Here is a 72,089-nt window from a genome sequence, read left to right as displayed (position 1 = left end):
AGAGACATGGTACACCCTAGACTCAGACTGATCACTTTTTAATCAGAGCGCACAAAGAGACAGACAACCATTCACATACAGTCCATATACAGTAAACAATATGCACAGATACTATTATATCCATGTCCCTTCAACAGTATTGGATCAGCGAAGCCATTTATTTTTGCTGTAGACTGACAACATTTGTGTTTGACATAAAAAAAGACATTTATGAGACGAGAGATGAGATAGCACGATTTATTTGAAGCCACCTATTGTTGGCATGTGAGACACAATATTGGGGATTGTAACTGGCAGGTGTATTTTGTTCTGATGTTGTGACCTATCACAATGATTATTCAAACAATAAATTGCCCTGAAAATCAATGCTCATGTTCAGAACTGGGTTTTATTTGTGAAGACCAGATTTATATAAGTTAGAGGTATAACCAGCATGAAAACCATAGCGGTCTACTGACAGAAAAGCAAGCAATTGTCAAATGAGAGAAGATGGAAAGTCAGTCAGAGCCATTGCACAACCAATGGCAGTAGACAATACAACCCTTTGGAATGTCCTGAAGAAAGAAATCACTGGTATATTAAGTAGCAGGTCGACCAAAAAAAAAAAAAAGTAGCCCTTGATGACAGAAAGACAATGAAAGCCTCAAAAATTGTGTTATGGCCTGATGAGAAACAGATTAATTTGACCAATCGGATGGAAAGTTTGGAGGAAGGAAGACTGCTCCTTAGTCCCAGCATACAAGTTCATCCGTGAAACTCAATTAAGTTTATCTCAAGAAAAAAAGAATGGAAACATTTTGGTGATGCCAATGAGTCACAGGCTTGATGCAGGTATTGCATACAAAGGATTTGCTACTAAATATTATCTTATTCTCGTCACTGTATTAAATCTGTCTACTCCAATGCATTGGCTAAAATGAAAAATGTTGCGCTTTACTGCAAATAATGCTTCTAAGTTGTAAGTTATGTATGCGTGAGTAAATACTAGGAAATAAGATATTTTGTTCTGTCATCTAAAATTCATCTTTTGATGTCTAAACAAATTGTTTTCAGTCTACAGCAACAATAAAGGAATGTATCTCACTGTTTCAATACTTTTCAAAGAGGGGATATGTTTTTAAACACATTCCAAGAAAATATCTCCCAATTTCACTGCTTGCTCAAGGGTACATTGTTAGTGCTCAGGAAAAACTAACATTGGTCGAACAACCAGTCCCAACCCTTTGACTTTAACCCACCAGAATTCAACCCGTCTTGACTGACTGAAATAATAATAATAATAACAACAATGATAATAATAATACTAATACATGGATTTATAGGCTCCTTTCTGAGCACCCAAGGTCATTTTACAATGCAAATAAAAACAATGAAGCAACAGCAACAGAACAAATGAAGACAATAGCTACATACAGATAAAAATTCAATATTCACTGTGAGTTTAAAAAGTGTGTCAAAGCAAATGAACAGGAGATTAGTTCATGTAAGCCTGTTACTACTGTCTTCGTAGTACGCGGTAGCTTCTTAATTACAAACAAATTGAAAATAATCCTTTCTTTCAAGTGGAACGTATTCCCTGGTTTTCCGTGTCTTCAAATCAAAACAAAGAAGTGAATTGTTGACCTTTACAAGACTGTCCCAGCTCGGCATTGTCAATGGTAGTAAACATTTTCACCAGGAACCAGCGTGGAAGGCGAACAGGGGCGAGCCCAGGTCAAGTATTTTGGGGGAGTTGAGCCCATGATTCTGAAATGTTTTGATCAATCTTTTTAGAGCTTGAAAAAGATCATTTGGTGGACATCCAAAAATAGGGATAGCCTTGCCACGAATAATAATAATAATAATAATAATAATAATAATGCCGGCACGGTGAAAGACTGGTTAGCACATCTGCCTCACAGTTCTGGGGAACCGGCTTCAAATCCGTCCTCGCCTGTGTGGAGTTTGGATGTTCTCCCCGTGCCTGAGTGGGTTTTCTCCGGGTACGCCGGTTTCCTCCCACATCCCCAAAACATGCGTGGTAGGTTGATTGAAGACTCTAATGAGTGCAAATGGTTGATTGTTTATATGTGCCCTGCAATTGGCTGGTGACCAGTTCAGGGTGTACCCCGACTCTCGCCCGAAGAAAGCTGGGATAGGCTCCAGCACACCCGCGACCCTAGTGAGGATAAGCGGTACAGAAAATGATGGATCGATAGTAATAATACTACTAAAAATATTTATTAGGGTTAGGGTTAAGGTTTTAATATTTATTATTATTATCCATCCATCCATTTAACCAGTCGTCCACCATGCCTTATTATTATTATTATTATTGTCAGAAAAGCATAGAACTTTTGTAAAAGTACTAATACAGCATGAGTATTTCATCTCAGAGGAAAGGAATATTCAAAACATTTTGTCTAGAAATAAGTTTTTTATGAGGTCACCTTTTCCTTTAAGTAATAAACAACACTGTTGGAAATGTAGCGTATACGGTATAAAAACTACACAAAAAAGAAACGAAGACAAACTCATTATCATGGACATTGAAATTAAGTCATAACTCATTTCCCAACCGATTTTGCCAAGAGTTTTTTTTTTTTTGTCAATGCCAAAGCGTGTGCTATCACCACAGAACATTCAATTAATTTCAGGATGAATTAATAGGGTGGGCTAAGCCCAGGTTTGGATGGGCTTGAGCCAACCCAAGGTAGGGCTGGCCTCGCCACTGGAGGCGAAAACGTATCCATCTCAGTGGTTACTCTGGTCAGGTGCAGCCTCGCTGAATTGAGGGTTGACGTACCTGGTTAATCGGTGAATCTCCTTGCCAGCGGCTTCACTTAACCTCACCCTGACTCCACTCGTGTAAAACACTGTGGGACTGGAGGTTTGGACACTTTGGATGGATAGCCAGTCCAGACCACCTGTGATTGGCGTAAACCTAGAGCTCAAACAAACTAAATGTGTAATGTCCTAATATAAGTACTGTTGGTACTGGCACCTATTACAAGTTTTCTATTTCATTTAGTCAGTGCACAAAAGATGGGTTTCTCCACTCAGTGCATTGGCATTGGCACTGGCACATGTTCTTCTACTATTTCGCCAGAGGGCATACATGCAAACGCTCCAGCATTTCAGACTTGAAATGTGTTTTATTTACTTATTTATGTATCCCCACAACACACTTTAAATATTGATTGTAGCAGAAGATTCCACAGCATAGGCTTTTTGGAGCTACAAAATGGAAAAAAACACTTCAGTTGCTTCAGGTGAAATCCAGAAAGCATTTTGTTTTCTTCTCCTGTATCCATGTTGTGGCATGTTACTCTAACTGTTTTTCTATTTGTCTGTTTTGTATCTTCACTATGTTCTCCTTTTTCCTTTGTCCCATGGTTTGTTGTGTAAGCAACAACAAACACGTCAAGCTTCTTGAAATAAAAGTAAGCCATCTAATATTTATCAGCTAAACTCTACCTGGAGTATGTGAATTGAGTGGAGTTGGGGTCAACATCTCAATTTAGTGTGAGGATGCAGCGGACGGAGACTATGGCGAGCCTGTGATATTTTTAGGTATTTTCCCAGCTTCTACAGATATTACAACTTTGTTTTTAAACAAGGGATACTTGCAAATATTTTTAACCCGGCAACATGTTAACGGTTTGCTTTTCTTCACTAATAGGTGTTGTTATCCAATTAATTTAATTCAATCTGAGATTAACAAATCCCAATGTGTCTTTCTTCAGGAGCAATTGCTTTGTTGTGGGATTTCTTCTTGTTTGACAGTAGTCAAGCTTCTCAGGTGGTTTGTATAACTGTAGCTAACATTTTCATGTTACGCCACTTCAAACCATGTTGTTTAGGAGGAAAAATGCGGTGGGTAACATCAGGCTGACGTTGAACAATTTTGTTGCTTTGTGTGTACATGTGGATATTAATTGACAATTTTGAAGTCTGGGAACATGTCCTTTTCCGTCTTTACTGAAACCGAAATTTACTTACGGAATTTGTCATCACCCGAAACTGTTTTAGTTAGCCACTAACATTGCCATTGTTTGAGAGAAAAAAAAAAAAAAAAAAAAAAATCAGCATCTGATGTTTCTTTTGAAATCGTTTTCTTTTTTTCCCCCAATAGTTTGTTGATCATTGTGCAAAGTCACAGCTTGTTTGTTTTTTTACTTTGCCCATGCTGGGCGATGTCTGCACGAATCCCATGTTTGACTGACGGCAAATCGATCCTGCAAATCCAGCAATAGACATGCCTTCCTATCTGACTGCTGATTAATTTTATCTTCTGTACCGCTTTCCTTCCGCTTGAGCTCCTGTGTCTTTTACTCATATTCTTTGACATATGTAGTCACAGTGCAACTGTCTTGTAGAGTTGAAGATTACGGAAACCAAAAAACAACAACAACTAATAAATCAAATGGCAACTGCACCAAGAAGAATCTCAGGAGAATTGCCAAATTTATTAAGTTGGCTATCAAGGGCTGTACTATAAATGTTGCTAAATGGCTATATTGTAGTATAGTTTTCATCTTCACTTTCAACATACATACAATGGCAAAAATATTGTTCACATAATAACCTACTACCCACCAGACCTCAATGATGACCATACTGTATATGAGCTCTCTGACATTGTTGACAAATACGTCATGAGCTTTGCAAGTATATAATTATATATAATATATCATTGAGGCACACACAAAGATTGCAAAGCAAGATATGAAGAGTTGCAGTCCACTCTGTGTTCCCATTTTAGCATCTGATCTGAGCAAAGCAGACAGGCGAGAGTAGCTTGCCCTAAAGTCATGTAAAATGCAAAAGAATATTCTACTCTATTAAAACCTCCCGATGGCAGAGAGAGCGGGACTACGTATCCATGCGCTCAAACACACAAACGCATACAAACACACATGCTCGTGTTCAGACACAAATAAGGGGAATGCACTTGAGCACGTTGTTAAGTCTGCTACACTGTCACAATCAGACACTCGCTCTCCCCTCAGTGAGTCTGTAACCTTCTGAATGTAATACATTCACATTAAGTGCCTCTAGGTTTTTTTTATGTAGTCGTACAAAAGCCTTGCGCTTAATTGTGTCTTAGCAGTTGTAGGTTGTTTCTTTTTAATTTCAACTACGCCAAGAGCAAATCTGTTCCTTTGACCAAGAGACGACCCAGATTCAGAGGTTTGTTAACCATCATCCTGGCACCTCCTCATTCTGTCTTGTCATCTGTTATCTCTTCCGCAACACTTTTGAGTGCACTCCTAAGTGTACTTAACTCCAGCAACTCCACATGTTCTCGTTTCATTATTAAACCCTCCCAACAGACTATCAACTTTTTATTCCACTTGCCACCAGAAGTTGCCACTTTGAAATATTCTCTGGCACTCATCTAAGCCCCTAACCCCAAACGGCACTTTAAAACACTTAGACTTGAAACTGGCCCCAAATGCAGAACAAAATATTTACTTCAAGACAGGCATTTTTTTCTTTGTGACGACAAGCTAGCTATATGCCCCTTAAGTAGAGAAAGTGCCGGAAGTTGTACAGCTCTGAAAAAGAGAGATCTCATATGATGTGCTCTTTTGTCATTGCCACAAGAGCAAGCAGCTTTTATGAGTGATCCGCATTATTGTTGAAACACAATCTCAGTGCTTCAGGGCAGAATGCAGTTAACGTCAACGTAAATCTCATGTTCATCCTTAGTCTGTTCACCTAATAGGCGCTTTACTTTGTGATGAAAATTGCCCTTGAGTTTGCTTTGCGAGTCAAAGGTTATGACGTGTCCATGCTTTGTACAGTAGCCTACTGATGTCTAGCAGCTGAACTGATGTCTGGATTAATTAGTCAGTTTAACAGTAGCAGTTTAAATGTCCTTGGTTAGTAACAGCAAAATCTCACCTGCCACCATTTACGGTGCTTTTGATTAACCCCAAGTTATTCTAGAAGGCCTTTCGTGTCATTTAAAAAAAAAATAATTCTCTCTAGCAGAAGACTGAAATTTTGTGCTGACACTGACTGCTATTTGGAACTCTTCATAATTCCTTCCACCTTGACTACTGCCCCAGTTGTTTGGAAGATTTCAAGTGTGTTGTTGCAAAATGTAGCCAGGCTTGCCACTCTTCCCCGTAGCCTGGGCATATGAAGAACATGCAAGATTGTTGATTCATTTCTACCCTTTTCTTCATTGATACCTTAAACAATGAAATCCCTCTGATGTTGTGGAAGCTCTCTACGGATCATTGCATGTGTTTTAGGATGTGAGCACAAAATGTCAGGGAAAGCATACTAGAACATCTAAACTTTACTTGACGTTAACCAAAGGCATATTAAATGGTGGTAGGTGTGTGTTGACTCCCATTTAACATAAATTTGAATGTGATTGCTTAATTCTGAACACAGCCAGGTCGCTAGTTTTAAGTGGGTGTGCACCGCATCATCTCAGTTGCTTTACCTTTACCTTCCCGAGCGAAAAGATTTAATTTTCTTTGGAACTGAATTGTAGAGGTTATAGGTCACATTAATAGTGGAAAAATTATCAATGTATTTGGCAGCATAGCTCAAGTCGTAGAGGAGTAGTCTCTCAACCTAAAGGTTCTGGGTTCGATACTAAGCCTCTCTGACCATGCCGAAGTGTCCTTGAGCAAGACACAGAATCCCTAGTTGCTCCTGATGTTGTGTCATAGGTACAGTAATGAGGAGACATTGCATAAAGCGCTTTGAGTACCTTGAAGGTGGAAAAGCAAATACCAACGAGCCAACATTACGACCACTGTACAATATTGTATATCCATCCATCCATCCATCCATCCATTTTCATTACCGCTTATATCCTCACTAGGGTCGCGGGCTGCTGGAGCCTATCCCAGCTAACTGCGGGCAGGAGGCGGGGTACACCCTGAACCGGTCGCCAGCCAATCGCAGGATTAAACAAACAACCATTCGCACTCACATTCACAACGGGCAATTTAGAGTCTTCAATCAACCTACCACACGTTTTTAGGATGTGGGAGGAAACTGGAGTAACCGGAGAAAACCCACCTAGGCATGGGGAGAACATGCAAACTCCACACAGGCGGGGCCGTGATTTGAACCCCGGTTCCCAGAACTGTGAGGCTGATGTGCTAACCAGTCGCCCACCGTGCCGGCCAATATTGTATAATGATATCCAATACAAGAGCTGTATAAATGATTCTGGCTTTACAAATGATAATGTTCACTTTTGATTGACCCTCTGTGAGCTATTGATTAAACAATACTGTATGCTCCTCATTGTGGCTATAGTTTGCAGCGGTGTAGAACTAAAATGCATCACACATATTGCTGTTTCCAATATTTTAACTCTCTGCAGCTAAATGAAGGAGCCAAAAGACCACGAAACAATAATGGAGTAGTTCTCCAACACTGCAAACTACAACCAGTGTCATATTGTTGTGGGTTGTTGGTGTACATAACAAGTAAAGTAAAGTAAAGTAAATGTAAATGTCATGCATTTTATAGTCCAAGGAAGAAGTATATCCAATTAACATTTTTTTAGGAGGTAGGAGATACTGATTCACTACGATGGTATTTATTGCATATTATATTATTGTACCGAGTGATAGCGATGCAAAATGTATATTTAGCTCCACTGCCATTATGCAATCACTCAATCTTTGTCTTTTTTCTGTTACTACGTCTGTCAAACCTGACTCTTGTGCCTATTTTTATCTAGAACGTTTTCAATGTACTTTAGTCCAAACCTCTTGACGCTGACCCCAACAACAGTGTTAAAATTGATGAATCCTGCCAGTCTCCTGCAATCTCTGTGGGACTTTTTTTAGGCATTAGTGCTCATTCCAAGTCCACCTTCGACACTTTTTTGGGGGGCTTGGTAATTCAGCACCAATTTACTTTATTAAACTCATGTTTGTTCTTGTCAGGGACATCGGCTTGTCTCTGTGCAGCAGTCTCCTGCAGAGTTATTCTTCAACTGGGCCCCAGGCTGTTCATGACCAGCCTGTGTCATGGACCCAGACACTTCTCAACTGACCAGGGGACAACTTGAACTATATATGGCGTTGTTGGAGGAAAATGACAAACTTCAAAGGAAACCAGAAAGAAAGTCTTCATCGAGGCTTTAATAATGGTCGGAAAACTTAATTCAAAGGTATTTGAAAGGTATGCCCACAACGTGTTCCAATTGACGATTACAAATAAATGTTGCTTAGAAGCTTCCGCGGGAATAATTTACCTTTTTCATTCCTGTCCACTTAGGATGTCAGTTCACACCACACACATGCACACACACTTGCACACACACCACCCCTGAACTATAAATATTTCAACCTCTCAATCTATATTCATTATAAAACACATGCCCAATGCAATATGCGGTTGTGAGGACACGAGGCTTTTATTTATTCATCTTACTTATTTATATTTCTTTCCTGAGGGCTGGACGTTGGTTTCTATCCATCAGGGCTGATTGCTGGCTATTACAGAGCACTTAGAGCATCCCCGAAACTGCCCAGCGGGGAGCACAATCCTCAAGAGATCCACTCACTTCAGGGCTAAGAGGTGTGTTTGTTGTGTATAAGGAAGTATGTGGGAAAAAAACACACCTTATGGAGTGAGAGAGCTAACAAAAATAACATTTAATTATGAATTTCATCTCAAAACGGATCCTATCTTGTTGAATGAATACTTGTTTATGAAAAGTCTTGCATGTTGATTTCACAGGTGAGGTTTGAGTCTGAGTTGCTCCCAAAAATATCTCAGTTGTGGCAGTTTTCACTCCACCACGTACAATTTTATGACAATGTTTAATGAGATTCATTCGCTTTTTAGTTTTTGAGCAATTTAGCTAAATCCTGGCTTGCCAGGTGCTCACCTGGTGTACGTTTCATTGAATTAGTCAGATAAGAATGCCATCCAACGCTTAGGATTTTCCATCTTGCAGAGTATAGCATGGTTACATATACAGTGCTTAGAACATTTATTAGACCACTTCTTTTAAAAGTAAGAAAATGCCATCTGGGCAAGCTGAACTCGTGCTTATTTCTTTTAGCAACAAACACTGTGTTAGGCACAAGTAGAAGAATTGAATTGTTTTTTAATTCACTTTATTCACGGATGAGCACACAGCTACCATCAGTCAAGGTCACGATCTGTAGCGCCAACACGATCTGCGGTGAACATGCGCACCACGACGGCCATCTTTGATCGTCAACTACAGCAAAGTCTTCATCTTGTTTTCCTTTCGGCTTGTCCCGTTAGGGGTCCCCACAGCTTGTCATCCTTTTCCATGTTAGCCTATCTCCTGCATCCTCCTCTCAAACACCAACTGCCCTCATGTTTTCCCTCACAACATCTATCAACCTTCTCTTTGGTCTTTCTTTAGCTGTCTTCCCTGGCAGCTCCATCCTCATCATCCTTCTACCAATATACTCACTCTCTCTTCTGGACATGTCCAAACCATTGAAGTTTGCTCTACCTAACTTTGTCTCTAAAACATCTAACCTTAGCTGTCCCTCTGATGAGCTCATTTTAACCTGGTCACTCCTATATAGAACCTTAACATCTTCATTTCTGCCACCTCCAGCTCTGCTTCCTGTTGTTTCTATAGTGCCACTGTTCCTAATCCATACATCATGGCTGGCCTCACCACTGTTTTATAAACTGTGCCCTTCATCCGACCACACCTGACATCTTCCTCTACCTGTTCAACCTGTTTGGACCCATTTCTTCACTTGCTTATTACACACCCCATTGCTCTGAACTGTTGACCCCAAGTATTTAAAGTACTCCACCCTCGCTATCTCTTCTCCCTATAGCCTCACTCTTCCCCCACCACCCCTCTCATTCATACACATATAGTCTGTCTTACTTCAGCAAATCTTCATTCCTCTCCTTTCCAGTGCAGGCCTCCACCTTTCTAACTGTTCCTCCACCTGCTCCCTGCTTTCACTGCAGATCACAATGTCATCTGCAAACATCATGGTCAATGGGTATTCCAGTCTAACCTCATCTGTCAGCCTATCCATCACCACTGCAAACAAGAAGGGGCTCAGGGCTGATCCCTGATGCAGTCCCACCTGCACCTTAAACTCCTCTATCACACCTACAGCACATCTCACCATTGTTCTGCTGCCCTCGTACATGTCCTGTACTATTCTAAGATACTTCTTCGCCACTCCAGACATCCGCATGTAGTACTGCAGTTTCTCTTTTGGCTTTCTCTAAATCTACAAAGACACAATGTAGCTCCTTCTGACCTTCTCTGTACTTCTCTGTCAACACCCTCTAGGCTAATAATGCATCTGTGGTACTCTTTCTAGGCATGAAACCATACCGTTGCTTGCAAATACTCACTTATGTCCTAAGTCTAGCCTCCACTACTCTTTTCCATAACTTCATTGTGTGGCTCATCAACTTTATTCCTCTATAGTTCCCACAGCTCTGCACATTACCCTTCTTCTTAAAAATGGGCACCAGCACACTTTTCCTCCACCCCTCAGGCATCTTCTCACCCACTAGAATTCTGTTGAAGAAGCTGGTCAAAAACTCCACAGCCACCTCTCTTAGATGCTTCCATACCTCCACAGGAATGACATCAGGACCAACTGCCTTTCCATTTTCACCTCTTTAATGCCTTTCTTACTTCCCCCTTACTAATCATTGCTACTCCACCACCACACTAGCCTCTTCTACTCTTTCTTCTCTTGCATTTTCCTCATTCATCCACTCTTAAAAGTATTTCTTCCATCTATCCAGCACACTTCTGGCACCAGTCAACACATTTTCATCTATGTCCTTAATCACCCCAACCTGTTGCACATTCTTCCTATCTCTATCCCTCTGTCTGGCCAACCTGTATAGATCTTTCTCTCCTTCTTTAGTGTCCAACCTGGCATACATGTCATCATATGCCTCTTGTTTGGCCTTTGCCATCTTTACCTTTGCCCTACGTCGCATATCCATGCATTCTTATCTCCTCTCCTCGGTCATCTCAGTGTCCCACTTCATCTTACCTAACCTCTTTCCTTGTATGGTTCCCTGTACTTTGAGGTTCCACCACCAAATCTATTTCTCCTCTTTCCTACAAGAACATACAACACCAAGTACTCTCCTGTCTGTCTCTCTGATCACCTTGGCTGTAGTGGTCCAGTCTTCTGGCAACTCCTCCTGTCCACCGAGAGCCTGTCTCGCCTCTTCACGAAAAGGTGCACAACACTCTTCCTTTTTCAGCTTCCACCACATGGTTCTCTGCTCTTCCTTTGTCTTCTTAATCTTCCTCCCCACCACCAGTGTCGTCTTACATACCACCATACTATGCTGTCAAGCCACACTCTCCCCTACCACTACTTTACAGTCAGTAACCTCTTTCAGATTATATCTGCACAAGATTTAATCCACCTGCGTGCTTCTACCTCCGCTCTTGTAGGTCCCCTATGTTCTTGCCTCTTCTGGAAGCAAGTGTTCACTACAGCCATTTCCATCCTTTTTGCAAAGTCTACCATCATCTGTCCCTCCAAGTTCCTTTCCTGAATGTTGAATTTACCCATCACTTCTTTATCACCCCTGTTTCCTTCGCCAACATGTCCATTACATTCTGCACCAATCACAACTCTCTCTCTGTCTGGGATTGTCAGAACTACGTTGTCTAGCTCCTTCCAGAATTTCTCTTTCACCTCTAGGTCACAATCTACCTGCGGGGCATAGCTACTAATCACATTATACATAACACCCTCAATTTCAAGTTTCAGCCTCATCACTCGATCTGATACTCTTTTCACCTCCAAGACATTCTGAGCTAACTCTTCCTGTAAAATAGCCCCTACTACATTTCTCTTCCCACCTATACTATAGTAAAATAATTTGAACCCTGCCCCTAAACTTCTAGGCTTACTGCCTTTCCACCTGCTCTCCTGGACACACAATATTCTTTCTCGTAGTCAGCATGTCAACCAACTCCCGAGCTTTTCCTGTCATAGTCCGAACATTCAAAGTCCCCACATTCAATTCTAGGCTCTGTGCTTTTCTCTTCTCTTTCTGCCTAAGAACTCACTTTCCACCTCTCCTTGGTCTTTATATGGCTGCATTTGTCACCATAAATATACTAAGATAATATATTTTAAAAATAATATATTAAATAAAAAAATTTAGGTGATGGTCTCCCTTATCATTTTCCCCGTCTCCACGTTCCTGCCACCTCTCCACCTCTCACTGAGTGCAGAATTGTACAGTTTGATTGCTCGGGGAATGAAGGTGTCTGTCTGTCTGTCTGTCTATCTATCTATCTATCTATCTATCTATCTATCTATCTATCTATCTATCTATCTATCTATCTATCTATCTATCTATCTATCTATCTATCTATCTATCTATCTATCTATCTATCTATCTATCTATCTATCTATCTATCTATCTATCGGTCTGCCTGTCTGTCTGTCTGTCTGTCTGTCTGTCTATCTATCTATATATTCACACTCATAGCCAGCTGCAGCTTTCACCCTCCAATCTCAAAAACATGAGGAAAAACTTGTTGCTTGACGAGTCTAGTTTACCTTTTTTAAAATGAGGAATTAAAACAAAAAGATGGAACAATAATAACTTTGCATTCCAGCAGTTATTTTTTTGTGTGTATCTACAAAGCAAAATAAATTCTATATGACGGTGTGACGGTACAGTGTTTTAACTAAAGCATTCAGATACAAAAACAATTATTTTCCTAGTAATCCATTGTCACAATGATGTACTCTATTACCAAACAACTAAAGAACACATTCACTCCCATTTACACGGTGTCCCTGAACGCACGTCTCACACACACACGCTGTTGTGATGTGCCTGCCAAATGTAAACATGAATGGTGGTTGCCAACTACGGAGTTTATCCCCAGACATATGAAGTTTTGTATTTATTTAATATGTTCAGCCAGGTTTTGTCCTGGAATGCCAAACAAAACCTGGCACTCTCGAATGAAAATGAACTGTCACTCAAAAACCGTTCACAGGCGCCAGAATGTGGGCAGGCGTGACATCCATCCATCCATCCATCCATTTTCTGAGCCGCTTATCATCACAAGGGCCCGCGGGAGTGCTGGAGTCTATCCCAGCTATCTTCGGACAGGAGGCGGGGTACACCATGAACTGGTTGCCAGCCAATCGCAGGGCAGACATCAGGCATGTTCGCCCAAAATATGAATTAGCTCATGACCTTTCGTTCATTGAACTCGTTCAGGTACAACATTATCTATCTATCTATCTATCTATCTATCTATCTATCTATCTATCTATCTATCTATCTATCTATCTATCTATCTATCTATCTATCTATCTATCTATCTATCTATCTATCTATCTATCTATCTATCTATCTATCTATCTATCTATCTATCTATCTATCTATCTATCTATCTATCTAATTATCTAGCTCGTGCACCGCAAATCATACATTTCAACCTATTGCAGTTGCCGTAGTTGGCGATCAAAGATGGCCGACGTGGAGCGCATGCCCACCGCAGATCGTGCAGGCGCCGCAGATCATGACTGCGTTATTATGATTCCCACATAGTTTCCAGGCAAGACATGCCCTGCTCCAATATTACTGGCTCCGGGACATGCGCTGCTGCGCCATGATTGGCTGCTGTATCCCGGCAAAACACACGCGACTGCTTCCAGAGTGGAAAAGGATGTGACAAGTCTGGCGGCATTAATATGTTTCCCACCTGCCCACCCAAATCCTAACCTTAAGCTATACTAAACTGCCGTAAAACCCCAACCAACACTTGCCCTAAACCTAACCATAACAAACTTTTTTCTTATTTCTTACAAATGTGATACATGTACTATGGTCATCTCATTACATCTGCATAGCCTGCCTTCCGTGACACAGGAGCCAATCATGTTGCAGCGGGGCGTGTCTCTCCTGGAAACTACAGTTTGTGGGAATCCTTATAACGCTGCCTACAGTGACTTGACAGCATCTATTCGACCTGAAGCTACATTCTTCTTTGTGTACCTTGTCTTCTTCGTTGTCTCTTTTTGATGTAATATTTTTATGTAGTGCCCCCTAGTGTTCTGACTGAGATACCACAGTTGGATAAATTTTTTTTTTTTTTTTTAATTAATGCCTTATGTTTTTGATACGCAGAAGAAATGCACAGTTTATACTGAAATCTATTCATTGTTTTTGTTATATTGTTTAATTGGTTTATTTTTAAACATTTTTATTTGTGTTTTGAAATTGCCTTACTAGAAATGTTTGTAGATGCTAGACGCACAATGTGAATTTAAGAAAACTACTGTTGATTATCTAAAAGAAGAAACCAATTGGTCGTTCATTATTAAGTGAAATGTCTCATTTTCTCTTGTGGTTTCATCATTGCTCTTTAACCAAACAAAAATATATTTTATCCGATTTCTTCATTATTCAATAAAATTGTCAATAGGATACTTGATGACTAATTGCACTACACGATGCAAATTCTCATTTGTGACAGGTCTGTTTAATGTAACTTCAGAAATAAAGTCAGAAAAAGTTAGTCATAGCATAGCATTTTCATAGAATAACTGAAAACGGTTTTGAAGGGGCACAAACTAAGGGGGTACCCCGCCTCTCGCCAGATGATGGCTGGGATAGGCTCCAGCATGCCCGCGACTCTTGTGAGGATGAAGCGGGACGGAAAATGGATGGATGGATGAATGTTAAAATGACTCGAAAAAGACTGGAAACACTAAGTGTAGGACTTGCGACTTGACTCGGGACTTGAGGGTAAAGACTTGAGCCTTGCAAAGGAATTACTTGCTCCCACATCTGACATACATACATACATACAGTACATACAGCGGCTGAAATAAGTATTTAACACATCACTTTTTTTCTCACTAAATATATTTCCAAAGGTGCTATTGACATGAAAATTTCACCGGATGTTAGGAACAACCCATCCATCCATCCATTTTCTGAGCCGCTTCTCCTCACTAGGGTCGCGGGCGTGCTGGAGCCTATCCCAGCTGTCATCGGGCAGGAGGCGGGGTACACCCTGAACTGGTTGCCAGCCAATCGCAGGGCACATAGAAACAAACAACCATTCGCGCTCACAGTCATGCCTACGGGCAATTTAGAGTCTCCAATTAATGCATGTTTTTGGGATGTGGGAGGAAACCGGAGTGCCCGGAGAAAACCCACGCAGGCACGGGGAGAACATGCAAACTCCACACAGGCGGGGACGGGGATTGAACCCCGTACCTCAGAACTGTGAGGCTGACGCTCTAACCAGTCGGCCACCGTGCCGCCAGGAATAAGATTATGTTAAAACATAATCACATAAACATAATAAAACATTAAGTTCTGTGTAATAATGTGAAATGACACAGGTAAAAGTATTGAACACGGCAACTGGTATTTATTTAATACTTTGTACAAAAGCCTTTGTTTCCAATGACACCTTCAAGACACCTCCTGTATGGAGAAACTAGTTGCATGCATTGCTCTGGTGTTCATTGCCGATTCCTCCACACAAGCAGCCTTCAAATCTTGAAGGTTCCGTGGGCTTCTTTTATGAACCTTGAGTTTCAGTTCTTTCCATAGATTTTCGATTGGATTCAAGTCAGGTGATTGGCTGGGCCATTCTACCAGCTTGGCAATATGTTTTGGGTCATTATCCTGCTGAAATGTCCACCCTTGTTTCATTTTCATCATCCTCGTAGATGGCAGCACATTTTTGTCAAGAAATGTCTCGGTAGATTTGCCCATTCATCCTTCCTTCAATAATGTGAAGTTGACCAGCACCATTTGCTGAAAGGCAGACCTACACTATCATGTTCTCACCTGCGAACTTCACTGTTGGTATGGTGTTTTTAGAGTGATTTTATTTCTCCTCCAAACGTGGTGTGCATTATGGCAGCCAAACAGTTCAATTTTGCTCTCATCCGACCAGACTATATGCTTATTGTATTTAACTAGTTTGTCCAAATGTTGGTCAGCAAACTTTAAACGAGCTTTGACATGCTTTTTTTTTCCAGCAATGGGGTCTTGCGTGGTGATTGTGCATACAGGCCATGGCGGCGGAGTACATTACTCACTGTTTTCCTTGTCACAACATCCATCCATCCATTTTCCGAGCCGCTTCTCCTCACTAGGGTCGCGGGCGTGCTGGAGCCTATCCCAGCTGTCATCGGGCAGCCAATTGCAGGGCACATACAAACAAACAAACAACCATTCACACTCACATTCACACCTACGGGCAATTTAGAGTCTCCAATTAATGCATGTTTTTGGGATGTGGGAGGAAACCGGAGTGCCCGGAGAAAACCCACGCAGGCACGGGGAGCACGTCCAAACTCCACACAGGCGGGGCAGGGGATTGAACCCGAGTCCTCAGAACTGTGAGGTTGACGCTCCACCGTGCCGCTCCTTGTGACAACAGTAGCTGCTAATTCCAAGTCTTTTAGAAGTTTTCCACAGGTGGTCCTTGGCTCTTGGACAACTCTTCTGATTATTCTTTGCACTCCTATATCAGAAATCTTGCGAGGAGCACCTGATCGAATCAAATTTATGGTGGTATGATTGGCTTTCCACTTACATATTATGGCTCCAACCGTGCTTGCTGGAATGTTCAGAAGCTTAGATATGCACCTGTAACCAATGTCATCGTTATGTTTTGCAACAATTAGTTTGCAATGGTCTTGAGAGAGCTCTTAACTCTTACCCATGATGTGATGTGTCTTAACTCACACCTTGGCAATGAGACCTTTTTGTAGGCCATCAATTATGACTGAAGCAGCTGATATTCTTTTGCACTGACAAGGGGCTGTATTGCTGTTTGATTATTGATAGATTTTAGGTGTTGTCGTGGCTTTCCATGCCTTTTTGCACATCCCTTTCTTTATGTGTTCAATACTTTTCCCCTGTGTCATTTCACATTATAATACACAACTTAATTTCTGATCTTATTTGTTCTACTTTCTTTCTATGTATGGATTACTTGGGTTGTTCCCAGTATCTAATGAAAATGTCATGTCAATAGCACCTTTGGAAATATATTTAGTGAGATAAATCAGTGACATGTTAAATACTTATTTCACCCACTGTACATACATACATACATACATACATACATACAGTACATACAACTACAAAGGTAGTCCTGTTCATTTTGGGCAGCTGAGGCATAAACTTTACATTGATTGGTGGTAGAATACAGTTGTTGATTTAATGTTCACTAATGGTTATGTGGGTTATGTGGGTAGTTGTGTCAGCTGGTAACTCCTGGTTGATACAAATCCAAAGTTAATCAGTAAACTATCATAACTAAACAAAAGAGTACGTTGTACTGTAACATGGGGCTAGTCATGCTCAGTCAAATTTCACGATGTTTTTTTGTCCAAAGGTGTTCCAAAAGTTGATATTTGGTCCCTACTACTGATCTAATCTAAATCTGTTTACAGCAGTAAATCTGCACAAGTAACTCATGATGGCAGTAAATATACTATTTCTAAAACCATTCATACCAAACTTTTTTTCTGTATTGTATCAGTAAACTGATGGGCAGTAATTATTGGTTGAATGGCTGTCAATAAGAGTAACCACAAAGTAATTGACAAGCCTATTCAATTGAACTCGAGAACAAATTGGATCAGGCCATAGATTATTTGACAGATTTGGTATACATGTGGCCTGCACCCAAAATAACAACTGAATCATATGATAAATATGCTCCCTCACGACCTAATAGGTTGTCAACCAATAACACCACTAGCTGCAACATCAGTTAGTCATCTCCTGGGCTTCACCAGACCTTTGTGCCAAAACACTGCTGGCATGGTCTTTCTGCTGTCCATCTAAAGGAGAGCCCTGTGGAGCTCATCAGGAGCAATTTGAGGCTCATTTTCTTGCTCAAGCATGCTTCAGCACTTCCTGGGGGAGTTATTATAGTTACTGTAGTATGCACTTGGTTAATGTTAGTGACCAATTGTGATCCTTGTTAAGATAATTGTTTTGGGTAGTTTTTGGCACCCCTTTAATGGGGCACTTGTGCAGCACACTGTTTGTCTTTCATTACAGCTTGATATCCAATAGGAGCCAATGGGTGTTACAGTGACTCATGTCACCAAAGAGGCATGCAGCTCAGCTCAGCTACATGCACATTCGTTGGTTTGCCCTCTTTATCTTTGGATGATCCAATCCTGTGGTACATTACTGTCGAGGTGTGTTTGCCAAGTAAATTGTGGTGCTTTAAGTTGTGTGTTCCTGTCTTTGTTTGCATGTTTGTGTTCACAAGCATATTGTCCCTGAGCTAGTTTTGAATGGTTTGCTTGGTGGCACTTGTGAAATATTTGTTGATTTGAAAGCAAATTTGGAAATCAAGAGACTGCTAGTGGACCAATAAAAACTAGACCTTATTGAATTGTTTGTATATGACATTTTTGTAGAAGTCTTCATAATCTAGTTTAGTATCTTTTGCACAACCATTTCAAACAGTTGCCTGTCTTGAATTCAATCACTTTGAAGAAAAGGTGCATCCAAATTTGTCATCCTTGTCAATATTTATAGCATGAAGCAAGCTGAAATGACAGTCCAAGTTTGAAGCATTAAATTGTGACAGGGAAGTCAAACAAATGCTTTCCATTTTGCTCTACAAAAATACAATTCCTCCTATTCGGACATGGAGTTCGATAATAACTCCTATTTTGCTCGTCGGATTTGTACATTGCCTTATGTTTCCCTGACTCTGTCATTGTAATACGCTAACAAACAAACAAAGCGTGACTATCCACTGCACTTTTTCCCGATCGAAATACAACCCACCAAAGTGGCTAGTGAGATTAGCCATGTTACCTGCTACTGCTGAAATTCACTCGCATTTGTCGAGTTGGTGTGTGTCAATGTCAAGGCCTGCTCATATGCATTTAGATTTCCACCTGTCTGCGCTCCTTGTAACAGTCAGGGCACTTTGACAACGCTATCTGTTGTTAATGGACCTATATTGACATTCAGCATGAAACCGCACTGAATATTCCATGTCCGCATAGTAGAGCTCGTACGCCTCCCCACTGACTTAGAGCATTCTTCCTCTGCCTCCTGTCCATCTCCTTGCTTCTCCTCTTTCCTCTGTTCCCTTTCCCCCCCATATCACCTATTGATTGGGCAATAATGTGTTTTCAGTGGTAGATTAATGGCACATTATCCTGACAAGGGTGTCTGAGGGGATAGAACAGGACATGAGGGAAGGCATTGGACATGATGCTGTTTAATTGATACGCAGCTTCGGTGCGTGTATGCGTGCGCATGCGCCGTGTGTCACTGACAATAAGACAGGAAATGAAATAGAAAATTACATTGTTGATTCTGTACAGTAATTATTTTTAAGATATTTTTTAATAATGGTTTTCAATTCAAACATACGTAAATTTAGGCATACGTTTATGTTGTTTTTTTAAGTTTTTGACTAATAGTAATTAGCCTTTTAATTATTTTTATATGAAACCACTTTTTTATGAACAAGATGCAGTGAAATCAAAATACCCATGTGCACATACAGTCAAGAATTTTGCACACAGTATGTATTAATATTAACAGTGAACCTTATACTACCGCTGATAAAACCATGACTACATTGTCTAGCGATATTCTTCTGAAAACCAAATAACTACATTATGTACATTAGTATATTGGTGAACTCTAATGGTTATCACGCTTGTCAGTGTGACTCTTGTGTATTCATATTACACAATCTTTCTTTTAGCAAATCTACTGTATAAGATTCAGTTTTGTTCCAAATGCACACTTGGCAGCAGCTTCCTCCTTATTTGAAAGTTAAACATCCAAGACACTTTATAGGCTCTTAACTTTCACACCAGACTTCCAGTATCCATCTTACCGAATCAAATATGAATAGTTTTCTGTCCTCTAACATATAAACATGCGCAGTCTATTTTCGAGCAATGCTGTCAACATGGCTGTGTGCATGGCAAGGTCAACAGTTGCCATGACATTCACTTACATTCCTCGTTCCCAGCAGATGGACCCTGTTTATTTTGGAGATCCTGTGACGTTACTATAGTGTGAGGTTACACTCGGGATGGATTGCTGCGTAAGTGGATGTTTCACTTGGCCATTTCCATCACTCTCACCCACACTTTGTTAAATATATCTACATATCCATATATCCACATTAGGAGGGGCTGTGGCTAAGGGGATAGAGTCGTCTTAATAATAAATAACCTCTCAAAGTGTTCTTGAATAACATGTTAAACTTCAAGTTTCTTATGTTAAATTATCATTGGAAAATGTATACCTTTTTGAAATGTTTGATTGTAATTCAACAGCCATTATAACAACTATACATTCAATTATAAAAGTATTCAAAAGTATTAGATTGATTTATCGTTATTTTCTCACTTAGCTTGTTCAGCAATTAGTTTTTGGCTGTGGTCCAATCCCCTTTCATAGTCTTCTCGCTTTTCCCTGCGCACTCTGTATCACTCTGCTTTCATCCAAATCCATTGCCTCTGCCTCTCGTTCAATTTCCTCAAGCAATTTGCATTATGGAGAAGGGGGGAGGGGTCTAAATCAGCAGATCAATAGGCCATCAAACAGTCTTTAAGTGTGACACATACTCTACACAGAGCTCCTGTGTCAGGTTTCGCCCTCTAACTAATAGCCTTGTTGTTTACTTTACAATACGGTGTGTCATGTAGTTTTGTTCTCAGGTTGCCCTCTGGTGTATTGGGACACACTGGGGAATCCGTACTCTGGCTTGTTGGTTGTGTCTGATAAAGACGAGCACATACACCAAATCAGTGGTTTGAGATATTTTTCATTTTGTAGGACTGTAGAATAATTAGAAGATCATCCACTTACGTATCATTCAGTACATTTTATGAAAACAACATTGCCTCACCAAGAAATGTTTTGTAAATACTGGAATGCCCCTGAAGTCATCCATCCATCCATCCATCCATTTTCTGAGCCGCTTCTCCTCACTCGGGTCACGGGCGTGCCGGAGCCTATCCCAGCTATCATCGGGCAGGAGGCGGGGTACACCCTGAACTGGTTGCCAGCCAATCGCAGGGCACATACAAACAAACAACCATTCGCACTCACATTCACACCTACGGGCAATTTAGAGTCTCCAATTAATGCATGTGGATGGACGGTTGTCTTTATTTTTAAATAATGCCTTCTGCAAGCCTCCCTGAAGCTGGGGTGAGTAGTTTTATGCTGTTTTAGTTCTGTTTTGTTTTACAATGGAATATCCCAATACAAGCTCCCCAGAGTCCTACAATTTGGACTTCAAGCAACGTTATCTGGAACAATATTCCTCAAAATTCAAAATAAAACGTCACGCCAAGTGAGAGTCAATAAATCTCGTGAGACTTCAGCTATGTGTGTTATTTGTTATGCCATGATAGGAGGGTAACTGAAGAGGCCAGTAGGGAAAGTGTAATGGTAGCCGTAGACGTGGAAATGGACATAGTGTATGTAGAAAAGCATTGACTTATTAAATACCAACTGAACAAATGGATTAAACAGATGCCAATGTAAATAGCATGTAGTTGTTTCCCAAACAACATTTTTGAGTATCAATTTTTTTAGCAGCACATACTGAGGAAGCAAACACAAAGCTCTCGATGTCTTCTTGGGTCTGTGACAGACATACTGTACATATACTCTACATTATAAGGCCGTACACAGTGGACCACCACTATTCGCAGAGCAGGGATCGAGTCCGAAAAGATCCCAAACTACTGTAATTAGCATTTCAAACGGTTACAAACATCTTCAAACTCTGCTGTACCCTTAAAAGTACAGTACAATAACAGCAAACAGCTTACAGCTATGCACGTAAATACACAATGTACAGTATTTGTACACATCAATAGTTATCATGATGATGATAATTTACTGGAGCGGTGCAGTCCGGTGTAAAACAATGAAGATCTGAATGCAGAGCAAAGCTCAGCAGTAACATTGATTGTGCCGACTACCGAGCGCCGACACTCCGTGGGGCGGCCTGTTGTTTTGGGAAAGGCCACGACTTCGTAGGCCGCTGGCTCTACAATGGTTAGCGCTTCTGTCGTGGCTGACCTAAAACTGCTGGATCCATGTTGTGAAAATACAAACTGGTGGTGGTAGGTAGGCTTACCAATGTTCTACTAAGATGTAACAGATCCTCTAGTTTCGATGCTGTGCTTAGTCCTAGTGTCTATCTTTGTTATCTATCCACTCTTGCTGACTGTGTATCACAAATCTAACACTGTTGCGGTTAGATTTGTTATCGGCGGAACGAGTCACGGCCTGGGAGCGGAGCAATTGAGGCGGTGTGTAGGTGGTAGGTGTTAGTTCTTTGAGCGGCCAAATAGTTTGGTGGTTTCTTTGGTAAATGTTTGTGGTCTATATTAAATAGATGCTACAGTACAATAGATACAGCATTACAAATACTGTAGACCGTAGGTCATCGACATGGTGCCTGTGTGCAACAAGTAACCCCGAAGGACCACAAGTGTAGCGTGTGGGCATGGTCTAAAAATAGCTCCCAGTGATGGGAAATTGTGATTTCCTAGGAATGTTGTAGAAGTGATTGTTTGAAATGCTTAAAGAGATTTACCAAAATAAAATGTAAAATCACATTTATATTTGTCTGTTCCCTACCTTGTTAAATCATTTTTTTGATAATTATTGTGTCAAATCAGAAAAATGCCAAAAGAAAAGAAGAAAATGCCACTAGGTGACAGCATTGCTTGAACCTTTCTGTTCCCTCGCCAGTAACTCCAGTATCTGTCATGAGGTTGAAAAGGGTAAGTAGTTTTACCTCATTTCAGTTTTGTTACATAGTTTTGTTATTTGGTGGTTAACTTTTTATACTTTTATGACAGCTTGGAATATTTTAATGTTAGTTAAAATATTGCCTGTACAATTAATAATGGTTTAATTATAGCAAACATTCGCTGGGAGCAACTTAATTGACTTTACATTATTTCCTACAGCAGTGTTTACTCAACTAGTTTGAAAATGCTCATTTATCTGCAACAAATATAGAAATAAATTGTATGTTCATCTCTCTATGCCACCAACATATAGTGAAATGAAGAACAGTTAAATACCCTACCACTAGATGGCAAAAGGTGCAATTAACCTAGTATCCACTTGTTGCCAATAACACAACCCAGTAAGTCATGGCACGCACACACGAAGTGAATTTGTGAGCGAATTGAGACTAGATCATCATTATTCCAGAACATCTACTTTTTGTGATAGTTTTGTTTGGTGGTGTGGCGTGAGTTTTTTTCTAATGTAAGATGTGTGCCTTGGCGTGGTAAAGGTTGGGAAACGTTACCTGCGGGATAGTTTGTTTTTGAAATTACAACAACTTGGAGGTGAACCAATGTGACTGAACGTATTGTGACATTTGCGGCTCCACTTTTGTACTCAAAAGCGTCCAACTATTTTTTACACTTCAACACCAGAATTGGTTAATTCCGTTTCCCTTAGTTCCAGTGGGAAATTAGTTTTTTAAATTTGAGGTTCAACCAGCGTCCCAGATGGGATTCGGTTTGACATCAGAGGTTAAGCCAAATGTTTTCACTGCAGCATTTCCACCATGTTTGCACAGTGTGTTGCAACAAGACTTGCCATTGTTTTGGAGTGAATTGTAAAGGTTACACTTGGTTTGGTTTGGCTCGACAAATGTAGGATTCTGCTGAGAATATTATTGTCTCTCGGACACATGTTCAGGGACAATCTCTCCATTTTTCTTGGGTGATGACCTTTGTCAGATGACTAGAAGAGGTCAACAGAGGTTAAAGAAACGGGCGAGCTTAGAGAGGGGGCCCCCATCTAGTCATGCAGAAAGAAGCTGCCAGAAACTTTTACACGGACGTAATGTGCGCGTGCGTACACACAGACACATACACACGCACGGAATTCTTGGATACACTCTGCAACCATTAGGAACAGCACTTCCTTGCGTCTGAGAAGCCAGACCTCAGCTTTACAGAGGCGCAGACCCGTGCAGAAATACAAACGTGGTCGTAGTATTTCCAACACAAACACACACTCATCAAATGGTTCTGACTGAGCTCCCCCTCCCTTTTACACAGTTTTGCTCTCTCATTCACTCATAACTGCAGTACGTAGAGAGTCAGGGCTCCGAGCACACTTTCCTAAAACAAACTGGGAAGAAAAGGATGTACTGACCAAATATTGAAGAAATGTACTTGTATCATAAGAAACATTATTGTATTTTTGGTGATATTTTATCTGGAATTTAGTTCATCTAGTCATTAAAGCCTGGTCAAGTAGATTATCACAATGTATAGCTTAATAGCTGCTTGAACATTATGATGTATTCCCCCATAAAACAGAATATTCTCCCTCGGCCATCTTGGTGTCCGAGTGGGTAGCCTTAAAGGACTGTGGGTAGTGAGCATTGCAGCTTTTAAACTGGAGACAGCCTGCCGGACATAAGCGACCTCCTTTTTTCCACTTAATACACACGCTCATACAAGTACACATTTGTCTTTTTTTTTCCCTTGATGAGTGTTACTGTAGCTTTGTTTATTTAACCAAAGCTTAAATGAGTCAGACTTGCCCATCTCCACATGAAGTTAATGTTATAGTTTAGTCGGACTGTCATACAGTAAATTCCCCCCTTCATTTCAACAGTGTAGATGCAGTTGATCAACAATAAACACCATTGATTTACACAATATATGTGACTGATCTCTTTAAAGTGCAGCAGGATGTTACTTTTGCATAGTATAACTAGGATAATTTCACCATTTGTATTGCGTTCATGCTTGTTTCCTGTTGATAGCATATTTAGCAGCATAGGGTGGAGCTCATGGAGTGTAAGTCTTCTGGTAAAGTGCACTAGATGTCAAAGGACTTCACTGATGGGGTCAACGGACTTCCAACTCAAGGCAGGGGGTCTTTAGGTAAAAACAACATTAAACAGTATTTGAATGTTTTTTTTTTCTAAAATGTTCAGATAGATTAAGACGATGTAGTAGTATTGTGTTTTTACTACTTTTACTACTAGGTTTAATGCAGAATTGTAACTAGATATCCTTAGACCACTATAAAAGAGAAGCCTTATTGGCTTAGAAATGGTTAGAAATGATGAATTAATGAGAGTTTATGATTTTGAAGTTATTGTAGTATTTCAGTTCTAATGTATATGGTCTCCCTACAGAAAGGCCTCATGGGAGTCAGAGTTCATCTTCTCCCGTGTCACGTATCAATATTATGTTAGGTTTGGCGCTGTATGTCTGTGAAGATTACCTGGATGCTTGATTATGGTAAAACAACAGCGAGAGCAGGTTTAAGAAAGACTGAGGAGGTTTCGTCTTACCATTCGTTCGCCTTGTTATTATTAATAATAAATATTTTCCAAGAGGCTTTATTTGATGTACACAGTTGTTCATATTAACAAAACAAAGTCATTGTGAAAGTAAAGTGCTTCTTCAATGCTAATGGATTAATACTAAACTATTATTATCATTACGATGCATTCAGTTATATCACTTTTGATATCATTACATTTTGGTTTATTTCCAAGATTTCCCACAAATGCATGTAGAGGTGTAACTTGGTCCTTTTTTTCTTAAAATACAGGAAAATAAAAGACAATGATCGGATGTTATTTCCTAAGGAAAGTCTTTGCTTTTATGTTGGGAGCCAGTATTGAACTACTTGACAGGAATTTCTTCTAATTATGTTATTGCTTTAACCACTTCGGTATTTGAGTGTTTTCTTTCCAGTTTCATAGGGCGCATGCACACCTGTTATTTTATTTTATTATTTATTTGTATTTCTTTTTCTGAAGGCAACTTTTTGGTTCATTGACTGTTTGTGTTGAAATATTGGATTTGTCAAAGCAGTCTTTATGGGTCTTACTTCATGTAAAATCCAAAACATATTTACATAGTAAACATTTGGTCCAGCCGAGTCACCGGAAATTATTGAATCAGTTGTAAAGGTTTTCTTGAATAAAGAGCGTTTAATTACAGTTGCAGTAAATGCTGTAATGAGCCTAAAGGCAAATGTAGAATAACGTAAGTGTAAGATATACTTAAGGGAAAAAAAATAGACATGCATGAATAAAATGTTAATGACATTCATTTAAATACATAATTTCTGTAATCCAAAAGTCGTTATATTGGAATTGCATGCAAGGTGTATTAATTTCTTTGGTGGCATAGGCTGTTGTTGAGAATAATAGTAATAATAATAATAATAATAATAATCATGATGATAATAACAATGATAATGGACTATCATGTAAACAATATAAGATGTTAGTGATGTAGGCCATGCACGGCCAGGCTACCATTTGCTATAGGCCTGCTACATATATCTTGTTTTTGTCTTAAGTGCTAGGCCTACACAAAAGCCAGGCTAATAAATAAATAATACCCAAAAAACAGCTCTTGTGTGATATGTTCCTACTTCTTGCATCCTTCTTTTGAACACTTTGGGCCAGTGTCCGGCCCTTCGAACTGTAGGCTTAACGCCATAAATGCTCCAGTTGGCACAAACAAAAAAGTGTCTGTTTGCACACGCAGGCTCGGTGGCCGCGTCATACGTCCCCGTCATAGAGGCTGAAGTACTTGCTGGTGTTGGAGAAACAGAGGTAAGGCGTGTTCGAACCCTGGTAGACGACGGGCAACGGCATGGGCACGAGGCACCTCCCCAGCAGGCTGCCCTCCTTGTACAAGGCCGGCAGCTGACCGACCACCACGGGCTTCACCGTCTCTGGGAAGTCGCTGAGCGGCCCGTCGATTTCACTCGAGATTTGCCGTTTCAACTTATTCCTGCGGTTCTGGAACCAAATTTTCACCTGGGTTTCGGTGAGCTGCAGAGAGCTGGCGAGACAGGCGCGCTCGGCGCTGCTCAGGTAGCGCTTCATGTCGAACGTAGACTCCAACTGGAAGATCTGTCTCTTGGAAAAAATGGTGCGCGTTTTCTTTTTCGTGATCATTTTGCTCTTCTTGGCGGAACTGTCCGCTTTAAGAGGCTCCGTGGTGGTGGTGGTGGTGGTGGTGATGGTGGTGGTGGTGGAGGTGGTGGTGGAGCTGCAGTCGTCGCAGCTGCTGTCCCCGCTCTCGAAGCGCACCTCCTCCACAGCGCGGCCGTTGTCGGTGGCCGAGTCTGGAACCAAAAACAACAACAACAAACACTTGCTTTCACCTCCTCTCGCATTGAGTTACCCGCTTGTGTGCGTAAAGAAGAATGCGTTATGGTGATGTAGCCCTTACCACTTTCGTCCGATCGCTGCCTGCGATGGGCTCCGGACCCCTCCAGGTGGCTCTGCGGAATGCGGCCTTTACACGTCGCGTTGGCCGAGACATCGCGCTCTCGCTGGGGGTGACAGCGGTCACCGGCGCGCCCGCTTGTCTTCAGGTTGAGGATGTTGTCAATGGTGAACTTGAGAGAGGCGCTGGGACGACATGCTGCGTCCACTTTACTCATATTCTCCAATGCGTAAACACCCCGGCTGTTGACTTCTCCTCTTCGATAAACACGAGCAATCACCGCGAAGGATTGGATGGCGCACACACCATAGCAGCATCCACTGCTTGGCAGGAGCGGCTCGGTGTGTAACCTCGGCGCTCACATCGCGTTGGATGTGTGTGTGTGTGTGGGGGGGGGGGGGGGGGGGGTAGGGGGGGGGGGACGCACAAGGTCCTCGCTCATTGGTCCAATTGACAAACGCTGCGGACCAATCACAGCGAAGGGATGCGATGCGAACGCGAGAGCGTCGTATCCTCGCTTTCTGCGGACCCGGGCTACATCTTCTCCATCGAGTCCCGCTGCTGCTCGCTAACACGTCATTCCACGCCGGCGGGCTCATTCGCACACGGTCTTAATTCACCTTCTATCTAGACGTTGGCCAGACGCTCGCATAGGTTGTTTTGAACTCCGCTACCCTAAAACGGTCCACAGATTTCAATCACAGAGGTGTGTGCACATATGCTGTGCGTGCACGCGATTGCCCATCGGCCACGCGACGCTTCAAAATCAAAAGATCCAACAAAATAGATGCCGCACTCCAAACACTTTGCGCTTGTCTGGCTGCCATGAGGCAACCAAAATTTGAGGAACAACGCATTTCTACTCACTCGTATATGCGAAATACAAAAAAAAAACAAAGTTAAATTCACCTCTCTCTGGTGTTCATCAAAACAGCCTCATTATCTTTTTTAAAGATACGCAGACATTTGATACATATTTTACTTTGGATGTTATTATTGTGCAGGTGTAAATAATGGAGCGTTATTCTTTGGGAAAATTAGACTTTATTCTCGTGACCTGCTTTAATTAAACTGTTTATTCCGTTTCATCATATTGTGTTATTAGTTCGAGTCATAGTTTTCTGCAGAATAATTAATCACAATTCACCTACTCCTTTTTACTGTTACGCTTTAATTCTTTATTCACATTTTTTTATTTGCTTGTACAGCACCAGATATTTACGAGAGCTTTAAATAAACAATATTATCTTAAAAGGGAAAACATTGATGTCTTTTGTGTGCCGTTTGAGTCTAATCCACAACGATCCGAGCTGCAGACGCTTATTTGAAACAATGCAGTATAGCATTTTGCTATTTTGCTTATTTGTTGGCAATTTTTATAAATGTGCCGTTTTAGGCTGATGTGGGAAAAAATGACAAACAATGATCCTGACTTTGTTTTGCTTTAAAGTTATCGTGTCCCCGAACCTTTGCGATTTACACTATTTTGATCAACTGCGTATATATTAGTCAGTGAACATACACAGGGAAAAAAAAGAGTGAGTATTTATATTCATTTATTGAGTGGGGGGGGGAAAAAATGATAATAATGAAAACGTGTGTGTTTTTCCAAATATAAACGTTTGGCGAAAAAATAGTCGCTTATTCAAACAGCGCACTTGAACACGTGGATACACAAAAGGTGATTTGACTTTGTGGCGTAATGGTTCCTTTGGATGCTCCCAGCACTTCGTGTGTTATTGCACTGCAGTAGAAATATAGTCGGATGGGTCTTTAAAGCAGGCCGCTCATCTGCGACCTGAGTATGCTGATGGAGTGGGCGAAGGAGGACAGCGGGTACGCGATGGAGTTGGGGAAGACCTGCTGTCCGCTCAAGTGGAAAGCCAGCGCAGAACCGGCTCCCGGTCCGTCGTGATACAAAACGGGGACTCTGACGAGCCGCCGGCTTTGGTCGGTTACGTGCGCCGCCTCGAGGTCCGCCGCCAGCTGCCTCTTCCATTTATTCCTCCGGTTCTGGAACCAGATCTTGACTTGGGTCTCTGTCAGGTGGAGAGACGCCGCCAGGCCAGCTCTCTCCGAGCTGCTCAGGTACCGTTTCACGTCGAACGTGGACTCCAGTTGGAAGACTTGGCTGCGGCTGAACACAGTCCGGGTCTTCTTCCTCCGGGTCGTGTTGGGCTCAGAAGATGCGTCAAAGCCACTCTGAGCTTCGTCGTTGTCGTCAATCGGGTTGCTGTGGCTTAATTTCCCGTCGGACTCCGAGCTGTCGTCTGTAATCGGTTCTGACACGGCGGGAGAACTTGGGTCGCTGGTCGACACGGAGCCGCGGTTGTCCTCGGACCTCGCGTTGACGCGTGGACCTGAGAGGAGGGAAGAATTCAGCGCTTTGTACAACTTTCATCATCAAATATGCAATATGCAGCACTTGGGAGCGATACACACACTCACTCTGCATGTGTGCCCCCTTTATGGGTCTTGATTACCGTAGCTACACTTTTTTGTTTGTTTGTGTGTTTTGCGATGTCAACACTATACGAGTAATGCGCTGCATTATTGGGAAGCTACAGTAATTAAGAGAAGCTGTGGAACAATTCTTTTGTGGATTACGTTGAAGAAATGTCTTTTCACGTGAAGAGTCGCTATAGATTCACAATGGATCACGCATTAAAAAACAAAACAACAAAAAAAAAAAGCTCAATGACAGGCAATTGAATATTGCACAATGGACTTGAAATACGTGATCTGTAAAACCTTGCAACTCCTATTCAGTTGGCTCTTTGAGCGATACTCACTGTGTGGCGCGTCCAAAGCTCTGGAGAGCAAGCCCGTGTTCCCGGCGGCGTACCAGCTCGCCAGCGGCTCTGTGCTCAGGAGGGACGAGGCTGGGCTGCAGCCACCGGGAGCCGGTGAGCGCGCCATGCCGCGCCGAGCGTACCAGACCAGGCCGGCAGAGTCCGTGCTCACCGCGGCACCACTCCGGCTACTTTCGGAAGGACTATCCGGCTCGTGTGCATGCCCCGAGGACAGCAGATTGTCGATGAAAAACGACGACGCCCTCGGTGATGACAATAGAGTTGTCTGGGAGTCCGTCAGCCTTTTCTGCATCTTTACTCCCCCAACCCCCCCCCAACCCCCACCCCCGGATTTCGCCGCGTAAATGTTACATCAAGCCAATCTCGTCTGCATTTAGCGTTCCAAAAAGGTCCAAAAAGTCCAAGCAGCCTTGTGACGCGTCATCGCTGCTTTTGCTTTAGCGCTGTGCCGGGACGGGGAGTCACTGCGGGGACGGGGCGACGGAAGCACTGGTACAGTACAGTGAAACGTCCAGTCACGCTCGGCGAGTGTGATTGGACGAGCGCAATATCAAATGGGCTTTTCCGGGGAGAGGAGAGTTCCGTCTCGTTGCACCAGTGCCTACAATGCTGCTGTTAAGGCCCGTCCCTTACTGCGCCCCTGCAGGCTCTGTTACGTCTTTATAAAGTGCGAATCTAAAATGAAGATCCACTAGGGGAGCATCCATCACTCTGGCATCTTGCCTCCACAAGGCAACCTTGAAAGATCTTGGAGCAGACGGGGTCTGAGAGTTTTTGGGCTTCATCGGCCCAGGTCGCAGGATTGTCAAACTTCTTATCGGACTGCACGGGAAGCGGTTCTAATGGTGAACGCACAGAATGTTTAACTAGGCTATGACTGTTAAAATACATCGTGATTCGCTACGTTGGTTTAGGCTTCAAGGTCAGGTTTATGCAGTAAGGGAATTAAATTTAAAGACATTTCAATTGAAACTTAACGACTTTTTCCCCTTCTTTTCAGGAAAGTGCAGTATCTTATTTTCAGGAAACGAATGACAGACAAGTGCAACAGTAAAACTTTAAACAGTATGAATTAACACTGACATTTCTTAATGCTTTGGCTCTTATTAAAGAGCTAAGAAGAGGCTGTTCAAATGCCACTGGAAGTTACTTTCTAGCTTTTATTTCTTTCTTTACAGATATAGGCACCGATCATGTCTGCTTGTCAGAAGCTGAGCGGCACTGTGTTTGTTTCTAGAGTAGACAGGTGGCTCCAGTGTAAGGCGGTTGCACTTCTTGCCCCTACCTAATATGTTCCATGTGGGAACCCCAATAAGAAGTCCCATCCCAATATGCATAATTGCCCCCACATTTGGTAATTGTCATTTTTATTGCCAATTTTGAAAAATTCAGGAAAGGTTTAGCAGGCCTCATAAAATGACCCGGAGGGCCAGATCTTGCTCGGGGGCCTTGAGTTGGGATACCTGTGGCCTAGACCTATACCCAGCGTGAATGGCACCCTGTGCGAGATCCCTTGAGGACCCACCACCACCATCATAGCTTCCTCATCATCATCATCATCGCTGTGATGCACTTAAGTGTAAGTGTCCTAAATATTAAGTATACTGTGAAAGCATATTTTACTGCATCATTCTTTTGGGGGTGATTTTTGTCTTTACATTTAGGTGAGATAGTGGAGCTGTTGGCATATGGATTTAAGGGCCAAGCGTCAGTACGCTGACCTCTGGCAACAACTTCCCATTTTCACATTTTGGTCCACAGTTTGACCCGCAACTGAAAATCTCGTCCGCTAAACCGATTTAGTTATACTGTAGTGTGATTTTTGTTATCTGTTCCATATGTGCACTGCTGCATCAAATTCATATATTTACAAGCTGTGATATATTATTAAAGTTAGATAACATAGTGTTTTACAGATCATGTTTCAATGTGTTAAAAATAGTAAACTGTATGTACACCTTATATGGTTGTCAGTTGGTTGTTAGTATGAGTTTGTGCTTAAGGTCATGTTTCTGCTTTATTAAGTACGCTTATAAGTAAATACAAATAAATGCACTTTCTATGGTACCTTGGAATGAGATGAATTAACCTGATGTCTAGAAATTTAACCACTGTCATACACTTAAGAGTTTTCAAGCAAAATCCATTTATTAAGAGTAGATTTCATCGGGTAAGCCTTTCACCGTTTGATTATCTGAAAGATTGAAATAAGTGCTGACGGGCGTCTTTACCCTTTTAGTGCAAATGGCAAGACATTTGAGCTTTTTATTTCCCTCAATGGAGTCAGCGGCTGTGACCTTTAGCTTGAGTCTCTTTCTCTTCTCCCCCCCCCTGTCCCTCAGGTTAGACTTACCCTTTGACAGAGGATCAGCGGTAATGTTCCTCTTCAATCTAGCACGCGGGGCAGACATCGGTAACATGAGCCCTGTACAGAAGAACAACTGAGTCTTCCACCTGTCATCTCCTGCATGGCCAAAGCATCGGTAAGAAGACCTAATGTAGCCCTCATGTCTCGTTTTCTCTCCCTTTACTTGAAATGGGCCCAAAATACCCACCCTAGAAAGTTTACTCCTGAAAAACACGCATCCTTTTTTTTTTTTTTTTGCTGGAAAATGTGCTAATATCAGCAACAGCTTGAGAAAAGGTTTCTGATCTGTGATTTTTATTTGCAGGGTATGGCCCGTGTTCTTCTGTCAGGTTTGCTTATGTGTGTTAAAAGCCCATATTAGATCAGTCTTGTGTGCGTACATTGGGGCCACGTGAGTGATGTTGCTCCCTGGCCAGCGCCGCCTGCACAGGGGGGCCCCACAGACCCAGAGGCTCCTCTCACTTTGCTCCCTCCTCTCGTTTTCCCTTCTTCTTCTGATCCTCATCCAGCCTGGCGTGCCCTTTGCTTTTCATGGCCTGCTGGCCCGCTCCGCAGTCACGGCCCCTCCATGCCGCCACAGCTCGCCACGTCGACTCTCGACCGCGCTCCATGTTTCATCACACAAAATCATATCATCGGCATGTGCTCCGGGAGATGGCGGGAGCAAATTGAGCGTGGTTCTCTTGTTTTGGTGACCGGTCTTTTCCAGCTCCTGGTACTGGACACAGTGGCTTGCCATCTGCTGAGAGAGAAAAAATCAGTGTGACTGAATTGGAAACTGCCTGAAAAGTAGGGTATTTTGTAGAAATCTTACTTTGAAACAGAGTAAAACATTCCGTCAAGTTGGCAAGGCGCGACTATTTCCATTTTGTCCTCATCGGGGTTGTAGATTTCCTTCACTCACAGGTCTAATTACTCTTTTATAGCAGCTGTTAGTCAATCGAGTGTGATTGTAATGGCTTTCGGCTCTGCTGCTTTTTGACTCGTACAGTCAATGAAAGTGGAGACACTTTGACCCACTTAATTCCACTGGAGGCAGTGAGACAGACAGGAGGATGAATCTCTTTCCATGAAAACACTCACATACGCTGAACTACATTGACTTCAGCTAACTTGTTTGACAAAAAAGCAGCACGGCATGAGATCGTTTGAAAATACTCAACCTTATTTTACAGCGCGGCCCAAACCTTTGCTTCCTACTTGTTGTCTTCAATGTATGACACTTGTAAAACACAATTTTCTGTGGTTTGTTGGGGGCCCTCTGTTGGCTAACTAAGTGCAACACACCATAAACACTTCAAGACTGTTTCATGGGAATTTAGTACGAAATGTCATGCACTATAATTAGTAGCAACTGGAAATATTTATTTATATTAATTAAACACGGTGGAGAAGGACAGTAAAATCCCAAACACCTTTAACCGATTATGGCAAAATAAACTGTACTGGCAAATGTTTGATATAACTGTCCAGTGTTAGAATACGCTAACCACTGTATTCAACCCTAAAAATAAAAGCGAAACTAAAAAGTCTCCATATTGGATAACGTGTGACACAGTCGCAGCGACTTGAAAGTGAGGGTTGGCGAATGTTGAAGTGTGTCAGCTACTCCTCTTTAGTACATTTTCAGCGGATATACACTGGAGTTAATCCATAATTGACTTCCAAGTTTTTGTGTGACTTTTGAAGTTTCTTTTTCCTGGTGGATTTGTTTGAACTCCAAATTCATTCCACATCAGAGGTTTCATCACTGCACGTCCACCATGTTTTGCAGATTGTATTGCTGCAGGGCACGCCTTTGTTTTGGAGAGTTTCCCTGCAGTGGCTCAAACATATGAACAGAGGTCACACAAGCAAAATATACTCACGCTCATGGTGAAAAGTGCTGTTTCAATGGAGAACAGTGCATACCTTTTTGTACAGTTTCAACATATTGACGATACAGTACATCCAGTGTTTGGGTTTTCCTGAAAGCTAAGTGATGGCCTTTTTTTAATTTTTTTTTTTATTAACCATTTAACTTGTTTAATAAGGTGAAGCCTTTCCATCTGTCTTAACAAAGCATGTACTCTTAACTCTTCAGTAGGTAACCAAATCTTGTTTGTGCCCATTTATCAAGCGAGCTGAGCCGGAATGTGCTTGCTCTGGTATTAATAATTCACTGTACATAATAAGTTGATGCCGCAGAGTTTGTGCTCATTGATAGTATTAGCGGAGGTGAGCGTTCTCAGCCAGACTTTGTGACGCCAGCAGACCGGCATAAAGTGGGCTTTAATTGCCCATAATCTCTGACGTGCTCTTTCCCCTCAGTGCAAGTCAACAGCTTCTATAGCCTACAAATGCCAGACCATAGCAGGACAGTTTTAACTCCATATCAGCGAAAGGCTCACAAAGCAGGAATGCTTGCAGGAGATTTTCAACTCACAAATCAAAGGACTTAAGAGGGCTTGGGGAATTTTACACCGACTCTACTGTTTTGAGATTTAAAGTCAGCTCTTTCATATTTGTATTAAGAAGCAAAAGAACTGAACACCATGGGACAAAATTGTTTTCCTTCTATGGTTAAACTTATGAACATCGGTTTCTGTCTTACTGCTAGAACAGCTGCTGCAGATGTGTATCATGATAAATTACAGTATGTTCAAGGATGTGTGGAAAGTAGAGCTTCGACAAATAATCAATTGATTAACAACTATTCGATCGATTCTCAAATTCATTGATCATGATTTTTTGATAACCGATTAATCTTTCAAAGAGACCTTGTTTAACTTAAAATTGTCCAAATCCTGTGAATTTCAGCCCCACGATGGTAAATATAAATATTTCTATGTATTATGATAATAAAGCAGTAAGTATTAATCATTATATTAAGTATAATAAAGCATACTGAATATCTTTGTGTTTCATCAAAACAAGACCTTTGCAAACGTTTTCTTTTACTTTGGAAAACAATTATCAACATTTTTGCTTATTTTCTTACCTGTTATGACCATGATCAAGTAACTAAATCCTAATCAATATGAAATAATGTCGTGTTGTTTAATAAAGGGATGTAAATAATAATATTTAAAAAAAAACTTTAAAAAAAATTTCAATTCATCAATTAATCTAAAAATAAAAAATACAAATGTTAATCAATTACTAAAATAATCGTTAATTGCAGCCCTAGTGGAAAGTATACATGCTGGTGCCTGGTGCTGTCATCGATGCACTTGTATGTAACACTCGTTTGTTCGTTTGGTCAAACTTTTTCAAGGATCATGCAAGTCAATGCTGACAAATGATTTTAACACTATCTAAAAATAATAATATACTCAGGTCCACCACAATATATTGTTGCACCAAAAATGTCACACACTTGAAGTGGGTTGATTACAGCCTCCTCTAAAAAAAAAAAAGTGAGCAAAAGACCTTGTTTAGCACTCAAATCAGCTTATCGTGGCAGTATGTACAGCAATCATTACCCTATAAGTGTATAAATGGTTTAATAAGAAGAGTTCGTGCCAGGTTAAACTCAGTAGAATTGCTCCTCTTATAAAGCCATGAGCGTGGAGGATTTGTGAGGGGAATGTCCGTTTGTTTAACCCCTTCACGGCACGTTAACCCCTGTCACGACCTGCTCGTCAGCTCAGTGCAAACACTCCGAAAACTACACTTTCGGCCCCTTTCTCCCCCTGCTACCAACACGTTTAAAACGCAAAAATCACCAGTTTCCAGTAGTTACGCTGCGCCTTTTAAAGCAAAATATGATCGATGCTAAAAAATAGAATATATTATAATAATAATATTATCCAATGCATAAATTTGAATATTGCCATTTTTTTTTGCAAAATGAATGAATTGTTTGAACATACGGGTGTCACCGGTACCCGTGGAAAAATATATTCACATTCGCCAGTTTATCAGGTAAAATGCGATACAATATGAAAATCATATCCTGCAGCGCGCCGGCTGTGTAATGCTTGCGAGAGAGAAGTTGAGCTAATAAAGACATGTTTCTCATATTTTGTCAACACTGTAAGTGGGACGGAAATATCAACAATTTTAAAATGGCTTATGACGCAACTCTCATGCAGGTGAATTAATAGTCCAACGACATGTTTATTTAGAAATATATGTGCGTGCGACTTTTTTCTAAAAGCATCTTTGAAATAAAATATTGTGGTCTGCATTTGTAGCTCATTCGTCATTAATTTGACACAAAAAACGTTTTTCTTTTGGCCATCCCCTGTTGTCCCTTTAACATGTTTTTAGTTTTAGTTTTGCAATTATTGCAACCACCACTGTTAAAAAAAAATTGTCATAAAGATTCCAAAAAGTGTAATAGTAGATTATAGACAATAAATTAAATTAAGTTACTTTAGGGTTGCGGTTTTTTTCTTTTCTTTCTTTTTGTCTTTTTTAAAAATAATTTTTATTCTAATATATAACACTGTATTACCATTGAATGTGCTTAAAAATAAAACTGCAAGTTGTCTTAATCTGTGGCAATGGGGCTGTTATTTTCGGTGACATAAGTTCAAAAGCGACAGTTTATGATCGTCTGCAAACCACAAAGCTACACATAAAACGAACAAAAGCAATTTAACTTGCTCAAAACCTCAATGGTGGCAGAATCAAACGACCCACATACTTGACTGTATTATGAAATCTACCTATGAGTCATTAATAGTCACTTAAAATATATTTAACAGGTTCTACTGCGAGAAGACGTGACTAAACACACACACTACATTACACAGAGGGTTGACAAGAAGATGAGGCGTAACTTCGTGGAGCCTATTTGGGAACGTTATTCTCTAAAATAGCCCCAAATAGAAAGTAAACAAAAAAAACCCCACAAAAAATAGCAACAGATAAACAAAAAACATCTATCTATCAGTTTCCTAGTTTATAAGGATGCGAAAAAGTGTAATTATGTGCAAAAGTGGCTAATAATTTCAGATGGTCAAGTGACTAAGTATCTAAATCTGTATTATTATTAGTGAACAAGAAATATGTTCCAATTATATGGTCAATAGATGCTTTAATAAAAAAAATGTTTTTTTTGGGTAATGTATAAATTAAAGATACAAGCCACAAAACAACAACTTTTATTTGGTAGGTAAAAACTATGTATTTTGTCTCGCTTTACATTTTAAAATTGACATTGTTTCAATACTTTTTCTTATCTATACATTTTATCAATAATAAACAGAGAGGCGTGAGAGAAATGAGATGTGGCATCAAGTTAAAAAATAGAACAATATCAGTTTAGAAGACGAGAATAAGACAGACTTGAAGTGAAAGAAAAGAAGAGAGAGTTGACCTGAGAGTGAAGAGGGGGCAGGGCTGTCACGTCAACCTGAAGACACATAAAAGAATAAACAATATTTGGACATGCGCGCATTCGTCAATGTACTGTACATTACTTGTGTGTGTGTGTATTGGTGTGCATGCGTGCGTGCGTGAGACTTGTAGAAGTGGAAGAAGGGCGGAGCTTCAAGAAACATTGCGTGACAAGACTGAAGAAAACAGGGTTCCCTGGCTAAGACACACGCACACACGCACACACGCACACACAAATGGCCTATTTTCAGTAGCTCTGTGCATGACTGCAGAGGTTATGTGGTTGTCGTCCAGCCTCCATGTGCAAGAGTCGAGAAGGTTTAAAATTAGCCAATAAAGGGCTCACCTTAATCCTGAACCAAGATGTCATGTGTACAAGCTGTCATCGGGGTACAGTACAGAGGGTCCTCAATATTCATGAGGGGTTGGAGGCAATGAGCCCAACCGCAAATAGCACATTTTTGAAAAAAATTCATGCTCCCCTAAAAGTGACTTCATTGCCTATACTAATAATCTAAACTATTATTATGGCAAACCCTTAGAAAAATGTTCAAACATTGCTGGACCCTTAAAAATACACTATCGTAAACATAGACACACAATGTAAAGTACCAGTGCTTACATGTCAACACTTATGATGATGATGATGATGATAATGATGATGAATTACTGTAGCAGTGCAAGTCCCAAAAAAAAAAAAAAAAATCAACATTTGACTGCATAGGGAACCACAGGAGTTACTTCAATGGAGCCGATGCTCCTGGGGCGATGTGTTGGTAGGAAACGTTGCTACTTTGTAGGCAGAGGTTGTGTAGAATGGCTGGCGCTTTTTTTTAGTAACGTTTACGCCCGAAACCACTGAATCCATATGTGAGTCAAAACAACCACAAGAAATGGTTGGGCGCTGCAGATGCTGATAATTAAAGGTATTCATGTGTGCAGTGTGTTTTGCTAGTCGAAGTTTTGCTGTGACCAATCAATTGAGGGCCAGTTCACTGACTATTAAGCAAAGCAAAGCAAAGCCAACCAAAGTAAATTTATTTATACATCGCATTTCATACACAAGGTAACTCAATGTGCTTTACATGATCAGAAGCAAAAAGGAGCTTAAAAAATGTAAAAACAAAGAGAGCAAATAAAATTTTAAAACGTACAGTCTGCGATTGGCGACCAGTTCAGGGTGTACCCCGCCTCTCGCCCAGAGTCAGCTGGGATAGACTCCATCACGTCCGCAACCCTAGTGAGGATAAGCGGTATGGAAAATGGATGGATGGACAATGTACAGTGCAGGAAAGATCATTAAAAAGTGGAAATGTTCTAAAAAGCATGAGAAAAAAGAAGAGTTTTTAACCTGGACTTAAAGACATTGACACTTGGGGCTGACTTCAATTCTACTGGCAACTTATTTAATTTGCCTGCAGTATAGCAACTACAAGCTGCTTCACAATGTTTGCTTTGGACTGTTTCGTTGTCTGATCTGAATCGGCCGATCTCAGAGCCCTACTGGGCTTAGAATATATTCCATTAGCATGTCTTTAATGTATTCTGGACCTAAACCATTTTGTGATTTATACAATAGTAGCAGAACCTAAGTTTAAATCTTACTGGGAGCCAGTGTAGTGATTTTAGAATTGGAGTATTATGTTCTGATGCCTTTTCAGAATCCGAACTGCAACATTCTGAATTAGCGGCAGCTGTGTAATGCTCTTTTGGGAAGCCATGTCAGAAGACCATTAAAATAGTCAAACCTACTTGAGATAAAAGCATGGATGACCTTCTCCTTGTATTCACTTTTTTTCCTCTTTTTTGGGGCTAATTATTATTAATTATTTTATTCCAATCCCTGCTGACCTCAAGATACCATTGTGGAGCCACTCGAATATTTCATTGACGGATCTTTGGAATACTTCGTCATGCAAGTTAACAGATCCCCCCACAATGACTGGAGAAACCTGTTAAAGTGCCGCAAAGCTAATTTATCTACTAGCACAGATGATCTACTACCCAGCTCACCCGGAGCCCATAATCAAGTCCTCTCCTCCATTAACAAGTAACTGTCACTTCTTGATTTACTGTATTGCACCAAGATATTAAGGAGCTCAAACCAGGTTGGAGTTCATGCACCAGCAATGCCAAACTTCATTCAGCCATGAAAGCAGTGACAACTTAGGTTGAAGTTCTCAAGAAAGAAAACAAAAAATCAAAGAAGTAATGCTGGACTTACAGTCAAGAAGCTGTAAAACTCATCTTTTCCGGCATTTCCCAGAGTACACCTGATAATTCAGAGACTCAAGTAAAAAACCTATTGTCCACAATGTCGAAAATCCCGAAGAAGACACTTGGCAGCATTAACTTTCACAGAATTCCCAGACTAGGAGGACTGCAAGCAGGGAATCAACCCCGTCCAATCATCGCAAAATTCAAACATTTCCATCAGAAATGTTTCTTGGGTTGATTGCATCGCTCACTTTAAAAATTTTTTTTGTAATATGACATAACATAGGCCTTAGCGTTTATGACGTTTTTTGTACGATTGGTGGCATCATGTCATCGCAGACTTTAATGGGCAAAAAAAGGAAAACGCGTAATGTCCATAAAATCAAAAGTTAAAATTGCACATTTTTTCACACAACTTAATTTCTGATCTTATTTGTTGTGCTTTCTGTGGACATATGGATTACAATTTTTTGGTCAACACCACCTTTGGAAGTATATTTAGTGAGAAAAATGGTGACCTGTTATATACTTATTTTAGCCGCTGTATATGATATATTTATATATACATGTAGTATACTGCGCGTTATATACCATTTTCACTCTATACCACATTTAGATGTGTACGACAAATGTGTGCACAAACCACAGCTATCGCCTATGTTTTTTTTGGTCATATTTCAGCATTATTTTTAGTTATTATAGTTATAGTTCCTTTGATGTCCTCATCCAAATCTCTGTCATCATGAAGTGTAGCAGAATAATAACACTCTGAGGTCGTTTTTTAAATAACTGGCCAAACATTTGCACACATACCAGTACAATGTTAAGTCTCTAAAAATGTGTTTCCTTCATTTTGTACCTTTTTTTCAGCAAAAGAGGAATGATTGGAATCATAAAGTAAACATTGTAAACCTGATTTCTGGCAGAAGTTCATTTTGATACAGCAGCACCTCTAGATATATACATAAACAGTATACATTTTTCTGGAGTAAATTAAAAATATAATAACAATTATAGTAACTTTTTTGTTCGCAATGGGGAAATCTTAAAGGCAGCTTTTGGCGATATTGATTCTATTATATGGATTTCCCTGCTGTGGCTTTTAGCGTTCATTTCCACACGAATGTAATCTGTGACACGGCCATTCCAGGGACACTGCATGTTTTATTACATTTCTCTCTCGGTCTCTCTCGCTCTGCGAAATCGACTATCGTCGCACATTACTGCCAGTGCAAATTGCATATGAACTGTCAACAAGCATACACAATTTGCACATGCTCACGGGTTCCCTTGCATGTCAAAATCTAGATGTCACAAGGTGGCGCCAAAGTGTTAGTTTTCAAACAGCACAACGCTAGCGCGTGTTGGGGCTTTTCTGGTTCACATGATAAGTTTAAGAGAGTCACAACTTTTTAAGAATTAATCATTATAATAATGTATCTTAGCTGAATATGACTTTTTTTTTTTTAGAATTTATTATAGTTTTTCATGTCCCTAAAGGGGAAATTCAACTCCCACACTGATGTATAGTTTGTGTTGCACACCACATACAGAATCAGATCACACACATGCAGGGGCAATTTAGAGTTTTCAATTAACCTACCACACATGCTTTTGGGACGTGGGAGGAAACCGGAGTGCCCGGAGAAAACCCACGCAGGCACGGGGACAACATGCAAATTCCACACAGGCGAGGCCGGATTTGAAGCGGGGTCCACAGAACTGCGAGGCAGATATGCTAATCAGTCAAACACCGTGCCACGCAAGGACAGATTGAGAGTGAAAGAAGTTCTCAAAGAGTGCTGCACCAATTGACCCAATCTGGTTCTTTGGTTGCTTGTGGCCTGAGATGGTCTTCATGTCCCTCCACATTCCAATGACATTATTCAAATGCAGCTGTTCCTCCATCCATATGACTTTTCTCTTTCTGATCTTAGCTGGTGCTGCACAATCTTGACAGTGACAATTTGGTGCGCAAAAGTCAATCTAAATTGACACCTGCTCAGATCACATCTACTGTAAGTCCCGGTGCAAGGTAGACTGCTGGTCTAACGCAATTTTGGTGATTTCGGAGCTCAGGCAGACAGATACCAAGCTCCGCAGACATATTTAAGTCTCCAGCTATCACCAGGGGCCTCATGTACAAAGACTTGCGTGGATTTCCTCCTAAAACATGGCCTACGCTCAAATCCAGAAAACTTCAGATGTATGAAACTCTGCGTACTCATGATTCTAAGCACATTTCCTGCGTACATTCCAATCAACGTGGAAATGAGCGCACGTTGGAGTAGCCGACTCCTCCCTGTCCACGCCCACATTTGAAAATGCAAATCATATTTAAATGAACCCTGCACCTAAGATGCCGATCTCTGCATGATCAGAAAAAAGGGAAAATGAGCGAGGTAATGAACAAAAATGATTTTTTTTCTGAATGTGAAGTTGCTCAATGAAATGGAGGCACGCAAGAAAATCCTCTTTGTCACGCTGTCCTACGGCGTTAACAACACGCGAAAGAGGAGTGAATGGGACAGCGCGTGTGCGGCTGTCAATGCTGTGGAGACAGAATAGCGCGCACACGCTGAACTAAAAAAAGAAGTGGTCAGACATTAAGGTGGATGTGAAGCGGAGGACAGCTGCCCACCGCCAAAGTGTGGCCAAAAAAAGGCGGAAGAACCGGCGCGCAGGGCCTCACCCCGTTCGAGGAGAGAATCGCGGCGATCGTGGGTGACGCTGCTGCTTCATGTTCAAATGAAGTAAATTCAAAGGACTCTTTTTTCAGTGCATGTGCTGGAGTCACGAAGCGATTGTGAGGGCAATAGGCGGCATAAATGATCACCTTGATCAATTAATAGGTGTCCTCACAAATATCAGTGGTTCATTAAATACACTGGTTAACAAATGAATTCTCAGTCCTTGCCTCCATTGCATTGTTGAAATCAAATGTTGTCGGGCATGAATTGTTCATCAGTGCTAATTATTCATGTGTCTCTGGTGTGCAGATTTATGAGAACAGTTTCCCAGCATCACCTCTAAGTGTCGCCAAAGCACCAAAAGCTGCAGAAACGTGCGTACGCCAGCCATGAAGTTGACGTGAGGCACCGCACATTTCCACGGTTATGTCACTCTTGATACATCTGAACTTTTCTGTGAAAAAGAACGGACGCCACGTTTTTGTGCGTACGCACCTTTTGTACATGAGGCCCCAGCTCATTCTGTATTCTCTGTTGCCACACCATAGCCAGAGGAGTGACAATGCTCCGCTCACGCATGGATCATAACTCATCATCCTCTTACGCACAGGGATGGTGCCATGTCTCCATGCGAGACTGTGAGTGCACCATATTTAAAGGGAATGAGAGGAGCCGCTTTGTATGAGGGGCCGTTAGGGACATTATTCAGGATTAGCTCTCACACTTACTATTCAAATGCTTTCACACACACACAAACTACTGAAAGGCTCTCATGAGGACTACTCAAACACTCTCATAAATACGAGTCTTGCTCTCATTTACACTAGTCAAATGCTCTCATTTACACTACTCAAATTCTCTCATTTACACATTAGTCAAATGCTCTCATTTACACTAGTCAAATGCTCTCATTGACACTACTCAAATGCTTTCATTTACACTAGTCAAATGCTCTCATTTACACTAGTCAAATGCTCTCATTTACACACTAGTCAAAGCGTTACATAGCATTATACATACATTTATATTTTTAATGTATATGTGTCGTATACTTGTTGATTATTGTGTTTCAATAACGCTTTTCCTCATTGATTTAAAATGATTGCTTTTAATGTGTAAGTGCTGTAGGATATGACATAATGGTCGGCCAATCAGAAGCCTTGTCGTGTATGACGTAGTGCTAGGCTGGCTCGTCTATCAAGAGCGAGACGCCATTATTCGGTCGCTGATGCTGATGAATAAATGTGCCTTTTGGGCTTAAGCGCAGTGGACGTGTGTTTACTCGTGAACTCAAGGCAGAGTTTTAACAGCGCTGCGTTACAATCTGAAATGTATACGGTTCGTTGCAGGCAGGATGGCCGGATAGTCGCGTTTAAGCTCCCCTGCGCCGGTGTACCTAATGAGGTGTCCAAAGGGAATGAAGGAATTTAATTGTCATAGTGAAACTCGTGTCATAGATATGCACTCCAGACTATACACAGTCAGAGTCAAATATTTCATGACTTTTTTAAATATAGGTACCTCTCAATAAATTTGAATATAGTTGAAAAGTTTTTCTTCAGTACTCATAGAGTGATTAAACGCTGAAGTACTTTTCAGAGGGCAAATTCCAGCCTAATTTCTACATTAAAAATCACTATTTCTTGAATTAATTCACTATTTCGTTTGACGTTATATTTTAGTTTCTCAATATGGGGATTTTTTTTATTTGCTATGTGCTGCAATCATCAAAATAATACATATTTTAAATAAGAAATACTTCACTCTGAGTGTGTGCAGTACATCTCTATAATTTCCCTTTTTGAATTTAACTAAGGCGGCACGCTGTTTGTTTGTATGTGCCCTGCGATTGGCTGGCAACCAGTTCAGGGTGTACCCCGCCTACTGCCCGATGATAGCTGGGATAGACTCCAGCACTCCCGCGACCCTTGTGAGTAGAAGCGGCTCAGAAAATGGATGGATGGATGGATGAATTTAACTACCTAATAAAAGATCGACACTATTCACGTGGGAGCATGATTGACATGAACTTGTAAATGCACGTGATACGTGCGAGAATGTGATTGACATGCTCGCGTGAACGCATTTGAGTAGTGTTGATGAGAGCATTTGAGTAGTGTAAATGAGAGCATTTGAGTAGTGTAAATGAGAGCATTTGAGTAGTGTTAAAGAGAGCTTGACTGGTAGGTATGAGAGGGTTTGAGTAGTCCTTATGAGAGCCTTTCAGTAGTTTGTGTGTGTGTGAAAGCATTTGAATAGTAAGTGTGAGAGCTAATCCTGAATAATGTCCCTAACGGCCCCTCATATGACTCCCTTGCTTACTTTTCACTGGTTGCCATGGCAACGAGTATGCTTAAGTAATTCTTATATTTTGCTCCTGAAGGCTGTCCCTTTACATGGTCCCTTTCACTATCTAGATTGGATTTGAAAAGGCTAATGGCTCAGAACTCCACTTTGACAAGATCAAGATCATACTCTCCATTTACGCACATCTCAGGGTCAATTACTGATCTGATAATGATCAGTGTCTGGGTGCTCGTGATTTAGACAGGACAAAGTGAATTAACACTCACCGAGCACGATGTAGGTACGCGTGCACGTCTAATGAGGTCCACAGTGTGTTTATTATAGTGACTGTAGTTTGTGGTAACGTAATAAATACTAAGAGGTTTAACTTGGGCTACATAAGAGGGGGACAACTATTGCATGCAGACTATTTCTACGGCACTGCAAACTACAATTATCAAAATAAAAGTCACGTCAATCAAAACTGTAAAGTTAGAATAGTTGATGTAGCTTGGATCTTATTTGATTGCGCTGCTGTACCTATCAACGCACCCAGAAGATCAATAAATGTGTAGAGGATAAAGAAAAGTGAATTGTACAATCGCAAGGACATCACAGCCTCCACAGTTTGCCCAGGAGGAAAATGACAGCATTGAGAAATGTTAATGATCCAACAAAGAGTTTATTTTTGCAGGTGACATGAAGTGGATTAGGTGACTGTGGACAAGTGAGAAAGCACTCACATATTGCAGCCCAGGTGAGGGCATGAGCATGGGGTGGTGTGGGGGAATTGGGGTGGGTTATTTTACAATGACATTGCACCCGTCAACTGTCAAAAATTTTCTAAGGTGGTTGGGTTTGTATTCATTCTAAATGGCTATGTTGGCTTTTAGGCACTCTAGATTTGGAGAAATAGAAGTACAGTATACGTTCACCGTTCACGTGCACCTTCCCTCTTCGCAAACCCGTGTCTTATTTGCGTCATACAGACAATTTATCATTTATATTTTGGTAACTCTTGACCATCCTGGGTTACACTGGGCAGATGGTAGGCAGCATAAAGTACATGGCATTGAGGGCGCAAGCGACTTGCTGATGCCGATGATGATGACAATATGAAACGAGTGTAAATCGTCATTTTGGTGAATGTAGAAACAAATGACGGACAAAGAAAATGAACATTTTATTTATAGTATTTTGAATGCAGACATTATAATGACGTCTTCAGGCCAACATTTCTCTATGCTACTTTATCTCTGATGCAAACAGAACAGGAGTGGATGAAAGGGTTAGTCTAGGCAAAATAATGGATTGTTTTAAAATGTGATTGATTGTGTGTGGAATTGTTGATTAATCACATCTGGAGGCAAAATGGAGTGCCCTACTTGGCTGTTGATTCAGTATCAACTAGTCTGTGGTCAGCATGACATGAGCTATGGGAAGTATTGCTACATCCATCCACGCAGACCTATGGCCAACCATTATTCTACTTAATACAACACTAGCATTGAAATAGGAATTCAGAGCATTAAAAGAGAGATTCTTCCATCATATTAAACTAATATAAAAAGATTGTTAATACTGATCATGGATATGTAGTTGAATGACCATTACTAATTACTTTTTGTTCTTGTACAGTTTTCTTTTTTTGTCACATACATATTGTACACGTACAAAAGCAGTGAATTTATGTTATGAGTGATCCAAATTGTGAAAAAATAAGATAGATATTTGCTTAATATTCATAAAAACTGGACCCTTGACTGGTCACCAACCATAGCAGTAAATACATTTTAGTACACTATATAACAATATACCGGTAATAAAAATATAATATACTATTATTATCAGTGTTCAGTTTACCCTTGTTTTAACAATTTGGAGTATCAAATAAGAATAGCCTAACTTCATGCTCTTGATGTTGTAGGCAGTAGTAGGAGGAGGAGTTAGTCAAAATCCAACAAAGCCCTGCTATAGCATTTGACAATCTAACGGGAAGCGTTTACTTTTGGTTCTACTTGGATGAGTCATCGCATAGAAATGTCTCTCATTATGCTCTCAGTCGGCTTTTCACCCAGTCCTCGAGTGGGACCTCCAATGACAGCTTTGAACCCTTCGGAGGTGTTCAAAATGGCTGATGAAAAATCTGATGGCGTCTGAACGGATTGATTTTGGAAGCAAAACTCTTTATTGCCCCCGGCAGCAAGACAGTTTTGCGCACCACTGGAGCTGCACAGTGTAATATTAGTCAACAGAGCTGATTCAATTGGCCTTGCATTACTTACAAATGTTGTTTGTATTTTGCACCCAGTGTCCTAAGTCTGCATTCTGCACTAATCTGCTGAGGTGATGGATGCATGTGCGTTCACATGAGGAGCAGCATTTCAAACATGGTGATGTACCGGTATGCTAATGTTTTGGGGATTTGCAGAAAAAAAGGTTAGTAATTGAATTGTATCCATCAATCACTGCATTTTTCTCTTCCCTTGAGGCCGCAAGAGACAGTGATATTTCAGTCCTATTATGATTATTTTGAAGGAGACCACATGGTACTGCATTAGATGGACTGCCCCCAGTCTGAGTGAGCAGAGAGGACATTTGTCAAACTTAGTCCTCTGTGCAGTGAAGTTTAACTAAGAAATAAATGGAAGTGGTCATACACATCCACTGACAAATGGGAAAGGTGATGAGCATATTTAGGCTGGATGGATGGGGTGTGCACATTCAAATGAACTGTCTTCCAAATTCCTCAAATCCTTCACCACTTGTACAGCACTACAGTAGCTCAGAGCTGCACCATGAAGATGAATTACTAGCACTGCAGTGATGTGCAAAGCCACACGTGGGGTCAGTTTTCAATTAAAAGGCTCAGATGCCAAGGAACTCCGTCCTCTTTAGAGTTGCTTGAAAGACAACTTTACCTTTGATTTACACTTTGGAGTTGTTTCAATGAGAGGAAATAAATTTATTTCCATAGTGTCTGATGTGAATATGATTACTACTTCTCTTTTAGATGTTTTCCCCGTCTCTACACAAGAGGGTTTAATACTACGGCGGTAGGTATTTCAATTGAACGGACGCTGGTTTGACATTCTCTTCACAGTATGCAGTTCCTGTAGAGTTGCCACTTCGCTTCCTTGGTACTACAGAGCAAGGCACCGATCTAGGCATTGATTTTGTGCAGCCAAGTAACTGATGTCTCCAAATTAAAGTCCCTAGAATCGCGATTGCGCATGCGTAGATTTCTTTTCTTGTAACTGTTATAACTGAGGAAATAGAAGTCTGGCGCTGCTTGGTTAACAAACCTGAATGAATGGATGGAGGAATAATCTCTTCATTTACTTTTAATTGATATGACGACTGTACATTAAATAAAGCACCTGTTAATAAAGCATATGCATATTCATTAACCAAAAACATGGACTATTCGTAGGTACCAGAAGGATGTGTTTATAACTAAAGCTTTCTCCAGATAGAACCCCAATTCCTATGAAGTTGGGACGTTGTGTTAAACATAAATAAAAACAGAATACAATGATTTGCCAATCATGTTCAACCTATATTTAATTGAATCTACTACAAAGACAAGATATTTAATGTTCAAGAATGAAGAATCTTATCTGCGAATCTGACTGATATCTGCGGTGTCTTTTCCAGAATAAGTGACACCCCAATGGAGATCAGGCATTTTTCATCCCTGTAATTACAAGGGACAGAAAGTTGTTCAAAGAAATATGGCACAAAAAAAGTAGAACTACAAACTTAGTGAGGATAAAATGTGAATCTATCAAACCATTGTCTCCAGTTATCTCTGCGAGACAAGCTCTTCTCAATATCAGGTCAGTGGGTAATAAATCAATGTTGATTAATGACATCACTACAACCTATGATCTGTCCTTTTTGTTACTAAATGAAATGTGGTTAACAGAAAGTAGCTGTAATAGTATTTTAAATAAGGCAACACCAGCAAATTTCTATTTTATGAACAATTGTCGAATAGGGAAAAAATTGCTGTTATTATTAAGTCAGTATTTCAGTGTAAAGAGATTATACTGGGTGATTTTAGTTCTTTTGAATATCTCTTCCCACCCACCCTTCCTCGATGTGCCAGCTCAGCAACTCCGTACACCAGTTGACTAACATGCATGTGATATGGTGTTCATTCACTCATAAGTTCCATAGACACGTTATAGGCTTTAATTGTTTGTGCTGGGACCACTAATAACAACACAGGTTATATTAAGATATCAACTCACAGGTTCTTACAGGTGTTTAGACACTAAAAAAAGAATCCCACCGCACCACTCCTCAGTAGCGCTGCCTTGCTCATTTACCCACATCCTGTCCTGCCCTTTTCTGTCCTCTCTTGTCTTGTTCGCTAGGTTAGTTATTGCATGTTGTCACCGGGTGACCCCCCACACCCCCACAAAAATAATAACACGGATTGACTGTTGTAATGTTACTTGTGTTCAAATATTGAGACTGTTGTTCTGCTGTGGTTCTCACCCCTAGTCCCCATCTCCACTCTGTCCCTCTATCTGTCCCCTAAAACCCTTTTCTGTCCAGCTGCATTTTCAATAAACATCAGAATAATTAATGAAACAATTTTAAAATAAGCAGAGGGAGTATTTCAAACTCCCCTGTTGGACATCAAAACTGTTCCAGCAGAAAGGCATACAGATCCACCATTCTCCAAGGCCATGCAGCTGAACAGGACGTTTTCTTTTTTTTTTTTTTTTAAACAAACAAAGGGAATGTCTGCTTGTGCAACATTCATAAACTTGTGCTCACTTTAGTAAGGAAAAAATACACTATGATAGATAGATAGAAGATAGATAGATAGATAGATAGATAGATAGATAGATAGATAGATAGATAGATAGATAGATAGATAGATAGATAGATAGATAGAAGAGCACCTGATAACATATTTGCATGCATTTATGTGACTTATCACAAAGGGAATATGACAGAATATTGTTATTTATTCAATGCATGTGTGTAAAATGTCTTTTTTAACATCACAGTAGAATGATAAAACATCAGAAAAGTGAATCAAGTCAGTTTATTTAACTGAATACTATGTTTATTATGGCGGCACGGTGAACGACTGGTTAGAGCATCAGCCTCACAGTTCTGAGGACCCGGGTTCAATGCCCGGCCCCGACTGTGTGGAGTTTGCATGTTCTCCCCGTGCCTGCGTGGGTTTTCTCCGGGCACTCCGGTTTCCTCCCACATCCCAAAAACATGCATTAATTGGAGACTCTAAATTGGCCGTAGGCATGACTGTGAGTGCGAATGGTTGTTTGTTTCCATGTGCCCTGCGATTGGCTGGCAACCAGTTCAGGGTGTCCCCGCCTCCTGCCCGATGACAGCTGGGATAGGCTCCAGCACGCCCGCGACCCTAGTAAGGAGAAGCGGCTCAGAAAATGGATGGATGGATATGTTTATTATTGTGGTTTAAGTTTGCTTTGGTTTACAAGTGCTCTCTGAGATGCGAACAAATATCTTCCTGTGATTTTGTGCCAGTGTACATATTGCTGTGGCCAGTGAACAATAAAGGCTTTAAGCTCCATACGTAACTACAGATGGTGAGACAAGCTTCAAATGTGTCGGTGATCATTTGTCTGAGGTGTAATGTTGTGTGGTAAAACCCACAAGGAATATCATACACAGTGAACACTGCTGAAAGACACTGCTACTTATGTTCTGGGAATGCAAAAACATCATATTTCCACAGAGGCACTGCAGACAGGTGTGATGTACGCAGTTTTCACAGCTGCATGCCATCTCTTACCTCTAACTTCATGTGAATCTCGACTGGAACACAACAGTTATTCAGTCCAGCCGCAGAGATTACTACAGCTATCGTGGTTAATTTGGCTGCTTGGTCTTCACTTTTGGTACTGGGTTGACAAAAGAAGTGAGTGAGAATGCTCTGTTCCTCCAGCATCACTCCAAAGAGGACGATCAATGACATTTTCATCCTACTGTCTGACAATCACAGACACTGACTGCACTCATAAAAAGATATGGCGACGCATCATGAGACCGAAGAAATTTCACAATTTAATTGTGGAACCTCACTATATGAAGGCTACAAATGTCATTTAGTTTAGAAACCAACCTATTTTTGAGGAGACAATAAATCTCAAAAGTCACACAAATACTTATTTCAGCAAGCATCTGAAGGAGTAATGTTGCATGTGTATATACTGTATTCTTTTGCTTTAGCTTTTGGGATACTTTTTTGGAAACATAACCGAAAGTATGACGATGACCGTAGAACTGAAACAGAAAATGGCATTCTGTCCTGGCTGCTCTGTACAAAAACCGTTCAATACAATAATAACCATATGGATGAGGACAAAAGGAATAATACTGCAATGATGCACTGTGTGACAATAATGTTTATAAGTGAGATGCATGAAATATTGTGTGAAGAACGTATTTGATCATTTTCTACTTTAAATATTAACAGTTTTCATTTTTATACCTGAGTAGAGTTTAAGTGACATCCCATTCTTAATCAATATGACATTGGTCCACCCTTGCCAATTATATCAGGAGTGTGTTTATGGGAATTTCTTTTACCACTGTTCTAGAACTGCACTTGTGAGGTTACACACTGATGTTGAACAAGAAGGTCTGGCTCTCAGTCTCCGTCCAGTTCATCCAAATTGTGTTCTATGGGGTTGAGGTCAGGATTGTGCAGGCCAGTCAAGTTCATCCACATCAACTCTCTCATCTGTGTCTTTATGAACCTTGATTTGTGCACTGATGCATAGTCATGTTGGAACAGGACGGGGCCATCTCCAAACTGTTCCCACAAAGTTGGAAATGTCCAAAATATTACCCCCTGAGCTCCAGTAAAAGGAACACTGAATGTTTCAGCATGCCAAGAGATTTTTGACAGTCAAACAGTTTGGGTATTACCCCTTCTTGTCCCAACATATCTGTGCACCAGCGCACAAAGTAAGGTCCATAAAGACATAGATGAGAGAATTTGGTATGGATGAACTTGACGAGCCTGCACAATCCTGACCTCAACTCTATACAACACTTTTAGATGAATTAGAGTGGAGACTGAAAACCAGGCCTTCTCGTACAACATCAGTGTCTGACCTCACAAATATGCTCTTGGAAGAATGGGCAAAAATTCCCATGAACTCGCTCCTAAACCTTGTTGAAAGCCTTCCCCCAAGAGTTGAAGCTGTTATAGCTGCAAAGGTTAGACCAACATCGTAATTTAGAATGGGATATCACAAATCATATGTGAGTCAAGGCAGGTGCGCAAATACTTTGGGAATATTGTCTGTGTGGTAACCCTATTTATCTGCATGTACCATTTGTTGTAGGTGTCACTGTAATCTAAATAATAACAGCTAAATATTATGGAATTCTTGAACTCACACACAAAGAGAAACATAGCCTTTTGAAGGTCAATATTGTGTGTGGAATAATTAATGTACAGCTTATTGAGAGCTTGTCACCCAGCGCAGTAATGGTGTTTTCTAGCATGTGAAGGAAGGATCGATGACAAACTGAAACAGGTCAATATCCGAATCTGTCACTGTCAATGTCACCTCTCTAGCTGCCACAACCTTCACAGCCCAGCTTTGATTCATACAGGGACTCACCTGTGCTCCGTCTGCTGTTACACTCTCTGTGGTGAGCATAGACACACAAACACAAACAAACACACACACATGCACGCACACACACACATGCACGCTAACCTCTCCCAGGTCTAGACCACTGTTGTTGCATTATTCATTATTAATTACTTCCCCATGTGACAAACCAGTTACATACTTGAGAGATTGGGATTGTGAATAAGCGGTCGTAGTCGTTTTGTAAAAGAAGACGGTTAAAAACTCCTAATAGTTGTGTAATAGTTGTAGAATGCCACTTAGTAACACATGCCGACCTATGTAGATGTCTGTATAGTTATGCTTTTCGCTGCGGTTTAATCATTGCAATGTCAAACAGGAAGTTATTTTAGTGAAGCCCATGTAAATCTATTATTGAATTTTAAATGTTTCCTCGCAGTGATGGACTGCCTCTAATATGTAGAATAGTGGAGATTATAATGATTTTCTTATTTTTTGTGTCATCAGTTACCGCCGCCTCTTGTCATGGTTATCTCATACACAGATCTGCAGAGAGGTTTGTATAACTGTGCCTTTTATGATTCCCAATGATAGCTCAGTCATTGTGTTTTTTTTCAGGCGGGTTTCCTGTTGTAAACACTAGAAGAGGATGGGTGTGGCTGTCAAAACAGATGAGTGGGCTTGACTGATGGAAAATGTCCCTTTTGATTAAAGGTTTGAGAGGACCTGAGGGAATAATGCATGGACTCTTAGAATCTCAAGACTGAACACTTGAATTTCTAAGCACCTTATTTAATTTCTCTATTGTGAAGTCATAAATTAGCTTGGCAGTGCTTGTCTATTACTCATTCAAAGACATTACGGTTGACACATAAATGAGTCAAATTTATGAGTTCAATAGCCATTTTCAGCTTGTGATTTACCTTTGTGTAATGCTAAAAGCATGAGATGGGGGAAACTACCTCAGTAGAAATACAGCTCACAAATAGTACAAAGTCAAACACAGGGATCCCCAACAGGTCTATGATATGATTATTGCTAAATCTATTCAGGAATGTTCCCCTTTTGTAATGCAGTTATGTTAACACTGCAGTTGTAGTATAAAGTTGTATACAGAAGTATAAAGTTGAGCAAGGATGACAAAAATGGCATTCACAGAAACAATGGTGTAAACAGCAGCAGGGCGTAAAGAAGCAGGAGATCCATGAGAGATGGGAAAAACATGGTTGATATGAGAGAAATTGAAAGAATGTAATAGGAGGAAGATTCAGAGGTGTTTCAGCAATGAGTACTGAAGCTCTCTCCTGTGTGATTGTCAGACCCCGGTCGCCTTTATCCCTCCAAGATCAAAGCACCAGTAACAAATTGTTAAAAGCAAGGATGGAATACATAACTCGAGATTTTAGCACTTTCTGACTGGATGCAAGGCTTATCAGAGCCACATTCTAGCCCCCCTTTTATGATTACTTAACAAAAACTGACACTATTTAGAGGGAAGGATAATCATCAGGCCTGCTGATAATGGCTTGTTTTAGATGTCTCATCCTGCTCATACTGCTGGGCCAATGGCAAGCCCAGCTTTCGTTAGAATGCCAACCAGAGAGCTGGATATCACCGGCTTTTGGAATCCTCCTCTTCAACCTCACTCAGTGGCGAGTGTTCACGGCACCCAGCTGCTTGCTTATACTAGAAGCGGAGCCCAGTGTGTGGGAAGCATTTTTGTGTTGGGCGTGGACAGGTTGCCAAACAAACAAACCACCCCTCATTCCCCGATTATCATGTGTGAAGGAAGCATTTCATCACTAAGCCCCCATATTACACTTGTCAGTTTGGTTATGTGACACCAATCACAAATGCTCCCCACCCCATTTCAACCACTTATCTGAAAATAATAACATTATTATCAGAAGCAAATATTAACATTGTTAGCTAATGCTAATGTGCGCTAACACTACAGCTCAGTTTATCTGTCGGCTTTGACGTGCTACACCTACCAGATCATAGTAGTTCCCTAGTAGCTCCCAAAGACATGCATGGTAGGTTAATTTAAGTCTCTAAATTGCCCCTAGGTGTGAATGTGAGTGCAAATGGTTGTTTCTTTACATGTGCCCTGCGACTGACTGGCGACCAGTTCAGGGTGTACCCTTCCTCTCGCCCAAAGATAGCAGGGATAGGCTCCAGCAAACCCACAACCCAAGTGAAGATAAGCGGTACAGAAAATGGATCGATGGGTTCACTGATGTGTCCCACCCTGACTTAAGTGGTGTAATGTGTGTTACATAAACCAAAAAAAAAAAGAGCACTGCATGTGGGGGGAAAAAAACAAAATTTAATGTATTTTTCTTTTTTTTTTTGGTTTTAAGTAAACGTGTGTTTTCAATAAAATATTTTGGTGAAACACAAAATTTCTTCTCAGTGTTCACTTGAAATAAGATCAGCTTGTCACGAATGGATTTTTTTTTGCAGGCATTGGAGGCAAAACTTGGAGGACCCAAGTGCAAGGAAGCAGGGAGGCAAGGCAGGAGTGAGATATATCAAAAATATTTGAATTTTCAAAAAAAAGTCAAACAAGGATCAAGGAGGTTATGTTAAATCAACAAAAGTCCAAACATCTCAATAAAGAGTAACAAATAAACACTAGGAAACAAAGAAAACAAGACAGCGCTAGAAATATAACTAACAACTTCAACATATGACAGTGACAATGACAATGAATTGACAACAACTGAAAGAAACCAGGGAACTAAATACACACAAATTGATGAGACAACGAGGAACACCTGGACAAGACACAAGTGGGTGGAGGGAGCTGATTGGTCGACACAAGGTAGACGAGTACAGGTGGACACAATAACTAAATGAGCACACAAGACATGAAAAACATTGGAAACAGGAAAACATGAAACAAAACACAACCCAAACCAAAACACAGCTCGTGAGACAGCTCTTAAATTCACTAAAACTGCACTAAACCTGCAGTCTTTGACATTGTCAAAAAAAAGTAAACCTTATAAAAATCGGTTAAGCAATGAGTTAATTCTTAATTTCAGTGTCCATGCATTGCCTTTGATGGGAACGCTGACCTCCTTAACATGGCCGCCACATAAGCACGTCGGTTAGCTGGGCTGTTAATGTGCCCTGGCGTATCTAGACTTCATATTTATGGTCAGAATAATTAAATACTCTCCGATTAAATGGCAGAACCTCAAATAAACCTCCCTGTTGCCATTCATGTAACAGAATAAGTCACAAGATTTCCTGCTAGTATATTGACTTTGTTCAATAAACAGGCTAGATTCCACACTATAATTACATTTGTGAGACATTTATGTTGGGTGACGTACCGTGAGATTTTTCTAATATAAAATGGGTGCCTTGGCGCAATAAAGGTTGGGAAACACTACATTAAATTTTATTTATTTATCCATTTTGAATACAAACGTATTCACTGTGAACCCATGTATCTGTGTCTCAATGACAACATAATAGCCGTTGCTGTTACGCCTTCTCCTTTACATTAACAGCAAGATAGCTACATGAAATCTAATTAAATGTCTTAGTATGACACTTGCAAATTTACTGTGTGAGGCACAGACAACGCTCTCTTCATTTTGCAAAGTGCCCCACAGATCCCAGCCCAATGAACCAGAGAGGCAAAGAGCATACACCTTGATTATTGTTAAGTCGTCCTTAAAGATGTATGGCATGGTAATGTAATTGTCTCTAATAGCCCAGAAGGGAAGTTAGAGACAGGGACAAGAAAATTCAGTTTAAATGTTGTCTGGGTGATGAGAAAGGTTAAGTGTGTGCGCTGTAAAGTTCATGAAGGAAATGTAATCAATCTAGCCAGCCATGGCAAGAGTGCCTGTTGGCAGTGGAGGCATAGCATGACCCCTGTGCTGCCCTGATGAATAATGTGTGTGAGTTGTAACGTGCACGACATTGGTCCTTGGAACCTGAGGAGTGTTTGGGTTTCCCAAGAACACTAGTGAATGATGACAAGGTGACTAGGGGAGAAAGGAGGAGAGGGAAGCATGCCAACCAGATATGGAGAGCGAGCCAAGTGTCTGCTGTCACTTCAATACTGACAACACCTCAGGGAGGATTTTTTTTTTTTGCTGACACCATCAGCGTTATAATATGAATGCAATGCTCTGTTTGCATGTACACAGTTATAGGGAAAAAAATATTTTATGCAAATGTAGCTTTTTCCCTATAATCTTTGGCCTAAATGAACATTACTCTAGTAGTAGTCGCCACTAGGTGTTGTTTGTGTGATGTTAATGAGACCAAGTTGCTAAAAAGCAATAGTATTGTTATTTCAGTAAGTCTAATACAACAAAACCTCACAATGGTATTTAATTTTATGATACAGGTTTAACGCTTCACTGTTGGGTGCAGGCTCTAGGGTGTTTAATACAGTGGCTGGGAAGTGCAAAACAATCTAACAAATTGTGAAACACTTTTGCATTTTTTCAAAACAAATTCATAAAAGCCGAAACAAATTAACAAAAGCCGAAGCAAATTACAAGTGACATAAACCGAAAAGGGAATGTACCATATCACAGATTGATGCGTTATTAGAATCCCACGCCCGTTCCTGGCAAGACGTGCCCCGCTTCAACATGATTGGCTGCTGCATCGCAGGGAGGGTAGGCTACGCAGATATAACGAGAAGACCATCCCAAATATGTATCACTTTTGTACAAAATAAAAAAACAAATATGTTTATGATGGTTAGATTTGGGACTAGGATTAGGGTTAAGGCAGTTTAAAATGGGTTAAGGTTAAGGCTGCCGCACACCGAGCGACGCCATCGAACCTGACTGAACTATGGAGCAGTCCACTCATGGGAACTGTTACCAAACCACGCGCGTTTGGTAACAGTTCCCATGAGTGGACGATCGGTCGGCCACTGGTTTTGCCGCGATTCAAAATTTTAATCTCTGTTGCACGCCGTTTTAACGTCGCAGTTTATGTGGCAGCATAGAGAACTGCGCTTCTCTATGCTCAGGGCCAAGCCTAATTGACATCACATGTAGCCAATTATGAGGTGCACAGGGATAAAAGGAGTGACTTCCCCCTTGCACATTCTCTTTGGATCCCCGACCATTAATTCCCTCTCCGTGCCAGAAGCTCGCTTCACTCAGGTAACACGGTTGGTCGGCGCACCTGCTGCTTGGTTTAGCTTGCGACTGGGGATTAAGAATTTAATATTGCACCGCAAAATGACTGAACTTTCATATAGTGCCCTGCAGTTCCATTATTGGAACCGGGACGGCGCTGTGTGTCCTCTCTCTCTCCCCTCTCCTCTCTGTTTTCAGCACCTGTCTTCAATCGGCCTCATCACCACCGGTGTATATAAGCCTGCCTGTTCCCGGAAATCCTCGCCTAAGTACTGCGGTCTCTCCTAGCGGTACTATGGCCCACCGTACTCAAGTAAGCCACTTAACTCCTTGTTCCCTTGTTAACTCTTGTCTCCTCGTTCCCAGTGCTCCCCTGTGTTCCTGACCCACATCATTCTTGCCACCAAGCCAGCCGCCTGTCCTGTCCACTGCCTGCCACCTGTCCACGCCGCCGCCTGCCAACACATCCAGGACCACCTCCATAACCTTTCCTCAATAAACTGTTCATCATTTTACATCTGTCTCCGCCTGCTCTTGGGTCCAGCTACTCCCCACACATGACATGAACTGTGTTTTGTTCGTTTTCGGAAATGTACATTTTTTTTTTTATTTTGTTAATTTGTTTTCTGAAATGTGTTTTGTTTTTTGTTCATTTGTTTATCTGACGTAAATGTGTTTTGTTTTAATCTGTTTTTCTGAAATGTAAAAGTTTTGGCTTTTGTTAATTTGTTTTCTGAAATCTAGATTTCTTTCGTGTCTTGTTCATTTGTTTTCTGAACTGTAAATTTGTTTCAACATTTAATTTGTTTTCTGAAATGTAATAATGTCTAACAAATGTTAATGTTTTGCACTTCCCAGCCACTGTAGTTGAAGGTCTTAAACAGATTTTTTAAATCCATATGAAAAGCCAATTCTCAATCTTGAAACATGACTTTTCTCAGCTGAAATGCAAAATATTGGAGTTTTTTGGATGAAATATCACAGACAAAGAAACAAGAATGTCATGGCATCAGCAGATCATAGCACTTACTCAGCATCCAATCAAATTGTGGTCATGTTATCCCATGTGCATGGTATCTGGGGATTGCTATGATCTGCCGTCAGATACTATACAGCCTTATAGTCCTCAAATCACACTTTGTACATCGGTGAGTTGAGATTAGTTTATATAGCCGGTTAAGAGCCAGTGGGTGGCAATTTAAATCATAGCTGACAAGGATATCCTGTATGTGTACAACAATACATCATTTAGACCAGCGTAATAACAGTGAATGGCTGCATAGGTATGATGTGTTTTCTGAGCTCCCTTAGCGTGCCTCAGTGAGCTGATACATTATACATTATGCACTGCATTGTCCAAGGGCTGAGGATTCACTGTCCAAAGGAGCAGCCAGTGGTGTGTCTTCACATAAATTTGCTTTCCTGCTTGTCCCTTGTTGTTCTTGTTGTTCCTTGACTAAACACACTGCCCCTGGCTCATTTCAGCCCGGATAACCTGCCTCGCATCCTAATGAAACAAACTGTCACCTGTCTTCTGGTAGACACTATCACACCCTTAGGACTGTAAACCTGTGCCAAGTACATACACAAGTGTTCTTCCAGGCCATTATTCTTTAGTTACAACATTTGTTGTCAGGACTTGCTTATCAACTTCCTTCCACAGTCTAAACTAACCAATGTATGCAAATCTAAGGTCACTCTCTATATACAGCAGATTGATAGGTTTTAAGTCCCTATGTTCAGTGGCATTGATATATGAGAATAAAATAGTAGCGCATCAGCCACTTAGATTTTCATTTAAGTGGCCAATAATGATTTAGTACCGAGATCATTTTTTTTCCTCTTTATGTACATCATGAACCCTTAGCAGATATCACTGTTTACATTTACGACATGCTCAAAGTGGGAGTAAACAACTACATGATTATTAGCTTCAAAGGAACAACAATGAGTAATGCAAATATATATTCCATGTACACTACAATATGAGCACTACATTATTATATTGTGTTTGGGTAGAGTCAAGTATATACATTAAACCCCTGCAACATCACGGTTCATCTTTCACGCCCACACTATATGTTGTCTATTTTTAATAAATATTTCTTATGGGGGCGGCACGGTGAATGACTGGTTAGAGCGTCTGCCTCACAGTTCTGAGGACCGGGGTTCAATCCCCGGCCCCACCTGTGTGGAGTTTGCATGTTCTCCCCGTGCCTGCGTGGGTTTTCTCCGGGCACTCCAGTTTACTCCGGCCTCCCAAAGACATGCATGGTAGGTTAATTGAAGTCTCTAAATTGCCCCTAGGTGTGAATGTGAGTGTGAATGGTTATTTGTTTATGTGTGCCCTGCGATTGGCTGGCAACCAATTCAGGGTGTACCCCGCCTCCTGCCCAATGATAGCTGGGATGGGCTCCAGCACTCCCTCGACCAATGGGGGGGGGGGTTGTTCAATGGTGGTTGGGCGTGGTCGTTAGTTTTATGGTTTCTCCAGGGTTTTTTTCCCCCCTAAAAGGGGTTTTGAGTTTTTCCTTGCCTGACTGGGGGGGTTTAGATTAGGGGATGTCATCAATCATTGCCAACTGTGGGCCTGTGAAGCCCTTTGAGTCTCTTTGTGATTAAGGGCTATCCAAATAAACTTTACATAATTGTCGGCAAAAGTGGTTATTGGGTCCTTACAGCTTCCTCCTGGGGGGCTGTTTGGGTAATCACAAATGTATGTGAAATGTTTATTTCATTATTAAACAGTTAATTAGGGAAAAAACAAAGTGAAGCAGAAATAAATTTACCGTTAAGGAGCAACAATTTAAGGCCTCTTTATACTCCCGCTCTGTTTCTGCAGTCTTTTGGGGTGTAAAATAACAACAACAAAAAGATGGCATTGGCATTTCGTTTCGATCACGTTGCCATTCAGTAATTAATCGGATAGCAGCCCTGAGAAAACACTCACCACATGACCATGTGCACGTGTACTGGATTTCATATTCTAAGATGAAAATCTTTGCAATACAGACAGGATTTAGGAGAGAGACAGTTAAACATCATCAAACATTCCTCTTTTTAGGGTGTTTTTTTTTTTTTTTTTTGCTCAAGGTATACACTGCCTTCAATAATCTCATGTAGCTGTCATGAGCTGTGCCCTACAGTCCTTTTGTTGGAGCTTGTGTGGTGCCGTTGCGGTCCTCTTGCTCTTGCTCTCTCTCTCTCTCTCTCTCTCCCTTGCCGGTAATCAGCACCTCTTCGGCCGCGCACCTGTGACCAATCAGCCTTCATCATCTGCATTTAAGCCTGCCAGTTCCAAGACCCCACTGCCACAGTGTTAACTTTCTCCTGTGGTACAACGGCTCTCAAGCATTCACGTAAGCTACGCCATTCCTCGCTATCTTTCTGTCCTCCATGTTTCCCCTTGTCCTCAGTGCTCCCTCCGTGTCCCCGGCGAGTTGACTTCTTCCACCATGGCGCCAAGCCATCCGCCTGTTCTTGCCACCGCCTGCCACACATTCCCTGCCTCCACAACCCGCCAGCACGTCTCAAGGATCATCTCTATTTCCTCTTTCAATAAACCTTTCACCACCACCTCTCAGCTTCTGCCTGCTTCTGGGTCCAGTCAAAAACGAATCGTGACAAAATACTCTGGCCATGATGGACCCAGCAACCGCGGAGGCATTACGACAGGCACTCACCAAAGTTACTTATGTAACAATTGACAATTTGACGGTCTTTATTTAAACGAATGTGCATTGGGATATAAACCGGAGTTTCAGGATAAAGCATGGGGAGAACATGGAAACTCCAAGCAAAGAAGTTAGAGTCAAGATCTGAACCCAGAACCTTTTGACCGTGAGGTACGCTTGCTACCCACATGCTGCATGCTACCCATCACAAGAAATGTACTTAATATTTGTTGTCCCTGGAGCTTATTGGTGGCCGATACAAACTAGATCTAAGTAGGAGATCTTTGTAGTCTTAATTAAGCATTCCCCTGTGGTTCAATAGACAGATCTTGGCACCACAATAGATTTGTAGCCACTGCAATAAGCACTCATTAATTTATACAGGTGGTTGAAATTAGTCAGTTACTGTTTCAGGACAGGAGCTCTCAAATGTTATCTTCCTTAGGGACATTCCTGTTGGCATTAAATCCTGATTGGACTCGATTAATATGAGGAAAATATATATGCTGTGTGTAAGCAGTTTATTTTACAATAACTATGCAGATAAGATGAGAAAATGCATTTCCTCTGTGTTGGTTCCATGGGCATGTTGGAATATGATAGCAATAGAGGAAATGAAAGATCATTGATTAAAAATACCTGAAGCGAATATATATATATATATATATATATTCAATCCCCGGCCCCGCCTGTGTGGAGTTTGCATGTTCTCCCCGTGCCTGCGTGGGTTTTCTCCGGGTACTCCGGTTTCCTCTCACATCCCAAAAACATGCATGAATTGGAGACTCTAAATTGCCCGTAGGCATGACTGTGAGTGCGAATGGTTGTTTGTTCCTATGTGCCCTGCGATTGGCTGGCAACCAGTTCAGGGTGTACCCCGCCTCCTGCCCGATGACAGCTGGGATAGGCTCCAGCACGCCCGCGACCCTAGTGAGGAGAAGCGGCTCAGAAAATGGATGGATGGATGGATATATATATATATATACACACACACACACACACACACACACACAGGCTCTCTCTCAAGACAAAAATACAGATATGCATGAATTAAGCTAATTAAAAATACATGCTTTGCTCTATTTACTGGACATTCCACTTGATCCAGCTCTTCCGGTGGGATCCCGAGGCATTCCCAGGCCAGCCGGGAGACGTAGTGTCTCCAGCGTGTTCTGGGTCTCCTCCTGGTGGGACATGCCCAGAACACCTCACCAGGGAGGCATCTGGGAGGCATCCTAATCAGATGCCCGAGCCACCTCATCTGGCTCCTCTCGATGTGGAGGAGCAGCGGCTCTACTCTGAGATCCTCCCGGATGACCGAGCTTCTCACCAAATCTATAAGGGAGAGCCCGGACACCCTGCGGAGGAAACTCATTTCACCCGCTTGTATCAGGGATCTTGTTCTTTCGGTCACGTCCCACAGCTTGTGACCATAGGTGAGGGTAGGAACTTAGATTGTGTGGTAAATTGAGAGCGTCGCCTTTCCGCTTAGCTCCTTCTTCACCACAACAGACCGATACAAAGTCCACATCACTGCAGACTCTGCACCGATCTGCCTGTTGATCTATCGTTCCATTCTTCCCTCACTTGTGAACACTACCCCAAGATACTTGAACTCCTCCACTCGGGGCAGGATCTCATCCCCGACCTAGAGAGGGCACTCCACCCTTTTCTGACTGAGGATGATGGTCTCAGATTTGGAGGTGCTGATTTTCATCCCAAACAGCCCGTATCAGGGGGTTCAGTACCGCATACTCCCGAAGCACCACCGACAGGACTCTCTGAGGGACACGGTTGAATGCCTTCTCCAAGTCCACAAAACACATGTAGACTGGTTGGGCGAACTCCCATGCACCCTTGAGGACCCTGCCGAGGGTGAAGAGCTGGTGCACTCTTCCATAGCCAGGATGAAAACCACACTGCTCCTCCTGAATCTGAGATTCGACTTCCCGACAGACCCTCCTCTCCAACACCCATTTATAGACCTTACCAGGGAGGCTGAGGAGTGTGATCGCCCTGTATTTGGAACACACCCTCCGGTCCCCCTTCTTAAAAAGGGGGACCACCACCTCAGTCTGCCAATCCAGAGGCACTGTCCCTGATGTCCATGCGATGTTGCAGAGCCGTGTCAACCAGGACAGCCTCACAACATCCAGAGCCTTTAGGAAATCTGGGCGAATGTCATCCCCACTTTTTATTTTCGTTAGGCCTAAAATGTTCTTAAGTATCCCTAAATAATTTGGTTGTTTCATTTATTCATTCATTCATTTGGTTGTTTTTACAAAAAAAGACTGACAAATTTAATATAAAGTGGACAATAAATGAGTTTTAATAAATAATCACTCATCATTTATTCACTTTAAATATGATCATAAATCTATAAGTTTCCCTTCACTTCATAGTAAGGTTATCCAATCCGTTCCACTTGGTCATATGGAGCACGTCCCTATTTGTCAAGATCCATTACATGTTTTACCTGCGACCTTACTTGCACTGGTACTTGTCTCTATTAGCGTGTATGTTTAGTGTGTACCTGGGTAAGTAGCTCACAGGGTGGATTCAAAGCAGCGTAAGGAAAAGAAAGGGAAGGATGGACTATCACTCACTTAAAAAGGATCATAAATGTCAGAGTTTCCCTTCAATTCATAGTGTGGTCGAGAGCCCTTGTCGTTATCCAATCCGTTCCACTTCATCACAATGAGAATGTCCTTATTACTAACCAGGTCCATTTTTTTCCCCTGCGACCTTGCTTGCACTGGTGCCTGCCTGCTGCTACCGTGCCAGAGTAGCTCACAGCGATGACTAAAAGCAGCGTGAAGGATGGACATAAGAAAATCTTTCAAGAAAGTAAGTCATCATCACTACTGGTAGTAACAATGAGTAAGCTCCCGCCCCCAGCAAACAGCTGAAAGTCTGCCACAACTAGCAATTTTAGTCTGAAATACATTGTGAAACTCATGGCTGTTGACATAAAGATAGAAGTGAACTTTATGCTTGAATTCACACCATGAAACAGGAGCTGAGCTCAATTATAGTTGAGTGGATATGAATCATAATAGACTATTGAACTTTGGCAATTAGGACGGATGAGTAGAGAGAATAACAAGGGAGCGACATCAACTTGAAATGTGAGTCTAAAAGATTTCACAAAATAAAGCCATTTGTGATGCAGTGTAGGAATCATATGCAACTCAATATGGATATGAAATATGAAACATGTCTATGCACCAGTGCACAAATTAAGGTCCAAAAAGACATGGATGAGAGAATTTGGTATGGACCCGATAGAACACTTTTGGATGAATTAGAGCGGAGATTGATCCTTTGAGTTGATTTTGAGTGGACAGTGAGCCAGCCCTTCTCCTCCTATATCAGTGTGTGATGTCACAAATATGCTCCTGTAAGAGTGAGTAAAAATTCCCATAAACTCACTCCTAAACGTTGTTGAAAGCCTTCCCACAAGAGTTGAAGCCGTTATAGTTGCAAAGGGTAGACCAACATCATATTAAACCAAATGGCTTTAGAATGGGTTAGCACTTAAAATCATATGTGAGTCAAAGCAGGTGGGCGAATACTTTTGGAAATATAGTGTATTCTGAAGACTACTTTTAATATTGCTTTATTGATTAATTTAAAAGTAATTGAGTAATATTTTTCTCCAACCATTTTAGTTACATATATTATATAAACTCTGCGACTCCAAAAGCATTTGGGAACAAAGAGTTATTGTGTTTTGAGCCAAAGTCATGTCATTAGTCTCTATACTGATTAGTTATTATTAATTACATGTGTTTCAATGTATTTTGAAGGGGAAGAATTGCAGTCATGTCAAGACACACTTCACTATCTGAGTCACAACAGAGTAATAGACCGATTTGCCACCCTTAAAAACACTCTGCATTCATTGATGCTTCCACTCACCAAGCAGCTAGCAATTGCAGCTGTTAATTTGATTTTGATTACATTGTTAACTCCTCGAAGGGAACTTATTCTCTGTAATTCTTTTGTCAGTTAAAAATTATGGGCTTGGCTGACTTTGTGACAACACAGTGTAATTTTTTTGCATACACTGAAACAATGTGTACATATGTTTTTCTTTTTTGTGATTAATGCTGTAAACATACATACTGTTTTTGTGTGAAAAATAAGACAACAAATCTTACAGTGACTTTGAACTTTTACCCAGTAGGCCTTGGTATTGTTTTAAAATCTCTTCAAAAATGCTAAAAAGCTATTTGTCAGTCTTTGTTAGCTGTTTGTGAAATGTTGTGCCCGTGCATCTCCTGGGGATAAGAAAAAGTACAATTCTGCGATGAAATATTCCACGCACAAAGTAATGTATTCAGTTGTTGTGTTTGCGTGTCAAGAGGAGGATCAGGAACGCTATTGATCTCATCTCTTGCAGCGCTAAAGAGGGGAAAAGAACACTTTAATAACTGTCAGCAAGGACAAATACTGCAAATAGACAAAGAAACCTTGTGTAAATGAGCCAAAGACAAACAGTGAAAACGTTGACGAGGTGAGGTAGGAAATGTGAATGGGTGCGCTGGGTGTTGCGTGCAGGCGATGGTTGGCTCCCGTGTTCCTCTCTTGGGGACTGGTTGGGCTTTTTCGATGGGGCCGGCAGGCCACCTTGGGTCCCTGGGTGTGAGTGGTATCGTCTCGACTGGGTCCCTACATGTTGGCCACCCAGGCCCGCACTTTTTGGATGGCCGAGGCCAAGTATGCCTGTCCTTGTGCTGGAACAGCAACTCTGGACACTACAGGACTAACATGCATGTGTTACCTCTTTAGAGACACCTTTAGGATTTAGTTGCTTGATGTGGGGCCACTCACAATGACACAGCCTGAATTATTACATCAACTTCCTGGACTGTCCTCTCTTTTGCATCCTAGTCGCGACTGGTGTTTATGCACTGCATAGCTACTCCCACTACTCACTAGTTGCATTGCCTGGCTCACTACCCCTTTCCTGTTCTAACCTGTCCTGCTCTTAGTTGTTACAGCCATGCCTCTTGGGATGTACCTTTCCTTCACAGATAACGTTAATCCTTTGTAACACTACAGTACTCTTATGTATTACATGTTTCTCTATGATTCTGTTGTTTTTATGCTCGTGTTGTTCTATACTATTCTCTCTGTCGTCACAAAACTTGTTCTGTCTGGCTGTATTTCAAATAAATGTCACAATACGGGATGAAAAACCACAGAGAAGTATTTCAAACTCCTCTGTTGCGCAGAAAATATGTTCCAGCATAAAAAGGCATGTAGATCTCCCATACTAAATGACCATACAGGTGAACTGAACAAAAAACAAACCAAACCAAAAAGCTGATATACTGTTTTATTTTCATCATTTTAAAAAGGTCTTGTCTCAAAGAATCTGGATAATAAACTTGCTATGTCTTACATCACCAGAGAAACTATGTTCACCTACTTTTGCTGATGGAAAGACACTGAAATGATGTATTTATACATATTTGTTATAGTGTATATTTCAGGACTTGACACTTCTTTAGTTTCTGACCATTTCTTAGTCAGTTGACAAATGTGACCTGAGTTCACCTCAGCCAGTTTCTCAACAAAGACACTTTTACTGTGGTCGATTTCTATTCACCACAGTGGTTTGAAAGTAAATTACACTTCACAGCATGTGAAAAAAACAACCAATTGCCTCAAATGTATTTCTGCCTGAAAACATAAACAAGAAGCCTGTTTCCTTTACACAGTACACGGCATGGTTGTTTTCAGTGAGTGAAGCACTGAATTTTGTAAAATATTGTTATTTAAGATTTTAGATTACTGGTGCATGAGGCAAAAAAACAAAACAAATATAAACTGTGCCAAATAAATCATGTGGGGCGACCCCACAGCAATTCACAGTAACCCCAAAATTTTTTCTTTTACTTTTGAAGGGTGTTTGCTTTTTGAGAGCAGCTTGTGCCAATTCTATGTCTGTAACGAAGTGAAACAACTCCATTTGCGAAAACAATGACACTATTACACAGACTATGTATTAGCTTTATTTTATTTTTATTTATTTAGCCATTTGTTCGCTTTCTGTTAAATTTTGGAGTCTTGAAAAAAGCATAAATTATTTGAGGTCTTTGGAACAGGTTTAATGGAAAAAGTCAGAAAATGAAAATAGAAAATCATGCTCTTAAATCAAGATTAAATAAATACCTGTACTGCCACAGTATTTGCTTTCTGGCTCACTTCTTTATTCCATTTACTTTGAATCTCTGCTCTCTTTTATGGGAGGTCAAAGAAAAATTGGGATTTCAAACGAATGGCCTTGAGATTTTCGTACAAAAGGCCAAACTTAATCTTAATTTATTTTCACATCCCATTATGTTCTTTTGTCTCCTGTAAACTTGAGACCTCCTCTCTCAATGGTTGTGTTTTTATATAGGCACTTCTCTTTTATCTACCTTTATTCTTTGCCAAACCCATTTCATTTTGCTGATGCTTATAAACTGAGATTTCCACTGCCATGGCTCCCCTGTGTTGACTGCAGGGGCTGTTCAGTCGAATTATTTGATTTGACCAGCTGTAAACCTTACAACACACCACCACAGATGGAGATAATTAATTTAAAGGAGGTAGAAGATGCTAGAAATAAAATACCTTGGGTCAGTGTTTGTGTGAGACAAGAGTGCTGACATGAAAGTATTGATCAACAGAATCCAATACAAGCATCTGCTAAGAGATTTACTTGTATGGTGGAGTTAAGCATCGCTGATGTCTTGAAGGAACATCAAATGCATTTTATTATGTGGAACCAACGGAGCCCTGCAGTGCAGACGTGGATTTCCCAGCTCCATCATGGTCCCTGTGACATCTCAGAAGATTTGTCCCACATGTGCGCTGTCACTCAGGTAAGATTTTTAACATGACCCGTAACACTGCCAGCTACGATCCTCCCTATGCACTGTGTTGTAATCAAAACCATACAGACCAAATGCAGGCTTCATCTATTTGCTTCCATTGGAAAGATGGCATGTGCTGACGACATATTGTCAAAGGGTGCGGTGTCATCTTACGTAATAGGTACAGTGGAGTAAAAGGAGGAATTCAGAATGTGTCATAGACTGAAACGTCATATTTATATTCCCATTCTCACTGAACTCGAAATTGCATGCCATTTTTTATTGTCTCCAATTTCTACTCACACATACACCCATACAGGTTTGGCAGTCTGGTTTGTCCTTCCACTTGCATGAACAGTATAAATAATTTAATGGTCACCATTGTCTGAGAGATGGACTGAAATGTGAAGAAACAACCTATTTCGTGCACAGTCTTCTATTTAGTCCAGGGGTGTTGTTACAGGAAAAAACATAACAACCTGATAGGTTCATACCAGAAAAACTACAGTGCTCTCTCTTTCTGTCTGTTGTGCTTTAATATACATATATATATATAAATAATATTTTTTCCCCATCACAAATATTATATATATATATATATATATCAGACGCCATATGGAAATTACCCCCAAAACATCCCTTCAAGCAATTAAGGTAACAGATTGTGTAGTTGTACACACAGCTGACTTTTGTTTTGCCATGCAGGGACTTAAGGTGAGCATGTGAGTGTGAAGTTGTCATCTGTCTCTATATGTCGCCTACTCTGTTGTACCCGAACGAGTTCAATGAACGAAAGTTCATGAACAAGTTCATATTTTGTGGGAAGGTGAAGTGAACTTAGTTAATTTCTTCCTGATGTAATTAAGAAGGCGCTCATTCTGGCATCAAAGAACAGTTTTTGAACAAAAGTCCATTTTCATTCAAGAGTGCCAGGTTTCGTTTGGGACTTCCAGGACAAACCCGTCTGAACACGCTGTATACGAGCCTTCATGTCGGTGGATAAACGCTGTATTTGGCAACCAAGTCAGTGCAGCCACGGCCGCCGTTCATGACGGCAAGTTGCAGCTGCGTGAAAATGCGGGGTGAATTCAGCGACACTACGTAAATAGGAGTGAATGTCTTCTTCGGCGGGTCTTTTGTAATACAGTACATAATTGTAAAAAATTGATAACTAGAAAAGTTTTTTGTGTCATAATGCTTTTGCGACAACTGTGCAGTCACACTGTCATGATATGGAATTTATTTTGTTAATATAATCAGCCAGACCCGCAATGACAAGCAAAACCTCATGTTTTTGAGATTGTAGGGTGAAGCTGCAGCTGGCTACTAGTGTGGACTAAATGGGTGGAAACAATGGGAAAATGAAGTGCCAGTATTTTAAGGGGAGTAGCTTGTCAGCAACATATTGAGGAAAAAAAAAGAAAAAGAATGATGCGCTACTTGTAGTTTCTTTTTGGAATGGTGAATTGAACTTTGAACTAGTTCATGTAGAAAATGAACTTTCCCAACTCTGGTAGCCTATGACTGACTGGTAACCAGTCTTGGAAGTACCCTGCATCTCGCTCAGTCAGATGGGATAGGATCAGCTTTCCTGCAACCCTGAACAGCAATAATAGTGGAAAATGGATGGGTGAATTTTGCATCTAATCCCTTAAATCACTATTCTGTGTCTGCCATATTTGTGGAGTGAGCTCAAGGAGGACTCACAATTTCGAGTGCATCATAGCTGTTTTTGCCTGCCAAGGAAGACATCATCTTAATGGTGATCGGATGGTGGATTCGGGAAACAGGCATTATTTTACTATATGTATAACTGTGAATTCCAATCCAAAGACAACTGCAGGCAAAACTGGTCTTAAGCAGTTGTCAACAACTTTTTAATGTAGATTACTAAACCCAACATGGTTTGGGCACATATTTTAAGCGCATCAGTGTTGCCACCTGCTATAACAGTGAGCGAGGCAGGACATACCTCCTCTGGATGTTTTCTCCAGTAATTGCAATTCCTTAATAGTTAGACTGGAGTCAGTTTTGATATCATACGTGCGGGTTAGCGGCACGGTGAACGACTGGTTAGAGCGTCAGCCTCACAGTTCTGAGGACCGGGGTCCAATCCCTGGCCCCGCCTGTGTGGAGTTTGCATGTTCTCCCCGTGCTTGCGTGGGTTTTCTCCGGGCACTCCGGTTTCCTCCCACATCCCAAAAACATGCATTCATTGGAGACTCTAAATTGCCCGTAGGTGTGACTGTGAGTGCGAATGGTTGTTTGTTTGTATGTGCCCTGTGATTGGCTGGCAACCAGTTCAGGTGTAGCCCGCCTCCTGCCCGAAGATAGCTGGGATAGGCTCCAGCACGGCCGCGACCCTAGTGAGGAGAAGCGGCTCAGAAAATGGATGGATGGATGGACGTGCGGGTCACTGATAGAGAGATAGTAAGGAGTTGGAAAGCACCACTTTATGAGCCCTGCCATTTGACCCGACATACATCCGTAATCAGGCATTTGAGGCAATCTCAGAGATTAATAGGTCTCGCTGGCAGTTGGAGGACGATTGTGATTCATCCTGTGAATTGTTATTTTTGTCAGAGGACTGTATATTTAAATGACAGGAACTTAATCTCATTCCTAATTTTATTCAAGAAAACTAATTGTACCGTCTCAAGGTTCTAATAAAAGGTGATTCTAGGCCAGTGGCAGTTCCATTGGCTTGGTAAGAGGGGCACAGTTTTTAACCACACACATGCAACATTGTTATGTTGACAGCGCTAGCACGGGAGCGCAGAGGTAGGCGGAGAATTCGCTAGTGACGTAGATAAGCTCGAGAAATTTGAATGACCTGATTTCAGGCCTCTCGGCAGAAAATCGTCTGGAACTCAGGAATGCATGAACGATTTTATTTCATATTTCACGTTTACTGAGGCACCATAGAGACAATTTTACATCCCAAATACTGGAGAAAGGTGGCTTGGCAAAATATGTCCCCTTTACGTGAGGCGCAATGATGGTCTCGCAAGCATGGAGAGAGCGACAAAAGACAGGATGAGCTGGTTATAACCGCAGGCGACATAAATATGTCCGTGGACCTCATCAACCTATTCCCTCCCATGCACAATTGCTCGTGAATGTGCCCCCCTACTCCTCCCCCATAGCTGCGTGGAGGCACTTGGGATGATTTAAAGAAATAAAAATGGCCTAGTAATGATGATAATAATGAGGATGCTTTCAATTAATTGCTTTCTCCAATGATTCAGAGGGTTCAATGACCACTATTCATATATTTATGAATTAAATTAGTCTAATCCACCCCACATGTCCGCGGATCTTGTGTATTGACTGCCCACTCTGCGAAGAGGCGGTGGAGACCCAGTTTTGGTGCTTTAGTGGACCAGCGTACCCCCCGTGCATTTAAAATGGGACTTCTGCGCTAGTGTGTGCTTCAGTCTGATCCAGTCGAAGCGGGTTATTACATAACCTTTAAGAGCGGCGCAAATAGTTTTGCATGGTTATGGCATATACTGAATAGGACTTAGCTACCCGTGCGTGACTGGAGCACTGAACATTATACCCTTATTAAATACAGAATGAACTGGTGATAAATCGATTAAATGTGTCTGCAGACCTCATTGAGCTATATCTACGTCGACGATTGTTCATTTGCACCCATTACATTGACGCAATGTAAAACAAATCTTACAACAGTCCTGCATTGTAAATGTACGAGGGGTTAACAGGGGGGTCCAGGCACAGGTTTACGGGGCAAGACAGAGAGTAACAGAACCAGCACTTCTGTTCAGTCAGCTACATGGCTACTGGCGATCACTTCCAACTTTCGTAACAGGGAAACACACAGTAAGGCTGGACAAAATTACTCGGAC

At 41.1% G+C, this 72,089-nt stretch overlaps 2 protein-coding genes and 1 long non-coding RNA gene across 4 annotated transcripts; 1 reads left to right on the top strand and 2 right to left on the bottom strand.

The window, feature by feature from the left end:
• Positions 1 to 25,964: 25,964 nt before the first annotated feature.
• Positions 25,965 to 27,596, bottom strand: hmx4 (H6 family homeobox 4). Its single transcript, XM_061771949.1, has 2 exons — positions 27,237 to 27,596; positions 25,965 to 27,129 (listed from the first exon to the last, which is right to left on the bottom strand). Exons 1-2 carry the CDS (start codon positions 27,448 to 27,450, stop codon positions 26,558 to 26,560), a joined length of 786 nt encoding a protein of 261 aa, XP_061627933.1. The 5' UTR covers positions 27,451 to 27,596; the 3' UTR covers positions 25,965 to 26,557.
• A 1,176-nt stretch (positions 27,597 to 28,772) lies between these two features.
• Positions 28,773 to 30,528, bottom strand: hmx1 (H6 family homeobox 1). The gene is made up of 2 exons (XM_061769661.1): positions 30,026 to 30,528; positions 28,773 to 29,593 (listed from the first exon to the last, which is right to left on the bottom strand). The coding sequence occupies exons 1-2, from the start codon at positions 30,336 to 30,338 to the stop codon at positions 29,007 to 29,009; spliced, it is 900 nt and encodes a 299-aa protein (XP_061625645.1). The 5' UTR covers positions 30,339 to 30,528; the 3' UTR covers positions 28,773 to 29,006.
• A 171-nt stretch (positions 30,529 to 30,699) lies between these two features.
• Positions 30,700 to 59,678, top strand: LOC133476370 (uncharacterized). 2 transcript variants are annotated; one of them, XR_009788042.1, is made up of 7 exons: positions 30,700 to 30,968; positions 31,047 to 31,625; positions 32,389 to 32,529; positions 52,530 to 52,606; positions 53,056 to 53,104; positions 55,015 to 57,964; positions 58,041 to 59,678. It is a non-coding gene; the product is annotated as an uncharacterized LOC133476370 (long non-coding RNA). The 2 variants fall into 2 exon arrangements; XR_009788041.1 differs by having other exon boundaries at positions 30,700 to 31,625.
• The last annotated feature ends 12,411 nt before the right edge of the window (positions 59,679 to 72,089 follow it).

The sequence above is a fragment of the Phyllopteryx taeniolatus genome, chromosome 4, assembly GCF_024500385.1.
Source record: "Phyllopteryx taeniolatus isolate TA_2022b chromosome 4, UOR_Ptae_1.2, whole genome shotgun sequence".
Lineage (NCBI taxonomy): Eukaryota > Metazoa > Chordata > Actinopteri > Syngnathiformes > Syngnathidae > Phyllopteryx > Phyllopteryx taeniolatus.
This window is presented reverse-complemented; position numbering and strand designations above follow the sequence as displayed.

What these genes read in the sequence shown, in the direction of transcription:
- hmx4 (XM_061771949.1), bottom strand. Translation starts at nt 27,450, where the DNA reads ATGAGTAAAGTGGACGCAGCATGTCGTCCCAGCGCCTCTCTCAAGTTC. An exon ending in GCAGCGATCGGACGAAAGTG is followed by an intron (nt 27,130 to 27,236) that starts GTAAGGGCTACA and finishes TTTTGGTTCCAG; the next exon opens with ACTCGGCCACCGACAACGGC.
- hmx1 (XM_061769661.1), bottom strand. Translation starts at nt 30,338, where the DNA reads ATGCAGAAAAGGCTGACGGACTCCCAGACAACTCTATTGTCATCACCG. An exon ending in AGCTTTGGACGCGCCACACA is followed by an intron (nt 29,594 to 30,025) that starts GTGAGTATCGCT and finishes CCCTCCTCTCAG; the next exon opens with GTCCACGCGTCAACGCGAGG.